At 37.0% G+C, this 72,089-nt stretch overlaps 2 protein-coding genes across 2 annotated transcripts; both read right to left on the reverse strand.

The window, feature by feature from the left end:
* Positions 1–22,779: 22,779 nt before the first annotated feature.
* Positions 22,780–24,072, reverse strand: LOC127788132 (uncharacterized). Its single transcript, XM_052316243.1, has one exon. It carries the CDS (start codon positions 24,070–24,072, stop codon positions 22,780–22,782), a length of 1,293 nt encoding a protein of 430 aa, XP_052172203.1.
* Positions 24,073–29,787: 5,715 nt separating this feature from the next.
* On the reverse strand, positions 29,788–36,973 carry LOC127788986 (TOM1-like protein 6). The gene is made up of 9 exons (XM_052317707.1): positions 36,628–36,973; positions 35,725–35,803; positions 35,479–35,577; positions 33,096–33,209; positions 32,477–32,640; positions 32,301–32,382; positions 32,132–32,217; positions 31,723–32,004; positions 29,788–30,940 (listed from the first exon to the last, which is right to left on the reverse strand). Exons 1-9 carry the CDS (start codon positions 36,789–36,791, stop codon positions 30,040–30,042), a joined length of 1,971 nt encoding a protein of 656 aa, XP_052173667.1. The 5' UTR covers positions 36,792–36,973; the 3' UTR covers positions 29,788–30,039.
* Between the last annotated feature and the right edge of the window lie 35,116 nt (positions 36,974–72,089).

Consider the following 72,089-nt stretch of genomic DNA (forward strand, 5'->3'; position numbering starts at 1 on the left):
CAATGTTATCAATTTCTGTGTGATCATGGCATATGCCCAGTATAGAATGGATTGGGAGAATTATTAGTCAAATAAAATAGGTTTTGAGGACCCAGTTAGAAGTGACATTGGATTTTATAAATTATTTTGGGATTCGTGTAGCCGCAGGTATAGAGCTACAACGGGATATTCTGGAAAGTAACTAAGATGCTTGGTAAGCATGGATCGTGTTAGGACATAAGTTATGAATGATTGCTAAGGATTAGAAATGATATTTAGGACATTTCAATTGAGAGTCATTAGCAATAGTAGTGATTCAATTATCACGGACCAAAATTTCGAGGACGAAATTTCTTAAGGGGGGGAGAATGTAATACCCAGGAATGATTTGAGGTCATAAATAATATTTGATAAATGGTACAAGTGGAATTATCAAAAGAATAAGGCTTTAGGACACACTATTGCAATCTTAAAAGACCGAAGTGGCTCGAGGGAGTACCCCAGACCTTAGATAGCCAAGGAAAATGGTATAATATCGACAAGTGATTCGAATTATGATTTTTAGTGATTAAATAAATTGGATCAGGAACAGTTTTCGGTACAGCTATTGACCGGGCTGAGGAAAACCGAATCGACGTAGGAGACGTCCGAAAAGTCAACGGAGTATGTCAGGGACTGATATTTTACATATAGAACAACCCTTAAGAGATTTCGGGATAAATTGAATGGATTTAAGGTCAAATCAATCAGTCGGGCCTAAGTGCAGTTTTTCTAAATTTACCCGAGGGAGGTCAAAACGATAATTTTTTTGAAAGTTTCAAGAATGAAATAAATAGTACAAGACTTGTGGTCCTTAGAGGCAAATTTGGAAGATCAGGGGTGTATTGGTAGGGGCTAAAATGTCAAATGAAGAAATCAGGGGGTGAAAATGCAATTTAGCAAAATTGCAATGTGAACGCAAGGGAGAAAACGGCCGCCGCACTGCCACCGCACGTGGAGGCCGTTTCCGGCGATGGGACGGCCGAGGCTTGCTTGGGGAAGGTTGTATACGGCCGTGGGATTCTTGGGGAGCAAGGGTGGTCGGTGATTGGCTAGATTTTGGTCGGTTTTCGGGTATAAAAGAGAGGCCGAGGGTTTCGACTTTTTGGAGCTCAAATCGGTCGTGTTAGAGGATGAATCGATGAGAATGGATAAAGGGCTTTCGATCCTTATGAAACGGAGAAGATTCTGTGAGTAGTTTGAGGCATTTTGGTGTTCGTTTAAGGCCGTTTGGGGTTTGGCCGATCGAAGGTGGCGGACCGCCTTCCGCCACCTGCAACTGGCCGTTTGGGCCCTTTTCCGGCGAGCTTTCGGCCTAAACATGGTGCCAATGGGATCGACTCGTCGAGGGCTTGAAGGGGGTGTGCTCAGATCGGTCATCGGAGGGGTCGTCGCCGGCGGGTCTTGAGGAAGAAGACGACGCGCGTGGCTGCACGCGCCAGCCTCCACGCGCAGCCACGCGCAGGGCGCGTGAGAGCGCGTGCGAAGGGCTATTTTGGTAATTTTAATTCCAATATTTTTATTTAATTATTCTAGGAATTATTGTGTTGAAATATTTCGGAAAATAGTTGAAGAAATAATTATTTTGGAATTAACGAGGAGAAAATTGGGAGAAAATAGAGAAAATTATGGAAAATTGAGGAAAATGGATTTTAATGCTTCCTTAATTAAATATGGTGTTTAGGAAGTACTGTGGCTCGAGGTTGAGTATAAGTTCAAGCATTTGGGATTTAGCACGCAAACCGAGGCGTTGCACGAGGATCGAGGCGATCTGAATACATTCGAGGTGAGTGGTTTGATTCCAACTTTTCCTTGTCTTAGAAGTGTTTTAGGTGCTTGTGGTGAGTTCTAGTGAGCGATTATACCCTCCTAGACATAAATTGTTGTACAAGGCTTTTACTTATGATCATTGTGTCGATATTTGCTTCATTGCATTAACTGTTTTATTTTAAAATGTTGGTGCATGGCGTGTAAATTTTCATATCATTTGGGGTCAAGTTTAATTGCATCGTTGGGTCCGTATGGGGCGGGATGGGGTCTGCTTGAGATTGGGACAATGTTAATCCAGGTGAACGGGTGTCTCACTGGGGGCACTCGAGGGAATAATGTTAAACCAGGTGAACGGGTGTCACGACGGTGCACCCGAGGGATTAACGTTGGACCAGGTGAACGTGTGCCACAGTGGGACATTCGAGGGATTAAGTATGTCAAGGTGATATCTCGAGTTAGACATGTTTTGCATGTTGCCGCTTGTCTGAATATGCCATGCTCGTGTGTCTCTCATGCATTGTATAATCTGTTTCTATACCGTCACTTAGATGTTTTATCATCTAACTTGGGCTATGCCCCTGGAACGTTTAATGTTCCAGCCAGGAACTGCTGCGAGGGCAAGGATGTGGCCGGTTGAGGCCCAATGGTGCTTAGTTTGTTAAGTCGTTGTAACGTTTGGAGGATTTAGTATGCATTTCAGGTTGTAAATGAACAGTTGTATAATAGCAATTTTATCATTTGATCTGTATTACATATTTTGCTATGGAATCACAATGTAAGAATTATGGTGTTTGGTATTAGTGTATCCGCTGCGTTGTATTAAGACTCGTTTAGTTTAAGATTATTGATCTTGATAGTTAAACGGGCAAGACTGGGGTTCGCGGGGTTTTGTTTCTGCATGTGAAGATTGTTCTTGAAATACCGCGCGTGTTGAACTTAAAGAGGAAAAAAAAAAGAAATCCCGAGAATACCCTTATAGTGACACGTCTGGCGAGACGGGGTGTTACACATATCTTCAAAGCAAATACTACAGCTGCCAACTCCAAATCATGAGTAGGGTAGTTCACTTCGTGTTTCTTCAATTGTCTGGATGCATAAGCATTAACTCGACCCTCTTGCATCAATACGCAACCCAAACCTGAATGGGATGCATCGCTATAGATGGAGTATTTCTCTCCACTTCTCGGAATGGCTAAAACTGGTGCAGTAGTTAACTTTCGCTTCAATTCTTGGAAGGCACGTGCACACGCGTCATTCCATTCAAACTTTTCTCCTTTTCTTGTTAGCTTAGTCATGGGGGAAGATAAACGAGCAAACCCTTCGATGAATCGTCTATAATAGCCTGCAAGACCCAGAAAACTACGTATCTCTGTCACTGTCGTAGGTCTCGGCCAATCCATGACTGTTTTGGTCTTGTCTGGGTCCACTGAAATACCATCTCCAGACACCACATGACCTAGAAATCCAATTTGAGTGAGCCAGAACTCACACTTGCTGAACTTGGCGTACAGTTGCTCTTCTTTGAGTCTCTGCAATACTAGAGTAAGATGCTCTGTATGCTCCTCCACATTAGATGAGTAAACTAGGATATCGTCGATGAAGACAATAATGAATCGATCTAGGTACTTATGTAGAACTCGATTCATCAAATCCATGAAAACAGCTGGGGCATTCGTCAACCCAAATGGCATCACCACAAACTCGTAGTGTCCATAGCGAGTCCTAAAAGTAGTCTTCTGAATATCATCGTCTCTAACTCGCACCTGATGGTATCCCGATCTCAAATCTATCTTCGAGAATACCTTAGCTCCTCGCAATTGATCTAACAAGTCATCCACTCGAGGTAAGGGATATTTATTCTTCACTGTCACCTGGTTCAATTGACGATAGTCAATACATAATCTCAAAGATCCATCTTTCTTCCTCACGAACAATACTGGTGCACCCCACGGGGATGAACTGGGTCGGATAAATCCCTTCTCTATTAATTCTTTTAATTGGGCCTTCAACTCCTTTAGCTCATTAGGTGCCATCCGATATGGAGCCTTAGAGATAGGCTGCGTACCAGGCAATAAATCGATAGTAAACTCCGATCCTCTCCGAGGAGGTAATCCTGGTAGCTCATCTGGGAAAACTTCTTGGAAATCTCGTACTACTGGTACCTCGGTTAAATTCTTCTTGCTTCCTTCGTCAGTGGTTACAAAGGCTAGATAAGCCTCGCATCCATCACGCATTAGCTTTTCAACTTTCATCACTGAGATCATAGGAATCGTAGACATAGGCTTGACTCCTCTATAAATAAGAATCGGCTGTTGAGGTAGTTCAAAATCAATAATCTTTCGCCGACAATCGACTCTTGCATAATGTCGTGATAGCCAATCCATGCCAAGGATCAAATCAAAATCTTTAACATCGAGAATTACCAAATCCCCCAATAGCTTCTTATCATGGACCTCGATCTCACAATTCTCAAACATTTCTCTAGCTATCATAATCTTATCTCCCGGCGTAGACACAATCAAGTGGTACGGCAAAGAAATCCGGGAGTGGGGAACATAACATACTGTGCGCAGTGCAATAAAAGAATGTGTAGAACCAGTATCAAATAATGCACGCACATCATGACCATATAGGGATAGAATACCTTGGATAGTCCCGTCGCCCTGCTCTGCCTCAGCTGTGGTAAGGGCATAAACTCTACCCTGCACCTGTCTATCTGCGGGCGGTGGATGCTGAGCTACTGGTAGTGCTGGTATAGGTGCCGCTCCTGGCCCTCTAGCTGCTGGTGGCCTCTGATTAGCCTGCTGACCTCTATTTTGGGGTGGTTGAGTACACCGATTGGCTGTGTGTCCTTTTTGTCCGCACCTGAAACAAGTGACCTCTGGTGCGGGGAGTGCCGCTTGATTCCTCGGGCAATCTTTCTTTCTATGCCCTTCTTGTCCACACTTGAAACAAACGTTCTTCCCAGCTAGGCACGGTCCTCCGTGCTTCCTTCCACACTGACCACATTGTGGATTATTCTCTGTTTTATTTCCTTGTCCGGCTGTCCACTTCCTCTTCTTATTATTGTTGGACGAACCCTGAGATGTACTTGTGCCCTTCTTGGCTGCTTGTGTTGCTCTCCATTCGTTGCGATCTCGCTCGATAGCATATGCTCGCTGGACCACCGTGGCATAATCCACGCTTAGAGCTCCTCCAAAAGCATGTCGGATATCCGCACGCAATCCTCTCTGAAATTTGGCGGCTTTCTTTGCTTCACTGGACACCAACTTTGGAGCGTATCGTGACAATGCTATAAACTCCGCCTCGTACTGAGCCACCGTATTAGTACCTTGTACCAACTCCACGAATTCATAAACTTTCTGCTCCTTGACCCATGCTGGGCAATAAGCGTCGTTGAACACTTGTTGAAACTCAACCCATGTGGGTTCTCGATCACCAAACCTCTGGCGGGCAGTCTCCCACCATCTCTCGGCATCGCCTCTGAACATGAACGTGCTAAGTCGAACTCGTCGGTCGTCCGCACAACCAATAGATCGGAGATGCTTCTCTATTGACAGCATCCAATTCTCCGCTGTTGCTGCATCTGTACCTCCATGAAATGCTGGTGGTCGGAACGCCATGAAGTCCTTCAATAATTGACTCCCAGTGTCTGCCGCTACAACTGGAGTTGTTGGGGCGACTAGCGGTTCGCCTCCATTACCTCCTGCTTCTTGGTGTACTTGCGGTTGCCTCACCTGATTCGTCACTAGGGTATCAACTACCCTCATCAAGCCTGCCAACATGCCTCGCATCTCGGCCATACCCTGTCGTAAGTCACTGCCAGAATCCCCTGGTGAGCCTGGTGTGGGAACTGGAACCTCGCCTGGCGTAGAAGTAGCCTGGCTGCGAGTACGGGGTCGTCCTCTTTGATTACTCATCTTCCTGTATCACCACTTAGGGTTAGAATACTGTAAATTGGGTTAACGTATCTAACTGACGGACACAAGTCCTAACTCTACCCAACATCCTATGTGTGTACTGGAGACTCCTCAAAACACTGCTCTGATACCAATACTGTAACACCCCCTCTCCTAGAACTGCCCGAGAAGAGGTGTTACTGGGGATAATAAAATAAACCAACTGATAACTGAATTCTGATACCAATACTGTATATATCAATTAACTGTAACAAGACTCTGAGTCATCAAAAACTGAAATCATAATTGCATCTAAGGGAAATTCCCTAAATTGGAAATTAAAATGAATCTAAACTGATCAAGCACTAACTAACAACTAATAACTCCCAGACATCTTTGGTCTTGAGCGGCTCCACGTACACACACTACTGGACACTGCTGCTAGGCCCCACGTCTGGTACTCCCCCACTAGGACCTGGAATGGTGAAGAGTACAAGGTGAGCTACAAAGCTCAGCAAGTAATAAACTGGAAAGAATAACTGAAGCTGAATCGAAGAATATCGATACTGATAAAAATACTTACTGAACTTGTACTGAGAGATATAATAATCACTGGATGGCATTTATAAGATGAAATGCACATAATCTGTAAACTAAATGCAGGTATGCAACTTTGGCCCATAGGCCCACATAACTGTAACACATACCTGACTGATCTGAGTCCTGCAAACATAAAAACTGTAAGCACATACTTTGGGCAAATGCCCCTAGCTCCCTGGTCGACATCAGGCGAGCATCTCATAACTGAGATATAATTGTACTGATACTAGTGGGATCCCCGCGGACAAGCCGCCTGGCGCGCATAATGCAATGCTCATATAAATGCTAGCACACGATATGTAGTGCTCCACATAAGTCATGCTCAATGCTCATACAATGTGTATGCACATAATCTCACAAAATAATGCTGACCATGTCATAATGAACTGCTAAACATGGTATATGATTTTTACTAGAAATATTGAGATTCAAATATTCTGGAATTTCTCAATATAGGCATGGCATATTGGATTTTGTCATATCTTGGCATAAAAATTCAATATCTGAATAATTGAATATTTAAATTAAATTTAATACTTGAATCAAGAATTTATTGGAAGCCATTTGGATGCCATTTGATACTATTTGGATGATTGAGAAAGTCTAAGGAGGAAATTTGAATGATAAAACAGCTCATTCGAATGAAAAAAATGGATTTCAGTAAGCTCATTCGAATGGCAGAAAACTCATTCGAATGACAGAGACTCATTCGAATGACAGAAGGCTCATTCGAATGACTGATGATATTTCAAGGCTATTCGGATCTGATCTGGGACTCATTTGAATGACTCTCAAATTCATTCGAATGAATTTTGAAAATTTTCAACTTTTGAACTGGAAAAACTCGACTCATTCGAATGCAACAGTAACCTTATTCGAATCAATTTGAAGGTCATTCGAATGACAAGAAGGCTCATTCGAATACTAAGCTATACAAAGCAACAACTTACTCACATCTTCAAGGGCTCATTCGAATGACAACAAGGCTCATTCGAATGACAGTCAAAAACCTCAAAAATACATACGAATGATATGATAATCACATGACTCATTCGAATGACCCAAAAACTCATTCGAATGACTGGAATATTATAGGGGAAAAGCCTACGATAACACTGAAACTTATTCGGATACTTTGAAACTCATTCGAATGACTCAAGGCTTATTCGAATGACTGGATTCTTATCAGATATACTGCTTACGATAACAGAGATCAAAACTTGAATCAAAACTTAGCTTCACTACACCATTCCAAAAGAAATCTTGGGAGAACAATCCCAATTGATATATAAACAACTTGAGGGATGATTTACTGATCATAACTAATGTAAACATTGCAAGGAATATATACATAAACTGGTTGGTACTCGCTTGTACGCATGTAAATACATATATAAACATGCACTGAACTGAAATAACTCACTGTAACGCACATATATGAATATACATGCACTGGAACTGATTCAATCATGGAAATCTGATATCCCACTCAATCAAGACCTGTAAGAAAGGATTACAGGGGAAGGGTACTTGCCTTATGATCTTCTTGATCGACTTAATGATCTCACGAGAGCCTCCTATGCAAGACTTGAACTCACTGCTCGTGCCTATATATATATATATACACTAACTGTAACATAAATCTGAAACTTAAACAAAGAGTTGCTGAAACTGATGATCGAATGCTAAATACGATCCTGTAAGAAAGGTTTACACGGAGAAGAACTTGCCTTTCAAACTCTCTGATCGATCCAATGATCTAATAGAAGCCTCCAACGCAAAGCCTTTAATTCGCTGTTGAAGCTTCTTCTTCCCTCTGTTGTTCTTCACCCCGCGAAGACAACATGGCTAATGACTATTATATATATACATATGCTTAAGAGAAACCCTAACGCCATCTCTCTCTCCTAATATAACTAGGAGTCTTTCAATCCGAATCCTCCTCACGGCTGGGATTAATTAATCCCTTAATCAAAATAATTCTATTTACTAATTGAATATTAACATCCAATCCTTAATATGACCAACACGTCCTTGCATTTAATTTTCACAATAATTAAATATAATTAAATGCTATTTTCTCAATTAAATCTCTAAATTGCCACATTAAATAATTAAATGGCAAATCCTCTTAATTAATCGCTTCAATAATTAATTAACTAATTCTAAATAAATACTAGGCCCTCTAACGGGTCGTTACATAATTAAATAGCCATTTTTACAAAAGCTACTAAAATAGAGTTAAATTACTACTTTTCCTTTGTCCTTGCCTGAGCCGATGGTACCTGAAACATCTGTTGCACCTAGAACGTTGAATGTTTCAGGGGTATTGTAACACTCAGTAATCCTAGTGTTATGAAAATGAAAAAGGAAGTAAGAAAACTTCCAAAAATGCCCTTGAGAAGGTGTTAGATCCTTGAAAATATTGGTGCCCTATGAGAAGGGCATTTTGGTAATTTGGATAGTGAAGTCCAATAAAAAGGGTATTTTGATAAATTGGAAATAATTCTTATGTGGAGTTAGGGATGTAAGTGAATTAAATCCCAATTTTGTATTTATGTGGAGATATATGGGATTAATAATTCCCAAAGGGTATTTTGATAATTTTGGAATAAATTCCAAGAAGGAATTTAATTGTGGAATAATTGGAAAAATGGTGGATATTCAATTGTTTGAGAAAATAATAATATTTTTTCCTAAATTGGTGAATAAATGTGGTAAATGCCACATGGATGGATGAGATGGAAACTTGGAAGCCAAGGTTAGTGTCTAGGGATGACACTTGGCAAAGCCTTGTTCAAGTATAAATGGAGAGATTAAATTAAATGCAAAAGAAATGCTAATTAGTCTTTCAAGCATTTAATGAGAGGCATGATTTATATGGATTAAAGAAAATCCAAAAGAAAATGGTAAATGGTCACCATTAATGCCTTGAAAAATATGAGATTTAATTAAATGTGAAAGGGAATGGAAATTCAAGATGATCCAAGGGTGGAGGATTATTCTTGAAAAATAAAAGTGATCTAATGGATGAGATAAAATCCTTCAAGTTGGCATGGATTGCCAACTCAATTAAGGAATCTCTCTTTAAAATTGATTTTTGAATGGTGGAGGTCATTAGTTAAAAAGGATGGAAGGCTAGGATTAAATCTTAACAAAGCACTTGGATTGTCCTTTAAATTGAAGGTTGAGATCTTCTCTTGAAAAGTGAAGAAAATCTAAAAAGAAATGAGAAATTGGGGGATGGTGGTTAGTGACACATGGCATAATCTTGTGAAGCAAGAATAAACATTTAAATGAAATTCAAATTGGTGAATTAATGGTTTTTCAAGCATTAAATGCAAGCCATGATGTTGTTGCCTAAAAAGAAAATGAAAAATAAAAGAAATTAGTCATCCATTAATAGTGTGAAATTGGAGAGAATTTCTTTAATGGAAAAGAAAGTGATTATGTCTTTCAAGACTTTAGTGAATGACCTAGATTCATTCTTGAAATATGGATAACTAGTATATAATGGCAAGTAAGGAAGTCTTGTCCTCCTTTGGCCACACTACAAAAAAATTGATTTTTAGCGACAGTTTTTTAGCGGCGGTTTCTAAAACTGCCGCAAAAAATGAAATTTTGCGACGATTTGCAAACCGCCGCAAAATACTATTTTAGCAGCGATTTTTTTTACATTTTGCGACGGTTTTTTTTCAAAAAACCGCCGCTAAATTTAGAAAATAATTAAATAATTAAAAAATAAAATTTAATTTAGCGGTGGTTTCTGAAAAACCGTCGCTAAATTCAAAAATTATTAAATAATTTAAAATTAAAATTAAATTAATATTTGCGACGGTTTTAAAAACCGTCGCAAAATTCATTAAAAAATGTAATTTAGCGGTGGTTTATGAAAAACCGCCGCTAAATTCAAAAATTATTAAATAATTTAAAATTAAAATTAAATTAATATTTGCGGCGGTTTTCAAAACCACCGCAAAATTCATTAAAAAATTTAATTTAGCGGCGGTTTCTGAAAAATCGCCGCTAAATTCAAAAATTATTAAATAATTTAAAATTAAAATTAAATTAATATTTACGGCGGTTTTCAAAACCGCCGCAAAATTCATTAAAAAAATTAATTTAGCGGCAATTTCTAAAAAACCGTCGCTAAATTCAAAAATAATTAAATAATTTATAATTAAAATTAAATTAATATTTGCGGCGATTTTTCAAAACCGTCGCAAAATTCATTAAAATATTTAATTTAGTTTTCAAAAAAGAAATTTTCCCCCAAAACTTGCATTAATAATTTACAATTAATACTTATTGTATTAATAATTTATATTTTATAATTTGCATTAATAATTTAAAATTTTCAATTGCTTTGAAATAATAAGTAGTAATAAAATTTTTCCCCAAAATTTGCATTAATGATTTACATTTAATACTTATTGCATTAATAATTTACATTTTGTAATTTGCATCTTTATATATATAAAAGAATGATAGTTTTCAAAAAAGAAATTTCCCCCCAAAACTTGCATTAATGATTTACAAATAATACTTATTGTATTAATAATTTGTGTTTTGTAATTTGCATTAATAATTTAAAATTTTCAATTGTTTTGAAATAATAAATAGTAATAAAATTTTCTCCCAAATTAATGATTTGCATTTAGTACTTATTGCATTAATAATTTACATTTTGTAATTTGCATCTTTATATATATAAAAGTAGGATAGTCTTCAAAAAAGAAATTTCCCCCCAAAACTTGCATTAATGATTTACAAATAATACTTATTGTATTAATAATTTACATTTTGTAATTTGCATCTTTATATATATAAAAGAAGGATAGTTTTCAAAAAAGAAATTTCCCCCCAAAACTTGCATTAATGATTTACAAATAATACTTATTGCATTAATAATTTTTATTTTGTAATTTGCATTAATAATTTAAAATTTTCAATTATTTTGAAATAATAAATAGTAATAAAATTTTCTCCCAAATTAATGATTTGCATTTTGTACTTATTGCATTAATAATTTACATTTTGTAATTTGCATCTTTATATATATAAAAGTAGGATGGTCTTCAAAAAAGAAATTTTCCCCCAAAACTTGCATTAATGATTTACAAATAATACTTATTGCATTATTTTGTAATTTGCATTAATAATTTAAAATTTTCAATTGTTTTGAAATAATAAATAGTAATAAAATTTTCCCCCAAATTAATGATTTGCGTTTAGTACTTATTGCATTAATAATTTACATTTTGTAATTTGCATATTTACATATATAAAAATAGGATAGTCTTCAAAAAAGAAATTTTCCTCCAAAACTTGCATTAATGATTTACAATTAATACTGATTCAATTAATAATTTGTATTTTGTAATTTGCATTAATAATTTAAATCTTTCAATTGCTTTGAAATAATAAGTAGTAATAAATTTTTCCCCCAAAACTTGCATTTAATACTTATTACGTTAATAATTTACATTTTGTAATTTGCATTAATAATTTAAATCTTTCAATTGTTTCGAAATAATATATACTAATTATGTAAAATTAATAATAAATTTTAAATATACAAGTTTTTCAATGCTAATTGTTTTCTATTAAATTTGTATGAATTTTATGAGAAATATTAATAGACAACTTAAACTATTAATTAAGTCATAGAAAAGTATCTATTTATTTAATATATTATTTTTATATCTTTATTCTATGTATATTTATATAATAATAAAATATGATAATCAAATAAAGTATTTTGCCAAATGTCAATTATTAGGGTTGTCAAGTATTAGAGTTTTTCAATGCTAATTAATATTTAAGGTATCACATTTTTAAGACTATAGAAGAAATCAAAATTCATTTTTTTAAAATTTTATTATTATTGAAAAAACTTATTCTTACTCATATTTAAGAGTTTTAATTTATATTTATAATTATAATATAATAAATAGAAAATAACGAACGTCTTTAAGTGGAAATATTATAGATTTTATAATATTTATTTATAAATAAATATAATATAATAAAAAAAATTTATAAGTATATTGAATTAAAAGTGTTCTCCATTAGCATATTGAATAGTGAATAATTAAGTAAACTTAAATTTTTTCAATATGATTAAAGATTAAAAAAAATATAATCATCAATTTAGTTAAAATTATTTACAATAATAAATTTATTTTTTTATTTTTAAATTAAACTCTCCCATATATCACGCAGGTTCACCACTAGTTAACTAAAAATTTAATTTAAAAAAATAAAAATAAAAATAAATTTAACAAAATTTTAATAATTTTAAAATATATATAATTTTTTTATTTTTAATTTATTCCTTTATTCTTTTAAAAAATGATAAATTAATTAATGTTTTTCTTTCTATATTAAAAAATATAAAATATAATTCTAAAAAATAGTGGTATATAATTTATATATGTAATTATATAACAAGGGAAGTTGGTAGATCAGGCGGTTTCAAGCATGCAATGGCATAGGGGAGGTTGTGGGTTCGAAACTGGGGAAGGGGGGAGGCTGGAAATTTAATTTCCAGCCTCACCACGTGGCGCGCGGATATGCGGCCACGTGGCTGGGTGGGTGGGCAACCGTGTGGGCGCGGGCGGGTGAGAGAGTAAAATTTTAATTTTTTTTAATCTTAGCAGCGGTTTTTAAAACCGCCGCTAAAATTAAAAAAACCGCCGCTAAATCACTGATTTTGCGGCGATTTTAAAACCGCCGCTAAATGCCAGTTTTTTTGTAGTGCCATTTGGAGAAAGAAATGAAGAAGAAAGGAAATAATGAAGAGAAGAAGGAAACGAAAGAAGAAAAAAGAATGTAAGTATTCTCCCTTAGGCTAGTGTGTAAGTTTCTTCCATTTCTTTTAATGATAGCTTAGCTTCTTTACATCTTGATCAAGGAGCTCTTAAGGAGAAGAGTGGGAAATGAGGTAAGGGATAGCCCCATGGGATGGTGGCTTTGCAAGTTGTAAGTATGTATTTAAACTTTGAGTGTGTGCATTGGCATGTTGTTTGTGCTCAAGGACCTATGGCCATGCGGTTGTGTGGGGTAGGGTAGTTTAAAGCCTCAAACCAAGGTGGTTGTGAGGATGTGGAAGCCCTAACCATGTTACATACATGCATTTGGCATCACATATTATGTTTTTGTTCATACTTAAGTTCATTGCACCCTTATTGAGCTTTGTGGCTCATGATGTTTTATCCTCCCCTTGTAGGTTGTTTTTATGTCAAAAGAGAAAAGGAAGAGTTGCAAGCTTGTGATTGGAAGCTCATGGTGTTTATTTATTTTGTTGTAAATTTATGGCTTAAAGAAGCCTAAGCATGTGGTTATTTAAATTGTGGCTTTATGGCTTAGGAAAGCCTATATTTTTGTATGTACTCCATTTGATGAAATTTAATGGTTGAAAATGGCTTGTGAAGGCCTAGAACCATGGATGTAATTTATTATAATAAATCATGAGGTTGGAGAATATGATTTTTGTCTGTGAAAAGAGGCTTTGGGATGTGAAAAGTGGATATTTTAAATGCATTTATTGCGGGTGAAATTTCTGGAAAATTTGGGGTTTAAAGCCTAAGAAAAAAAAAAAAAGGAAAGAAGTGAAGATGCACTACAAAAAAATCAGCATTTAGGGCAATTTTTTTTGCATTTTACGACGATTTTTTTCCATTTTACGGCGGTTCACGTAATTTAGCGGCAGTTTTGAAAACCGCCGCTATATTAGCCGTCGTGAAAAATTTAGCGGCGGTTTTCAGCAACCACTGGAATAACCGCCGCTAAGTCATATTTTTTGCGGCGGTTTCAAAACTGCCACAAAAAAAGTGATTTAACGGCGGATTTTAAAATATTTAGCGGCGATTTCAAAACCACTGCAAAAAAAAATTCTAAAATATTGAATTTTAGAGACGATTTTAAAACCGTCGCAAAAATTCAAAAAATTTTGAAATTCAAAAAAATTCGAATTTATGAAACCTCACGCGCGCGGCCAAGCTGCGCGCCTATCCGCCCACCAGTGTGGGCTTGCACGCGCAAGCGCACCTGGCACCCCCAGGGGCCACTTGGCCACGTGGCGGATGCTGGAAATATATTTTCAGCATCCTTCTCCCCTTCCCCAGACTCCAACCCAAAACCTCCCTTGACCACATGCGCGCATGAAACAAGATGAGTTGCGAAGCCTTGTTAGTAAATATTCACTCATGTAAATTATATACTAACATATAACCACTATTTTCCAAATTTATAATTTATATTCTTTACTATAAATTGAAAAAAATAAATTAATTAATTTTTTTAAAAGAGTAATGGAATAAAATAAAAATAAATTAATTGATTATCTTTTAAATAAATTAATTGATTAAAAAATAAAACAAAGATTTTATATATTTTTTAATTTTTTTTAAAATTATAAAAAACTTTATATATTAAAATTTTGTTAATTTTTTTTATTTTCTTAAAATTAATTTTTTTAATAAATTTTGAGGTAATTTTTTTATTTGTAAATTTTTTAATTTTTTTTCTAAATTTAGCGGCGATTTTTTGAAATCGCCACAAATGTTATTTAATATTAATTATTAATTATTAAGTTATTTTTTAAATTTAGCGATGGTTTTCAAAAAACCGCCGCTAAATTAAATTTTTTAATGAATTTTGCGGCGGTTTTTCGAAACCGCCGCAAATGTTAAAATATTTTTATTTTTAATTATTTAATTATTTTCTGAATTTAGCGACGATTTCTCAAAAATCACCGAAAAAATTAATTTTAATTTTTAATTATTAAATTAATTTTTTAATTTTGTGGCAGTTTTGGGAAACCACCGTAAAATGTTAAAAAAATCGTCGCAAAAAATGTATTTTGCGGCAGTTTTTAAAACCACCACAAAAAAAACCATCGCAAAAGATCAATTTTTTTGTAGTGATGGCAACAAGTGGCAGCAACAGTAGGCACTGGGGGCGCCCTGGGCCGTGCGCGCAGGCGCGAGCGCGTCGAGGAATGCGGGCGCGGGACCCGCGGCCAGTGCGTGCTGCCAATGCGCAGCTAGGCCCCACCGGCCAAATCTTTTTTAAAATTCCAAAAATTTGGGGATTGTTGGAGTAATTCTTAATTGATTTTAGGTCCCGGAGGAATTTTCAAAATAACGAGATTTTTCGGGCATTTTGGAGAAAAATGCTGAAATTTTGAAAAATTGAAAATAATGAGTTTTTCCTCCAAAATTGGTAAAATCGATGTATTGATCAAGCTTGTGAATTTCAAGGAGCCTGGTGAACTTCTTGGAAAGAAGAAAAAATAAATTAAATAAGAATATGGCGATTGGGCATCTTCATGAGATTTCTTTTTAACTAAATGCGGTTTGGTTAAAGCCCAATTCTGCTAGTTAATCATGGGGTTGAAGGAAGGGAAGGACGAGCATATTTCTCACCCAGGGCGTTTCGTCTTAAAATATGGTCCGCCCTTCACCAATGGCCGGGCAAGTGGGCAATTCGGGTAATTATTCACGAGTGGCACCCGTAAGTGGGAACGTGGCGTCACAGGTATAAACACCCAAATTAGATACAAATATCCAAGTGAGATAACTCATTATTATAATGCGTGCAAATGTATTATGCAAAATGTTGTGGAGTAACTTGATGGTAGTGGCGCCAAGGCGTTGCAATCACCCCCGCAGGCCATCATGTTATCAAAAAACTATAGCCATCCCTGACTTGGGAGGGTGTGGTCCTAGACCACGTACATGATACAACCCATCTCAATGCCACTAGCCATGAATGTAGTGATGTATGTCCAAGTATAATAAAAATGCAATACAAAGGTAAATAAATGATATGCCAGCCACCCAAATGTAGATACGACATGCAAGGGATGCGGGAGTTCATAAAACAAGAGTCACTCACTTCAGAAAACTGGCTCGGGTACTATTCACGGTGACTTGTTGCGTTTTTTGCATAAAGAGTATAATTTCGGAAACCAAATATCGAATGTTTTTATATGGAATTGTAGAAAATAATTTAATACACATTTCTAGAAAATTTCAGGTAAAATGGAGCTTGCACGCTCCCCCACGCACCGTCAGGAGAAGTTCTCACGCACCTGTACGCGCAGGAAGATCTGGCACGTGCGTTGCACGCACCGATCGTCTTCTTCAGCAGCCTCCGACGCAACAACAACGAGCTCTCTATTTTTTTGGATTTTCCCACTCATTTTAACTCTGTTTTGCTCCCCGTTTGATCCTATACCTCCCTATTTCTTTCCTTTATAGGATTATAACTTAAAATTGGACTTACCGTGTTGCTTCAGGTGACCCACGTCCAATTTCCGATGAGTGCTCTTGCAGCTCCAGCCACCTTTTTTTCTCCCTTATTTCTTAGTGAAATCACTCACTCTCACTTTCAGAATACTCCTCACCTTCTTAAGAATAGGATTTTTCACTCAAACTGCTCGGTAATGCCTTAAACTCTTGAGTTTTCTTCATCCTTATCCAAGAACTTGATTTTATAAGAGAAATTGACCAATCTCTTTCTTCCAGCTGTCCTGCAACCTCAAGCCTATTCTTGAGGATTCATGATGGCTTCTCTAGCTAGTGGTCAGTCTGTTTGGTTTCTCCAACGAGTCCCATTGAAGGTTTTCGACAATTTACACTTTGACCCAAGGTTTGGTATTTTTACACTTTGCCCCCCCCCTAAGTTTTGAGTTTTTAATCGTTCACATAGCTTCTTATTTTAATCCTTAATCTCCTTAAAAGGGGTTCATTTCACCATTTAACGTCTCCTTAAATGTTTTTATGATATTTGGAGAAATTACGTTTTTACCCGATTTTCCTTAAAGTAGAGGCTTTAGCCCTGAATTTTCGCGATTCCTTAGGACATTTCTTATTTATTAAATAACCATGGCTTAAAAAAGTCTTGGGTATTACAAAAAATTTTGTATTTCATGCTCGAACTAAGCACATTGAAGTCAAACATCACTTTATTAGAGATCATGTTCAAAGAGAAAATATAAAGTTAGAGTTTGTTGATACAAACTATCAAGTGGCCGACATCTTTACTAAACCTTTGGATAAAAATAAATTTGAAATCTTTAGAAGTGAACTAGGAATGATCATTTCCTAGCATGGTGATTGATTAAAATTATGTTTGATATGAAAAGTGTATTATCCTTAATTAATTGATTTTTTTTAAAGCCTTTTTAAAGAAATTGTCAACATGTTATCTCATAATGTCGACATGTTTCTAGCAAAATGTCAACAGTATGTTTCAAATTATCGACTGAACTTCAAGGCAAAATTTAAATCGTGTGAACTATAGGAAAACTGTAGACAATTATATCAAAACTGTCAATCAATTTTCAAAAATTGTCGACATCCTCAATAATACTGTTGACAGTTTTTGTCGAGGGTTTTTAGCGACCACCGGTCTTCTCATTCAAAAATTCTCTCTCTTTCTCTCTCTCTCTCTCTCGTCTCTAACTCTCTCTATCCTCTATCTTCCTACTCACTCGATTTCTCCATTATTCCCTTAATTCTTCATCAATTTTCGACTCTAATGGCTAGAACCAAGAGACCTCAAGCCGCGGCCAATGTCCAATCCACCAAACCCACCGATGTTCAACGGGTAGTTCATATTTCTAGAAATTTAGAAAGGTATTCTACTTCCTTTTCCACTTGTGATGTTCTTCTTGGTCGGGTTCTTACTTTTGAATTCCTCAACGATATTGGTTTTCCCTATGCATCAAACATAGAAAATTTTTGGTGGACAATTTTTCTTACACTTCATAGAAATGTCTACGAAGATGATGTTAAAGCCCTCTATTGCAATGCATCTAATGTATTTGATCGCATTCCTTCTCACAATCAATTCAAAATAAATGTTTGTGGAACTCCATATGTCATCGATACCAATTTTATTCATAATCAGATTGGTATTCCCTCTGGTGGTGAAGTTTATAACTCTAATGATTTTAACTTTGATTTAGTCGCTAAAATCGTTTTTGAAGATGAATCTTTACCTTGCTTCATTAATGCTTCCACAAAATTGTCTGTGATCGGTCGCCTTCTCCATCTTATTGTTGTTCATATTATTTCTCCTCGTAGTGGCAACTTTTCTGAAGTCACAAAAGAAGATTGTTGGACTATGTTTCACATCATGACTTGAAAAAGAATTGATTTATGTTCTCTCATCGTAGGAGAAATGATAAGTGCATTCACCACTAAGAAAAGATGCCTTCCATATGGCATGCTCCTTAGTGAAATTATTGACTCAAAAGTTGACAATCTAGGAAATGTTCGTCATATATCTGTACTCCCTTCAAAAATTCTTAGCGAATCATCTCTTAAGCGTGTCGTTTTTACCAAAACTAAATCTAGTTAATGGGTAAAATCCAAGAAGCGTCAAAAGCCATCTAGTAAGGATGATCTTCTTCCAAATGAAGATATCCCTTATCCTCTTTTTGCTTCTCCGCCTCTTCATATAGGAGAATCCTCTCACTCCCAAGATGATGCTATGGTTCATGGCATGGCCTACCTCAAAGCCAAGTGACACTCTTGAAGATGAGATGAAGGAAATGAGGACCAAACAAGATAACGCTGCTATTCAAATGAATCATATGATGTAGCTACTAGAAGCAATTCTTTCTCGCATGCCTCCACCTGATTCATCATCACCACAACCTCAGCTTCCTTAAGAGCCTTAAATGTTTTCCATGATGTTCACACATATTTTTTATGTTGTAATGTTTTATTTTTGGTTTTATCTAAACTTATCTTAGCTATCAAACGGTGAAAGGATAATATATGTAGTTTGGTTTATTAATGTTAATTGCTATACATGATGCTTTGACTTCTCTTATGGATATTTGTTGCTTACTCGTTGAATGCTCAAAGTATGATGATGTCTCCTTGAGGGGGACTTATTTGAAATTTTCTTTCTTTTCAACTTCTTTCTCAGTTTAAGGGGGAGCATTTTTATTTCTTTACATCTTTTGATTTTTTACAAAAAAAAGGGGGAGATTATAGGTAGAATGATTTTTACATGGTTTTTGTCATCATCAAAAAGGGAGAGATTGATAATTTGCTTCTTTGCTTTAGGTTTTGATGATGATCAATTCGAATGACCTAATGATCAAATCGAATGATTTGTTTGGCAAAATATATTTAGTCGTTTTGGTGTCAATCTAAAAATCATCTTTCAAGAATCAAAATCATCATTTAAATATGTTTTTCCAAATTTATTTTATTCATAACAAATTTCTTAATATCATGTTAAGAAATCAAAGAAAAGGAAAAAGGAGAAAGGAAGTCTTGTAAATCAAATTGTCCCTTTAAATCATAAATAGAAAATGTTGACAGTTCTAAAAGATCATGTCGACAGTATCTGTTGTTTGGGAAAAGATGTCGACAGTATTTCATAAACTGTCGACCGTTTTTTTTATTTTTATAGCCCAAACTGTCGACAGTCTTCATTAAACTATCAACAGATATTTTTCATGCTCTTGGTTTCTAAATGTCAACAGTTTTGTCAAAATGTCAACAGCCTTTTTTAAACTATCGACAGTTGTTTAAATTTGAATTAAAATGTCGACAGCCTGAAGATAAACTGTCAACAGCCTCTATGGCAGACAGCTTTTAATGGCCAAAATTCCTTCCTCCATGATGGTGTCTCTACTTACAACGGGATGATTTCAAGTTTTGTCTTTCAAACCTCTATAAATGCAAGTCAAGAAGAAGAATTTGTTCCACCGAAGAAATCTATCTACAAGCTCCCAAGTGCTCATCAATCGTTGTGCTTCAATTGTGCCTTAAAGTCACTTACTGTCAAGGCTTGTATTTTATTTGTTTCAAAGCAGAATTTTTAGCCTTGTATTTATTCTTGATTACATTGTAACTAAGTGGGCAAACTAATCTCTTGTATCATTTCTTGTGTTCCTAGCTTGTATAGCTAAAGGACCTACTTGTCAAAGTAGGAGGTTTTATTACTTAGGTTTGCTAGAGGGCTTGCTTATTTAAGCAAGAGGTTTGTATCTTCCTAACTTAATACTAGAGAGCCTATCCGGTGTGATAGGAGAGTTATAGTGTTTTTCTTGAAAATCCTTAGTGAGGAGCTAAGGTAGTGGATTAGGCTTAGTTAAGTCGAACCACTATAAATCCTTGTGTTCTTATGTACTTGTGGTCTTTCCATTTTATCTTTTCAAGCGTTCCTTTATTTCTCTGTTGTTTTACATATTTAAATTCCTCATTGAAAAAGTTTTTCTATTTTTTATTCTTGTGTTTTCCATTATCAAAGTGAGATTGTCTTTACACAATTGATACCTCATTGTGCCATTTCTGAAAGTCAAGCAAGATCGCTACGGGGTAAACAGCGTAGTTCAAAAATTTTGAACTTACCCCAATCCCGACGATTGGATCAACGTCGAAATTAAATCATTCACAAACAAATAAATAAATCTAACCTTTAGATTATCGAGTCGTTCGCGGATTTGAGCCGTCCAAGCGTCCGGCCTCTAACTCGTGATACGCGGCACGCGTCCTCGAGCGTTTGAATTGTCCGCTCGGACTGTCCGTCAGTCTGAGCTTCAATTGTGTTCCCATACACTTGTGGAAACTTTCCCAAAATCTTGACGTAAATCATGGGTCTCGATCTGACACTATACTTGCAGGTATTCCATGCAATCGTACTATTTCCTCAATGTACAGCTGAGCCAGAGCGTGAGTCGGTTGCCCTATCTTAATAGGCAAGAAATGTGCCGACTTGGTCAGTCGATCCACTATTACCCAAATAGCATCGTTTCCTTTGGGACTTCGAGGTAGGTTGGTCACAAAATCCATAGTGACGTGATCCCATTTCCACTCGGGAATGTCCAATGGTTGTAACTTTCCTCCCGGACGCTGATGCTCAATTTTGATACGTTGACAAGTATCACATTGTGCCACGTACCGAGCCACATCCTTTTTCATTCCTGGCCACCAATAAATTTCCCTAAGATCCTTATACATTTTTGTTGATCCGGGATGTACTGTGTATCTTGCCCGATGAGCTTCTCCCAAGATAACTTGTCTTAGACCCTGATCCCTTGGCACGTATGTTCTTCCTTGAAATCGAAGTATACCACCATGGTAACTGAATTCAGGTGGTTAACTTGATCGTTCTCGTCTATCCACTGACTTCTTCTTGTGTCTGATTGAAGAGCTGATTTGATTTGATTCACCACATCAGGTTGAATTGTCAGATTTGCCAAATATCCCTTGATTGGTTTAGGCTTAACACCTACTGTCAAGTGGCTAAATTCCTCGATCATCATGTTAGCCACAATCTCGGAGCTTCTTCGGCTAAGAGCGTCTGCAACTATGTTCGCCTTTCCTGGATGATAGGAGATGGTACAATCATAATCCTTCAAATACTCCATCCATCTTCTTTGTCTCATGTTTAACTCCTTTTGAGAAAATATGTACTTCAAACTCTTATGATCCGTAAAAATCTCAAATTGTACCCCGTAGAGATAATGTCTCCACAACTTCAAAGCATAAATTATAGCTGCTAATTCCAAGTCGTGAGTTGGATAGTTCTGCTCGTGTCTTTTCAGTTGCCGAGATCCGTAAGCGATTACTTTCTCATCTTGCATTAGAACACATCCCAACCCTATTCCCGAAGCATCACTATACACCACAAACTTTCCTGACTCCGTTGGCATTGCTAAAATCGGTGCCGTAGTTAGTCGTGCCTTAAGTTCTTGAAAACTTTGCTCACATTTATCATCCCATTCAAATTTAACTTCTTTCTGCGTCAATCGAGTAAGTGGAGCAGATATCTTTGAAAATCCTTCTACAAACCTTCTGTAGTATCCAGCTAGTCCAAGAAAACTTCGGATCTCCCCAATGGTCTTAGGTGCTTGCCATTTTTGAACTGCTTTTATCTTTGCTGGATCGACAGCTATACCTTCTGCAGAAATTATATGTCCAAGAAATGCTACTTGAGTAAGCCAAAATTCACATTTCGAGAACTTGGCGTACAATTTGTGGTCCTTTAAAGTCTGCAAGACTATCCTTAAATGTTTTTCATGATTACTCTCACTTGCAGAGTATATCAAAATGTCATCTATGAACACTATTACAAACTTGTCCAGGTATGGTCTAAACGTTCGGTTCATTAAATCCATAAATGCAGTAGGTGCATTGGTCAATCCAAACGGCATCACTAGATATTCGTAATGACCATACCGTGACCGAAATGCAGTCTTGGGTACATCTTCTGGTTTGATCTTCATTTGATAGTACCCAGACCGAAGATCTATCTTAGAAAATACTCTAGCTCCTTGGAGTTGGTCAAACAACTCTTCAATCCTAGGCAAAGGGTACTTATTCTTTATGGTTACCTTGTTTAACTGTCGGTAGTCAGTACACATACGTAAGGTACCATCTTTCTTTTTCACGAACAATATCGGAGCTCCCCAGGGAGACACACTTGGTCTGATAAATCCTTTGTCGGTCAAGTCCTATAATTTCTCCTTCAATTCCCTCATCTCAGTTGGGGCCATCTTGTACGGAGGTATGGATATTGGTTGTGTACCTGGTATAAGATCTATCGAAAATTCAATTTCTCTTTGGGGAGGTAATCCTGGTAATTCCTCGGGAAATACCTCAGGATACTCATTCACGACCCTCACTGATTCCAACTCGAGATTTTTCTTTCCTGATTCAGGTTTGGCTGATTGCAACGTGTGCAAAGTCATGCCATTTTCTCTCTTAATCTTCCTACTTTGACCCTGGAACACAATCCATTCCCCGTTAAGCTTGGGTAAGCTCACAGTCTTACTCTTACAATCTATTTTAGCCTCATGTAGCGATAGGAAATCCATACCGATAATTATGTCGAAATCTTGAATGTCTAATACCACTAAACTTTCCGATCCCATACTAAAAATACACTCACAGCACCCTACCGCAGTTCTTAGAGTTGAACCCATGGGAGTGGCTATTACCATTTGATAACCCAATTCCCTAGGTTCTAACTTTAAACCTTCTAATGATGCATGCGACACGAATGAATGCGTAGCACCTGGATCAATTAAAGCATGAGCTGGAATATTCGAAAAGAACAGTGTACCTTCAATAACTGCAGGATCGGCCTCAGCGTCCTCACAAGTAAGATTGTACACTCGGCCTGGACGAACATTTTGTGCACTCCCACTTGGTGGTTCCATCTTCTGCCTTTTTGAGCAATCGCGCGAGATATGCCCTGGTTGACCACAATTGTAACACACCACCTTTCCCTGATTCCCAACCTGGGGCATTGCTTTGATCTTTGGGCAATTTCTCCCAATGTGACCTTCTTCGCCGCATCCATAGCACCGCAAGACACATCTCTTCCCAGGGTGTTTTCTCTTACATCGAGGACACTTCCCGTCATCCCTTGGTTGAGTCGTCGGACTACCTGGTTTACCGCTCTTACTTCCTTCCTCTGTCTTGATGATCTTGGCTCGTGTCAGATTTCTCTCAATGGTCAAAGCTCGGTGCAATGCTTCTTTGTAAGTCTCAATGTCCCATCCACTTAAAACTTGCTGGAGATGTTCTTGTAGTCCTGACACAAACTTTTGTGCCTTCTGACTCTCGTCAGTCTCGTACATGGGTACGTACTTAATCAGTTGAATGAACCGATTATCGTATTGACTCACAGACATCTCTCCCGTCTGCTTGAGCCTCATAAACTCCCAAATTCTTTCTTCCTTCCAACTCTTGGAAAAATACTTGGCGTTAAACTCCTCCTTGAATCCCGCCCAAGTATACATTGGTGCATCCTCATTCTCAGCTTCACGCTCCTGTTGAGACCTTATTAATGATCGTTCGGTAAACTGCCACCACCGACCTTCTTCTTCTTCCAGCGTGTAGGTTGCACACCTCACCTTCTCCTCTTCACTGCATTAGAGATGTTGAAGTAGTTTCTCGGTCTGCTCCAGCCAATACTCGGCTGAGCTAGGATCATCGCCCGTCCTTCCTTTGAACACAGGGGGTCTCAAATGTCGGTATCGCTCCAAAGCTGTGGTCGTGTGCCGCGTAGGCTCCTCTTGACTCACGTATGTTAGCATATTTTCTAAAAATCGCTCCATTCGCTCAAATCGGTCCTCACTGGAGCTCGATTCCCTGACGTATCTTCTGTTCCCTCCTAAGTGATTCCTGCGATCATCCTGATCTTCGAGATTATTTCTTTCTCTTCTTCCACTTACGTCATGAGCTGCGTCCCGTAGCCTTCGTGTATTCACCATCTGAAGTGAATCACGGAAATAAATTATACTCAAGACAAGATTGTTTCTATACAAAGGGGACAGTTTTATTTCTTTATAATATCCCACAAAACAGAACAACTTAGTACAACCGAAAAGGAGAATAGACATAACATCTTATTTTATTTTATATTATATTTACATATCGCTTCGTCCAACAATTATCTCTTCGGCCCTGCTCAGTAGTTCTTCGGCCTCCAGATCCATGACTCCTTGTGGTCCCCGTCACTGTCGGATGCTACCGGGGGTCCTTCGTCATCATCTTGGACTTCCTGAGATTCCTCATCTGATTCCTCATCAGAGCTAATATCTATGACCTCATTCGCGAGATTTGTAGCAATCTCTGCCTGTTCCTCCTCATCCATAGCGTCCCCGAGTAGATCCTGATGCTCGTTCCGCATTCTTGCGTAGAATTCACGTAGAGAGTCGCCTTCCCAGTCCTGCCACAACCATTGCGCAAAAGTCTTCCATTCCCCCTCCAGCTGGTCAATAAGAAATCCGATCTGAAACTCTGATAAATCTACCATCTGTCGGTAACTAGGGGGCACATCATCAATAATTTCCTCCATTGCAAGCAGAAACACATTCATGTCCTCATTTTGCGGGTTTCCTCGAGCTTCGATCCTATTTGCCCAATGTGACAGCAGTACTTGATCCACCATTTTCTACTAATAATACACAAAGATTTTCTTAGAGACCTCAAACAAGTGTTTCCTAATGTTTTCATATGACACCTAGAATCCATATCCCTGTTCTAAGTTAACAAACCCAACCGTGCTAAGTTCAATAACCTAGCCTAATCATCCTAGGGTTTTAACCTAGGGCTCTGATACCAATTGTAACACCCCGCCCTATACAGGCGTGTCACTATAAGGAAACTCCCGGGTTTTTTTTTTAAAAAAATCCGATACTCGCGGCGCCTGTGAGCACAATCTTCACATGCAGATGAAACACCCGTCGAAAAACTACAGCCGGCACCCGCGATGATCTTAAGGATAGTCTCCACATGCAGATAATAAACCCCGAGAGATCCAATCTTACTTGTTTAGTTAACAATAACAAATCTTAACCGAACGAGACAATATAAACATAGCGGAATACTTAATTAATCAAAGTGACGTGGCCTACCACGTGTTACACACCAAAATGTTCCCATGCCGTCATATGTATACAATATCAATACTAATTATTACAACATCGTCAAGTGATATATAACATCAATGCTTCCAAATTTATATATCAACAACAACTATCAAACAAACACCACTGGCTCATCTGTCATGTCCTCGACCTCGCTGTAGTCCCTGACTGGAACGTTGAATGTTCCAGGGGCATAACCCATGTTAGATGATAAACCATCTAAGTGAAGGTATGAAACAGTTATACAATGCATGAAAGACATACGAGCATGGCATACTATACGACAACATGCAAGACACGTCTAACTCGAGATATCACCTTGACATACTTAATCCCTCGAATATCCCACTGTGGCACACGTTCACCTGGTCCAACGTTAATCCCTCGGGTGCACCGTCGTGACACCCGTTCACTTGGTTTAACATTATTCCCTCGAGTGCCCTAGTGTGACACCCGTTCACCTGGATTAATTTTGTCCCAATCTCAAGTAGACCCCATACCCCATATGGACCCAACGATGCAATTAGACTTGACCCCACATGATATGAAAATTTACACGCCATGCACCAATATTTTAAAAATAAACAGTTAATGCAATGTAGTGAATATCGACACAACGAATGTAAGTAAATGCCTTGTAAAATAAGCTAAGTCTAGGAGCGTACAATTACTCACAAGAACTCACCAAAAGCACTTAAAAACATTTTCGAGTCAAGATAAGGCTAAAATCAAACCACTCACCTTAATTCAGAAAAGTCCGGATTTCGCCTCGAAAAATGTGCCACACCTCAAAAATTGTGTGATTCTTCTTCCAATGACCCAATTGATTCCTATTTCACCATTTAAGACCTTTGGAATCAATATTTCTATTTTTCCATAATTTCTCTATTTTTATTTATTTTTCAAACCTTTCTATCTTCGGAAATTCATTAAAAATACCTAACATCAATTTTCACAAAATATTTTTTCATGATAATTCTTAAAATAATTTTACCTAAATTCTGAAATTAAAAACAAAGAAAAAACATACCTCACGCGCCCTCACGCGCCACCCAGAGGTCTTGCGAGTGGCTGTCATGCGCTGCCTCACAGTCTTCTTCTCCGGTCGTCTTCTCCGATTCCGGCGACGTCCAACGCCCTAAATTCTTATAGGGGCTTGTAGATCTCTTCAAGGCGACCTCAATGGTGCCCTTGTTCATCGGAAAGAGTGGCCGGAGGTGGGTTTAAAACCCAATTGCAGGTCGCGGCGGCGGCTGTTCGATTTTTCCGGCCAAGCTTCCAAAACCCCTCCAAATCTATACCAAACGCTCCCAAAATTTCCAGAATCAATCCTTAGAACACTAAGAACAAAAGCCCCTTATCCTTGTGCCTCGATTCAAGCCCGAATGCCCTGAATTTCTCTCGATTTTTGAAGAAAACCCTCGGCCGAAAACCTCATTTTATACTCGATTTTTACCCGATTCCCCACCCTATCTTGCTCGTCCTTATCCCTTAAACCCAAATCTAGCCTCTAAACCAATCGAGAAACACCAAATCAAGCGCTAGATCCCTCGAAAAATTCGGCCAAATCGGAAATATTTTTGGCCATCATTTCCGGTCACTTCGCCGCCGTGCTCGGCCAATGGCCACCCCCTGAAGCTTCATCATCACCTGCAGATCACCCTAGCACCCTTAGGCGAGCTTCCCGACGCCTCCAGAGGCGGCTTCCGGCGGCCATGTGCCGTGGTCGCGTTCCCACTATGCAAGTTTTTCAAAATTGCATTTTCACCCCCCTTTTTTCTTCATTTGACATTTTGGCCCTTTTCTTTGAGTCCCTGATCTTTCTAAATATACCACAACGACCCTCAAGTTCTATATTTTCTATTTCCTTTAGAAATTTCTAAAAAATTCGTCGATTCGACCTCCCTCTGATATTTTGCAAAATCTGCACTTTTGCCCGAACTCTCCTAATTGCGTGCTTTTGACTTCAAACCTTTGAAAATCCCTGATTTTTATCAAATATCGTCTAACTGTGCCATTTCTCGTTAATTGGCTCATCTTAACTTAGTCATTCTTCTTTCGTTTCGAATATTGCACTTAGGCCCGAAACTTTGCTAAATATCATTTTGACCCATAACTTCAAAAATTCTCTTATTATTTAATACCGGGTATTACAAAGGGATAGACGAGTCCCATCTTGGCTATGCACCCATCTCCATAAGCATCACGATATACCCAACGATCGCCCACATGCAGTCTTTGTCTAGGCCCATCGAAACGATGTCAAAGCATACCGGTCTTCTTATGAGATGACCGTGACAACCTCACGTCCAAAAATTAGTTACACCCATCTCGTATGAGAATACCATCAATATATAACCAAAATGGATTCTCATGGCGAGTCATGTCCAGTGACACGTTCTCCAACATTGGTCACCTATGTACTTGTCTAAGCATCCACATGCCTATGGGTGTGAGACCCCCATTGCTATCACATAGCAAAAACATAGCACATACAAGTCTTACCGCAATTGTCAATGTCCATTCTTAACATTGCTACGACTTGGGACGTTTAATGATGTCTAGAAACTGTGATGCATCATCTCACATCTTTATAGATTATTCACAGTATACATCATATAGACTTCTATCTAGTTTTATTCGGTTATTACAATAATAACAAAAAACTAATGGAATGACTTCTTGTAAATTTGAACAATTCCTTTTCAAATAATAAACATGATTACAATTGTCAATGTACAACATGCCCAATCTGATTGGGTCTAGAGCACCTGCACTAACAATTTCAAGGTCTTGAAGTTTAAACGAAGTCGTGGTCTTCACAAACGACATCTCTATTTATCAAAAGAATTTTTAATATACCAATTCACCCCCCCTCTTGGTGTGTGCCATAGCACTTCTATTCTAACAACTATGTGTTGGACACATGAGTCTTTGGATATGGGAGACTGCTAACAGTTAGTAGGGCACGCTATTAAGTGTTAATGGGGCCTTGGTTCCATTAATGGTTAGTGGAAAGGCTCTTAAGAGTTAATAGCAAAGCTAAAGTGCAAAATGACAAAGCTAGAGCATGGCTGGTAAGAGTTAGTTGACCGATGCTCTTATGCGATCAATCGGTTGACTGCCTAAAGCGGTTGACTGAGTATGTCGTGTGATCCGACCGTTTCTGCCATTAATTCTCCACCTCTTGGTTGCATCAGAGCATTAAATGGTCTTATACTAATGATTTGAGCGAGCATGGGAGAGAGAGAGAGAGAGAGGCGTGGACGATAAGCAAAAGGAAGGAAATTGGATTTTGGAAGGTTTGACATGGCTGGTCGTGCATGAGCTGCTCCTCTCCATTTTCTTTTTCTCTTTCTTTTTCTTCTACTCTTGATATTAGCTTTTTATTCTTCTTCTATTGTTGCGACTAAAGCTCCCTCTTGCTCTGAGCTTGGCCAGTGCAAAATCCTCTTCATCTTCTCCCTCATAGATAGGCTGTTGGACAGCCACCATATAACCCAAAAAGGGGACCATGTATAGGTTTGGGCCACCTCCATCGAGAGGGTCCTAACACAACTTCGTTGGAGGGTTCCAAGGCGGCTCAGGTGTGGACCAACTAGGTCCTTCGCATTTGAGGAGGCGAGTTGGTCACCCGATTATTACGAGTTCGTAGGAGGTAGCTAGATAAAAAATGAACGGCCACCGTGTTGGATATCCGACACCAACATTCATCGAAAGGTATAACAATAAAATCTCCTATGGCATGGTCTTATTTGTAGATGCATATGGATGATTTATATCGAGTCTTGCAAATGGATGATTTATATCGAGTCTTGCAAGGTCACTTTCGGTCCGCTATTTTCTTTTTTATGCTTCCCCTAGGTCTGCTATTTTCTTTTTTATTCATTATAGATAAATAGCATTACTTTATTTAAATATTTTAAGTTTGGTTTTAAACAAGACGTGTCCACCATCAATTTCGGACATGAATGCAAATATCATCTTATTATGTTATTCTCACAAAGTAAACCTGTATGTAATCTTTCAGTCATAAACTAAGTTTAATAATCCAATATCAATATCACCATAACCTCACAAACAGCAGAATGGACCGAGGACCAGAATCAAATTTCCTCTCGCCAAGAGTATCAATATAAAGTCATTATTACAACAACAGCCAGCAACTACTACAACAATGGTGATGATGCAAGCCCATCCATGATTCTGCGGTCAATGTAACACAAGTGCAGATGAAACAGACAAATATATACCGACTTGATAGATGTAACACATGATATGTTTGCATCGGAACTACCTATGCGAAAAACCAATATATTTTACAGTGAATCATAATCACTTCCTTCCACCCACCATACTATGGCTGGAGGCTCCTGATAAGCTTGGCATTGTGCTGCTTGTCATCTTGAATCGCCCATCTCCATTGCCAAGAACATTAAGATCTTCAAACAACCTGTAGGAGGGAACAAATGGTTTAGATCCTGCAGCTGCAGGGGTGGTGGTTACCCTTGTCTCTTCCTTCGTAGGGAATGAGTTCAATGGCCTGCTAACTTGCACGGTTCTATAAGATGAGGGGGTGTTGGTTTGCGGGGTTGGAAAATTGTGGGGTAGTGGAGATAAATTGTTCTGGTTGCTATAGTAACCAGGTGTAGGTGCCCATGGAGGAGGAATGTAGCCTGACGAATATTGGGGATATTGGGGTCGTGTTTGGGACTGCATCTGGGGCTGGGGGTAGTGTTCCGATTGATATTGGGGCTGTGGTTGGGATTGTGATCGTTGTTGGGGGTAGAACTGAGACTGAGGTTGAGGATGTAACTGGGTTTGGGTTTGGGGTTGAGGTTGGGGCTGGGCCCAGGGGACAACATAACTGTTTAAGGGCAGTTGTGCATGGCCAACAGGATGAGGATGGGAAGAATAGGGATGCTCTTGTGTGGTGCCAGAAATAGATGCTTGATGAATGTTCTGCGAAGAATCTGCAGGAGTACTGTCAGGGGTTTGAAGAGAATCTGTAGCAGTTGACAATGTGATACTCAAAAGGTCTATAATGTCTTGCTCTTTTGTGGCCCTAATAGGTACAGGTGGGTCAACCAGAGTTAATGCATTGCTTGTGACGGGGGCTGTAGCAGCGGCTTGAATAGGTGGTGATACTGCATTGTCGTTTGCATTCCCCAAGGCATCATGATGACTATTACTGGTGGATGTGTCTTGAGAAATGGTTGTCGGTGGTTTGGAATGCCTGCATCCATAAACCATGAAACACATATCATGAACCAGAATACAACAATACATCCGCCATGCCAAATTGTGGGAAAAGGTAAAATATTCTTTTTACTTGAACAGAGAAGTGGTGAGAGTGGGACACCTTGCAATGCTCTACCAAGCAAAAATATGAGCTGACCACAATTAAAATTCAAGGCCTAAGGGATAGTAACTTCGCTCAAAAACATGTGGGCCTACAGCAACAGCTATTAGTACTAAATAATACGGTTCACAGCAGGGTTTATCTTAACCCAAGATGATTTTGGATAGGGTTACGAGAAGAAATATGTAACCTGACATGAGAAATATGCAAGTAGGGTTTAGCTTACCCTGTCAAAGGCTGCTAAAGTACTGCTAGTTATCATGATATGTTATTATAATTTGCATTACAACATTCTTTTTAAAATTTTATATAGAGTTTAGCTAACCACAACCATTCAACTAAATTAGGTCAGACAAGGTAGGGGAGTTTTGGCACAAAGGGGGACAGTTGAGGGGGTTCAAGCCATTGCAAGTTCAAGGTTAGTTATGAGTAGGGCTTTTCACATTATAAGTGGAGTAGAGTTCATTAAGAACCCACATCAAACATGTTCTATTGCTATCCCTAATACATCCATTCTTCTAGACTGCCATATTATAGAAACAAATGTCAAGATCCTCAGATCTTGCTGTGCATGTGTGATGTGCACTAATATTTCAATGCAACTTCTGCTAACAGACAGGAATACATGATTAACAATAAACAAGTATGAGACCAACCTTCGAGCTAACTGTGTAAAATCATCTTCCTCATCTTCCTCTTCCGCAATCTGGCCTCTCATTGAAGCAACTACAGGGGCCGAGGGGTTAGCAATAGGTGTTTGGATGGTTTCTTTAACTTCTCCAGGTTTCAAGCTTGATTGGGGTGCAGCCAGATTTTCGGCATTCAGATTTGTTACTTGGGTTGGTAAGGGGGAACCGGAAGCTATAGCATCATGCTTTGCAAGCACACTCTGCATGCTGTCATTTAGTTCAAGACCGTGACTGAGAAGTTCTTCATCCCTGGCACAGACAGCCACAATCACAAGCACAAACATGTAGGAAATCCATTACAAGTCAATGTGCTGACAGAAGAAAGCAAACAAACAAAGCAAAGGCTAAACTAACTAAAATGACAATCAGAACATACCCAGTCGTTGTCAACATCTGCATCAACCTCTTCTGGTTGGAACGGCACTGGCTGACAAGGTCAACTATTACTTCATCTTTCACAGACTACAAGGATGAAAGACATAAAGGGTGAGGTTTAAATGAGTAAGCTGAAGTGAACATAGTAGTACTAGAGGCAGTGCACGTACAGCTCGATCAGTTGGATTCACAGCTTGCAGCATGTCAGCCAAGAGATCCAGAACATTCCGCAAAGAATTTATGTTTGACAAACTACGAACAATGAAGATAATAAATCGCATTGGACATATAGCAGAGAACCTCAAGATGCAAGATTGAATGTGTGCAACCAAATTCAAATTCTCACCTTAAAGTTTCCATCTCAGCTGCCATGGCTTGATCAAGCCTAGTTGAAGAATTGCTTGGCATACCATAACCTGCCTGAGGATGTCTGAAAGTTGACTGGGCAACAGGTGGTGTAATTATTGGAGCTGCATCTAATGAGCGCTGGGGAAATACAACTCCAGAACGCTGTCACGTGAACAATATAACCATACAATAAAATTTAATTAATAATTACCATATACTTTCATATTCAACAACATATGCAATTTTCTGATTTGAGAAGGGTCCAAAAACTGCAGAACAGAGAGCTGACACATTATTGTCTTGGGCTGGACATGTAGTTCCAAAACAATAATGAATTACTCTTCAAATTTCGAACTGTAGTTTAGAAAGAATATACTTCTCATCAGAAATATCATAATATTCACTCTCCTTAGGCCAAATCAATATATGAGACACATTATCAGAGCCCACACTACTCATCATGGAATGCACATGACTTGTCAGTCCATTATGTTTTTGTCTTCGATCCAGCAAACTACTTGCATCTTGGCAATCATACCAAGCAAAGAAGTCAACTCCATGAAAACAATTAAGTGCCAGAATCAATAAAATGACCGCTATATTAAGTCCATGCTTACTCTCAGATCCTCATATGCCCAGTAATATTGGGGATATTTTCCTCCAAGGCCACCAAATGCTTCTTGCCAAAAATCCAGGAGTACCAAGATTTTATCCCTTACATGCATATCTGTCTACAAAGACCATTAAAAAACAAAAAAAGACTTTTAGAGGCATAACTTCTCAACAAGAAGCTAAGCAAACATCTCACTGAATGGTGTAAAAAGAAGGCCACATTTATGACAAACTATAATTGATTGAAAGTACTCAAAAGAAGACAACACAAAGAACTTAAACATGATTCACTAACATAACAATGCTTAAAAGAAGGTAAATGGTAAATACTATGCATTTTACTGAAATGACAAATATTGTAAATTACAGAATAGAAAAACTAGCATTAAGAAAGAAAGCAAGTGTTTCTTGCCAATAAAAGCAATAAAACAAAATAAAAAGGCTGTGGGAACACTATACGAAAATGTACTGGAACTGCCTATTACCCTCAAAATTTTCAGATTTGCATTCAAGTTTGGGTATACAACATGATCTGCCAAACAATTACAGCAAAGCAGCTTTAACCTTTAGCGGAAACTTAACCAATGTTTGGCTATAGTTAGTTTCATTTGGGACAAACACTATTATTCACAAGGATACAATTTTGGCCAATGGAAGACAGCAAAAGTGAAATCATTCTTTATCTAAATCTTTAAACACAATTTATGAAACTAAAAAGTAAATTGAACATGTTATATGCGAAGATTGCAGACCAAGAAAAAAATTGGTGGGAGACACTTAAAGTATGATATAAGTTATAAGATTCTTAGAAAATAAGGCCATAGATAGAAATTGATTAGTGAGCTAAAATTCATGTCGCTACCCTCACATAGTGGGATAAAAGGCTTGATATATTGTTGTTGCATTTTATATGCAAAAGTTGATGTAATTTTAACCATTTCAACTCCATTTGAACTGAACCCTATTGGAGAATTCAACCAATCACAAAAACAAGAGATTTATAAGAGCTGATCCAGGTATTACTCTCCACGACAACAAAATTCACCTAGAAGATAATTGTGGTCACTAAGATGACATTGGAAAGGAAAGTTACCTTTAAAACAAAACAAATAAAATCCCAAACAGTAAGGAGACAAAAGCACATGAGAATTCAGATCAGCAAGATATTTCCATATGATATAGCTACTTTTTTCTCCTTTTTCTTATTTTTTCCCCAGAGTAATGTTAAATGAAATAGTGCAGCTTTATCCTACTTGACAACTAGAACATCTTCAGCCTTTCTACTCCAGAACATTAGCCCTAACCTCCCTACTCTGGGATCCATTCAGTTTGTCCAAACCAAAGTATGCTTGAGTTTAAGAGAATTTAGAGAGCAAGTGGTAGCACCGATATTATATTTGCTAGATTAATCCAATAAACACTCAATAAGCTAGCATGCCCGAACAAAAAGTAACTAAGAGATTTGTTGATTCATTTGTTGAAACTTTTATACTCTTTCCGTAGAGGAAAACATCTAAGAAATGTATTGGAGAAGAAAAAATGAAGGGCAGGTTGTTCCACAGAAATAGCTGTGGAATAAATATTTCAAATATGAATACATCAAACATGAAATTCAAAGCCAGATCAAAAATAAAATCCACAAACAACTGCAGCGACCTTGTTTGGAATCCTTTAGCCTACCAATTTCATTGAATCCATCTTAATCACAAGTTATGAAACCTTGAGATGAGAACCATAAATTAACTAAAGATCCTGTACATGGAGCACATAAACAGTAACCACCAAATACTATCTTCCAGATTTTCTTTCCAAGCATAGTAATTCCACTATTTGCAAATGATTACATGCATAATAAACAGCTATGAAGAAAAGAACATCAGATGGGTGAGGTACATAATCAATTCCATAAATACAGTGTAACGGGTATTTATAATGGAAAACCTTCAAGCTACATACAGCTGATTTGAGCTTAGTAAACAATGTCTTGAATGTGTAAATTTTATTATTTAGAGAAACCAGACCATTTAAATGAAATATTAGAAGACATACGTGCATGAATTATAGGAGAGATTAGTGTATTGACATGCATTGAAGAATCACTTCCAGCTTTTAGTACACAAGCATACCAAAATAGCAGGTGAAATCAGATTGGCTTAACCAAATAAATAAAATAAAAGTAGGCAAAAAATCACATAAATCAACCAACTATTTCTTTTTAATAAGTACTGAATAATTATTAATTATGTAGTGGCACCAAAGAGAACAACAGAATGAATTCCAAAGAAAAGATAGATATGTGTGCAGTTAAACCTTCCAAAAGTGAATCAAAGAACACCAGACAGCTTGTATTTAGCTAATATCCTAAACAAATAGACAAGGGAACCTTACCTTCTTTTTCACAATTTTGACCATCTCCTGAAGAATGTTCCTCTCAGCAATTTGAAAATGAACATACTCACCGCAGTTATTTACCATTGCTTCGAGAAGCTACAAGTGTGTCAAATTGTAAATGGATTAGAAAGATAGGTCACAGCAAATCTTGACTAATTGTCTAGACATGACCTATAGTTGCTAAACGGGAAAAAAATGAATGTACCAATACAATTCAACAGGAAAGGGCTGCAAAAAAGGTACCGTCAAGGCAAGTAGTTGAACTTTAGGGTTCTTATGCTGCAGCCTTTTCTTCACAGCTTTAATGACATCTTTCGCATCCCTGAGTAATTTAACAAACAATCACTTGAAACCATGACAGAGATTATTCTAAGTAGCTGAGTTCAGTAATAGGTAACACAAATCAGAATTTATGGTAAAATTTAATCCTGTGCTCCATTGTATTTGATGTATTGCTATGTTCTAAGTTTAGAACTAAGACAATTCAAGTTAAAGAAAGTGAAAGGAATCAATGACTAATACGTTTTAATGACATCTTTTTCTGTTCTGTTTCTTTGTCATTATAAATCTAATATCCAACCACAGCATAAAAAGTTCGCACTCTCAGGACTCAACCACTCGATTACATCTTCTATCTATTTTATTTTTTTATTTTTTTGAGAGGGACTGGAAGAAAAGAAATTTAAAAACGCTTGCAGAATATAAGCCCTAATTGTTCCATAATCATCTCCAAACGGGGGGAACTTTTTAGCTTTCAAACAGCAACAGCAGAGGGGCTAAATACATATGCCTCCAATCTTCGTTTGTTGTCCTTGATTTGTTTTTAGCTATAAATCAAAGGAAAACTAAAAGATATAAAGAGTTGAATCAAAATTCATCCTTAGGAACTTCGAAGTTGAAAACTCCCCGCCGGAAGGGGGGTGGGGGTGTTTGTGTCATCAGCTGACTCCAAACAATTCAGAAACCAACCATCTAATTCCAACTACATAGCAGATATATACAAGCATATCCATAGGGGCAAAAATTGGAACAAGAACGAAACACGAACACCAATCTATCTCGAGAACTTTACCCAAAGGAAAAAGTCAACTTGAAAAAGAAAAATAAAAGTAAAGATAAAGAGAGTTAAAGAATATTATTAGGTACCAATGGTTAGAATTGATGGAATCACAAATATCCATGTTCATAGTCCAATCGGGGCCGATTAGAAGGTGGCTCGTCGCCTTCTCGACTCCAACGGTAGCCGAATAAGAAGAAGATGATGAAGATGAAGATGATGAAGATGATGATAACGACAACGATGGAATCATTTTCTCTGTTTCTTCCTCTGAAAAACTTTCGCTCAGGTTCTCACAGAAACGGAAAAGATGGTAATGGCGTCTTCTTGTTTGCAGAGCAGAAAAGTAAACGAGAAAGGGTTCCTAAAACATCATGATCACCTTTCCCTGCAAATATGCTTGGAATGACATTTTCCAAGAAAACCCCATAGACTCTTTCCTTCTATTCTTCCTTCTATTGTCCCTTTTGTCCTTTTTTTTTTTAATTTATATTTTCTTTTTGAGCATATTAATTATAAGAGTCCTTTGTAATAATCATATCATCCAATTTCCTTTTGTTGCGGAGATTGTTCTTTAAGTTTGGAAAACAACAATAATCGCCCATGTTATTTAAAAAATAGATTAAAAAATTATTTTATCCTATTTTCCCTTTCTCTCTCTTATTTTAATCACAGAAACTATGTTTTTAATTATAAATTTAATTATAAAAATATATTTCATCACCTTTAGATAAATATATATATAAATATATTTAAAAAATACAATTATGAAAAATATATTTTATAATTCAAAAACTAAAAATATAGATTCCAATTATAAGAAAAATATTACAATTATGGACAATGCATTGCTAATATATATATATATATATATTATTTTTATTTATTTAAAAATAAAAAACAACTTTAACACCATCATCATAGTTGATTCCCATTGCTCCTTTAGAGTTGCAGGTAACACCTCACTTTTTTAAGCAGGTTATAACTTTTAGAATTTTAATTTTTTTTTTAATTGCACTTTGATCCTAAAAATTTTCAAAATCTCTATTTTAGCCCCTTAACATAGCAATATTAAATAAAAAATACAAGGTTAAGGTAGGTAATTAAAATCTAGCACGAACATAGTTTGGATCGATCCTAAAATAAAGTATAAACTTCTAATATTTATACATCCGAGTAGACTTTAAATAACAATATAAATTCATTCAAGATACAATAAGATAAGAGAATTGTTATGGATTTTTTTCAGACCGCTTCTTATGGGCTGGGCTCGACCCAACGAGCCGACCCAATCTTTTGAAGTCCAATAGGTCAAGGTCGAGCTCATCAGAACAAGGTCACATGTCGCTGAGACCCAAACTTAGACCACGGAACCAAGCGAGTTCCCAACGATGCTTCCAGCTCACTAGCCTAACTATTCAGCTCGTATAGCAAGAAGACCATGAAACAACCAGAGAATAATCGTGTACTAGGCATTATTCTGGCTAGGCCGTCCGGGCCTGATCTTTCCCTATCCTCTCAGCCCATCTCCTGGCTTATGCTAGTCTCATTCTGGCCTTGTACCAGCCTACAGTAACATCATTGCAGCCCTTTCTGGGTATCCACGCACCAGCCTCATATACCATCCTCATTAATAGCAGATCTCATCCACATTAATGAGGGTCCCATCGATACCATGCCGCCGCCTAGGTACCTTCATCGACGCTGGAAACTCAATCTCATCACCTGCAAATGCACGACGCATGTAGAGAGAAAGACATTTACTCCTCTTATATGAGCCAACTCTCGAGAGAAAGAAGTATGTTTTTCCTCTGACCTACTAATACACAGTCTTCTCCTTACTCTCTTACTTACTTGAGCGTTGGAGTGCTTGTAGGTGCCGGCCGTTAGAACGCTAACTGAACCACGTCAAATTCCTTGGTGTGCCTTCTCTTCTTCATTTTCGTGTTCATTTCCTTAGTGCGGGCAAACGATTCATGATCAACCAATTCCCAACATCGACAAGAATAAATTTGAAAACATTAAATTATAAACATACAATTGACTCTGAAACTCTAAGGAATAAAATTTATTAGTGTTGTGTTCCCTAATGCTAGATTTGGATGACGTTTAGTGAGTTTATAATTAATACATGTATTGTATCTTCATATATATTCATAAAATGCAAGTTTATCATTATTCATTAATTCTCCAATTTGCTATATGAACGAGTCCCTAGATCTTTTGTTTAGGAATCCCATTCTCAAGATGTTGAGACTGTGTGACAGGATTCTCTAGTAACAGGAGTTCTAAACTGATTCATGATTCTTAGATTAATTGGATGAGGACTTTGATTAGTTGCAGGGGGTGGGCTTCAACCCACCTAATTTTTTTAAAAAGTAAATCTTAAACACTAAAAAATAATATTTTTTTATTACAAGCCCCCCCAACCCAGCTCCCCTCACCCTTCTTCTTTTCTTTCCCAGATTCTGTTAAAATTTTAGTTTTGCCTTTGACTGTTGCAGTTGAAAAAAGAAAATTCTATTGGTGAAGTTCATGATTAAAAAACTTTTTTGAAGCCCCCCAGATAAAAAATCCTAGGTCCACCCCTGATTAGTCGAGTTATAGATTAGCATTGTATTCACTACTGATTAGTGGTTAATTTTGTAAAAATTCTGTTATAATTACACCTTTCTTTTGATCTTAAAAATGGTTTAAATTAGATATTAATATATATTTTATGGTTATATGCAAGTTTAAATTGAAAAATGAATGAAATGAAGTTCTAAAGTAAAATTTAAAAATAATAATAATACATATACATCAATACATGCGTGCATGTAATATATATATATAATATAATCTAATATATATGTGCCATGTGTAATACATATATATATAATATATAATTTATTAATAACACTCAATTGCTTGTTTGTATGCATGAAGAATGTAGGTTTGGAGACTCAAATTGGATTGAAGAATGAAGAATTAAAACCCATAAAGAATTAAAGGCCATGAAGAATTAAGGCCCAACTTGAACAACTAATGAAAGATATCATTTGGAGAAGGGCCAACCATTATTTTTAATCCTAATGAAGATTAAAAAACCCAATTGTAGAAATTTATTATTTTTTTTATTTTTAAATATTTGTTTTGTGAGTGCTTTATTAGGTGTGTTTTTTAGCTAAAATCCATTTAACTATTAGGTGTGTATTATAGCTAAAATCCATTTAACTTTATGAGTGCTTTATTAGGTGTGTATTTTAGCTAAAATTCATTTAATATCAGGTGTGTATTATAGCTAAAGTCTATTTAACTTTAAGTGTGTGAGTGCCCATTAGATATAATTATGTTTAGTTGAATAATTGAAATTGTGTGGTTTATATTGCATCTTGTGGGCTATAAATAGCTCACTTGATTGCATTTATAAGTGTGATTATTATTCTTGAATCAAAATTTAGTTGTTTCCTTAGAATTTTCTCTTTGAGAATTGCTTTTGTTCTCTCTTATTTTCTCTATTGTTTTCTCTTGTGATCTTACTTACTTTCTTTATTCTTTTAAAATTTTATGTCATTTATTGTTACTTTATTATCCACCGCCGAAATGACCGATTAGTTTATGCATTTAAATTTCTATAATTTTAATTCTTGTCATTTAATTGTTCACCGACAAATGGCCGGTTAGTTTCTACTATTTTAATTCATGTTATTTAAATTCTTTTTTTTAAATTACGTCATTTAAATTCCTGTCAATTAACTTTCAAATGGAGATGAGTAGCTAAATCTAATCTTGAGTTAAGGTAAGGAAAGTGTCCAATGCCAATGATTCCCAAAGAAAGTTGCGCTTTAAATGAGTAACATTAATTTAAATTTCAGTCACTACAACAAATTTTGGTTTTCTCTACGAAATTTTTCATAGTTAAAAATCTAATTTTCGTAGCAAAAAACAATCAGCTACGAAATTTTATTCGTAACATAAATCGTAGCCAAAGCCTTATAGCTAATAGTATTTAGCTACGATTTACAATTTCATAGAGAATAATATACTTTTCTCTACAGTCCGATAAATGTAGAGAAAACATTAATTTTATACTACGACATATATCGTAGCTAATTATACCGATTTTCGTAGGTGATGATGCTGATTTTCATGGTTGATGATGTTAATTTTCGTAGGAAATAACATAGCTTTTACTACGAATGTCAGATTGTAGAGATAGCACTTATTTTTAACTACAACAAATCGTAGCTAATTGTACCAAATTTCGTAACAAATTGATTTTCATATACCAATTTTCATAATAAATTTTCGTAGCAAATTAATTTTCACATACCAATTTTCGTAGCAAATTGACATTCAATACCAATTTTCGTAGCAAATTAATTTTTTTCTACAATTTTCATAATTAATTCTATATACAACTAACAAACCATATCATTAAATTCAATTTCGTAGCCAAAAATAAAAAATAAAAAATAAAATCCCCTTTTTTGGGAATAATATTTTTCTCTAAACCTACACCAATCCTTACAATTAACATGAAATTTAAAATATAATACATAACTTCAAAATCATTCAATTAATCACATAAAATAAAATTAATGTCGACCACAATCTTCACCATGTTTTGAATATGGCTAGTACATAAAACCAATAGGTGTAATATTGATAGCAACATTAAATTCTAAAATGAAAAGTTAAAAATTGACACAACGAAAATGTATCTCGAAGTGTCTTTCTTGTTTTCTTCTTTTGCTGCTTACGCTTTCTTCCTCTACTACTTGTGCACGACAAGAACCTGGAAAACAAAAGTCAACATAAATTAAAAGAAGAAATAAATAAAATACTTTTTGAACTCAACTCTTTGATAGAAAAAAAAAGGGTCATGCATACATACTGAGAGGATTACTCTAGTAATTCTAATAGAATTAAGATCCCAAAGCAGGAAACTTGAAAAATCCCAAAGTAGGAAACTTGAAAAATTTTAGTCTAGGATATTTGAAAGTTGTAGATCAGGAGTAAAAGCCAAAAATAACTTCATCTATGTTATTACTTGAACCAGCAGTTTAGGCTATGGAGAGTTTTAGCCTATGGAGAGTTTCAAGTTCAGTATGGTTAAGTAGCCTAAAAAGGGAGATAAAACAAAAAAGAAGAAGAAAGCGAAAACACAATCTATGTTTAGGAATTCCAAAAATGAATAACACCCTAAGTTTAGAAGTCCTAAACCTAGATTTCTTTTATATTACCTAAAGTTTTACAGAAATTTCGGCAAAGTCTCCCCTGTAAATTGGACTTAGCCAACCTGTAAAGGGATACCACATCCACATCACAACTAAAGACACCTAATCACACTCATCCAACATCTCAACAACCACCAAATAATTCAAGTTTCAATCCCCAACTCCACAACAATAAAAATATTAACCAACTAAGTAAATAACTTAGTCCAAATGGAAGATTTGGATCCAACCAAACCAAAACTAATTTATTCAAAATTTTAGGATTAAACAATTAAAAGAATGGGTAAATAAATGAATACAATACACCATCAAATCACTTTACATTATTTATCTTAACCAAGATTTCATGATTAAACATCTTTTGTGCTCCTCCTGTTTTACATTATTTATCTCAACTACCAATATTCACAACACCACTAATTCCAACATATACAATACACAATTAAAGAATTAACAATGTGAAGAAGAGGAAAAGGAATAAGATAGCATTCAAATCACTTACCATGAAAAATTATTCGATAGAGTCAAAATCAGATCCAAGTAACCTCTTAAAAAGGAGATCATGTTGCTCTAACTTTGCCGTGGTAGTGTTCAATTGTTCCTTCAATTGGTCCCGTTCTGTTTTAGATTGTCTAAGGGCCTCTTCCAATTCCAACATTTTTTGTGTATTTGAGTTTGTTGTTTTTGTTGGTTTTGGTCCATATCCGAGTCCCTTGATATATCCTGACTTTGTGCCAAGGACCATGTCACAAATTTCATATGGACTTAATGAAGTACCATCAGCAACTGATTGAGTAAGAAGTTCTTGCATTTCATTCTGCAAAAGTATAAGAATTAGAATACTGAAACCTCAAAACTTATGTAATCAATTATTGAAATTAGAATGTAAAATTGTTATCCAAAGAAGTAACTTACATAATTTGCTTCTGCTGCTGGATTTGTCCATCCTTTCCCTTCACTATAGTAAATGCGTTTATAAAATGTTATTCGATCACATTCCTCTCCATCAAGCTCGTTCAAACTCTACATTTTTCTATATCAATAAGAAAAAGTTTGTTGTATAAAGGATATATATTGAATAATAAAATTAATTCTTACAATTTCATTTCGAAGAGTGATAAAGGCTCGTGAACCTTGGTTGTGAGATGTAATTCTTTTTTTCCTATTCTCCTTATTCTTCGCACATCTTTCCTGTAACAAAATCATATGAAATACCAAAAGGAAAGTGGAGAATTTGAGTTTGAACATTAAGGCGATACACACCTGAACCTTGGGGCTTGGCCAATATGCACAAAGATCATCCTAATTCTCTTGGGTAAGCCTAGCGGGTTTGTTTTGTTTTGCTTCTTCTAATGTCTTAAATTTTTGAAAATGCTTGTGAAGATGATATCTTTGATCCCTACTTCGATTCTTCAATATATCTTCCACTTTTTTTTCTTACATCTTCTTCTCCTATATCAATAATGTCCAACCTCATCTAGAAAAAAAAGTAAAATAATTTAAGTTATTACACATATAATTGAAATAACCTAAATTAAAATTAAAAAAAAAAAACAAAACAAAATGGTGATCGTTAAAGATAAAAAAATAATTGAGTACAAGTTTACTTACAACAAGCCGGTCATATGCAGAAGTCAAATGATCATGATTGTTTTTAAGATCCTTCCACTTTGTTGGCATGGGCAAAAAGTCTCAAGCTATAATACCAAGCTCACTTGATAGCTTTGCAGATTCAATTCTATCAACTGGTCATCCTTTATCCATGGAAATATGTATAGGCATTTTTTTCTTAATTATTTTGTTAATCTTTCTTAAGCCCTTGCCTTTTGTCAGATCTTAGCCTGTACTAGTTGCATTAGAAGTGGAACCTACAATAAACATCACTATTTAAGTAGATATAAAGCAAAATAAGTACCATATTATAACCACAACTTAATGTTTTAGAAATACTAGTATTGTCTGATGGAGTCAGTGGAGTGCTACCAGGTTGAGGACCATCTGTCATTGAAGTAAGGGACGGTCCACATGGCTCTTGAGGAGGTGAGTCATTTGAGGTATTAATAGGTTGAGGTGGCCCAGTTGAAGTCCTTGAAAGAGGTGGTCTATGTATCCCTTAAGGCATGTCACTAGATTTCTTAATCACTTTTTGCTTTCCAATGTTGAGTGGAATATTGAATGGAGATGATGACTTTGTAGTATGGGGTAGTTGTGATGCTTCATTTGGATTACCATTACAAGATGGGACAACTTGATTGCCAATGGGGCCAACTCTGGTAAGAACTGGATTAGACAACCTCTAAGAAAGGATAAATTTGGATGATTTATGTGATGTATCTTTAGCTAATGGAATGACTCTGTTTAGGCTCAGTGGAGGGATAAATGTCGCAGTTGACCTTGACGAATTTGACAATCTAGATATCCCTTGAGGTTTAGGGCTTGAAGATGTAACTTTACTAGAAGTAGACTTTTTGAACTTACCATGACATAATGCAGATGCCATGATTAACTAAACCTATAAAACCATAAGAATTACCTTTAGCATGAAATATTTATAGCAAAATCCTAAATGTTTACAAAATAACAAGTAAAATCCTAAATATTTAAGCTTATACTATTTTTCTGCTTCAACAAATTAACACATTCTGCCAATATTTTAAATCAATAAAAGTCTAAAGAGCCTTTAATATAAAAGGAAACTCCAAAGGTTTTAACAGAGTGAGTATGTTTACAAGTTAATCAAGTTAACTATCCATCTATCTACATATAAAAAGGTGATAAAACAGAAATTAAACCCGTGTAAGTTGCAATTTCTGGGTTGCCAAAGCCAATTGGTAGAAATTATCAAGCAATAGAAAGAAATCACATGTTGTCTCTTGCAACTAATAACAAAACTTGAGAAGTTGATCTTGTGGAGAAAACCTGACAAAAACATACAAAATAAAATAATTAATGAGAAACTAAAGTAAATAAAGAGTTCAATTAATGAGAAGCTCTCAATACACATTTATGTAATTCTCTAAAATAAATTACTATTGAAAAATCCATTACATTAAATTAGAAGAAAAGAAAATTTCATATAGAATATTAAACTAAAAGTACAAATCAAAGTTCAAGGTCACTATATTCATCAATAGGCTCCAACTCCTCATTGTCACTACAATTGCTGGCTGTGTCATCTTCATCATCATCATCCAAAATGAAAACATCATCTTCTTGCTCCATTTGCATGTTGCCTCCCAAGTTGTGGACACCACTAGCTTCTACTACACTTGGATTGACGTCATCTCTAAGCAATGGTGCCATTCCATGATCTTCAATTGAAATTACACCACCCCCTAATGATTCTCCATCTTCTCGCACCTCATCATTGGCATTATCTTCTTTAGCATCTATGTTTTTATTCTCAAGTATGTCATATACATGTCTGTGTCGAAATCGCTGCACAATTTTCCAATTTTCCCCTAACTTCATGTCATTGATGTAGAAAACTTGGTTCACTTGAGATGCTAGCACAAAAGGATCATGTTGATACCATTTTTTTGTGACATTGATGCTTGTTATGTTACCATCTTTCTGTATACATGACCTTTTATTACTAACATCAAACCAATCACACTTAAAAGAGGATGACATGTTTTTCTTTGATGTAATCTATTTGAATGATATCTTTGAGAACTCCATAGAAGCTAAGGACATCATCTCCATGGTTTCCTTCAACAACTACCCCACTGTTTTGACTTCTAAGGCGAGTATCACGCTCCTGAACGTGAAACCTAACCCCATTTATTATACAACCAGTATATTTCATAACAACTTGAGGTCCACATGCCAATGAATATAATGCCTCAATTGCTTCAGGTGCTTTAATGTTGTATAAGTGTGTTATCTGCAATAGAGAATAAATATTTAGTAGTAATAAATATTTAAATATTCAATACTCTTATGAATGTAGTCATAACAAAATAATTAATTAATTACCTGTTGTCTAAACCATGAAGGGAAATGTTCTTTTTGGCTTTTATCAAGATTTATTGCAATTTCTTGCTCAAGCTTCCTGTTGTGCATTCTAATTGCAAGACTTGTTAGTTTAGAGATAACATTAACCAAATTAAACACATACAATAGTTTACTTACTCAATATATGATTTTGCTTCCTCACAATTGTTCAACACATACCAATGAGCTAGATTGAGCTCTTTCTCAATTAGACCGCCATATATTTCTCCTCCAATTGGCCTAAATCTTTGTGAGAAAATAGGTAACCCACCATTCTCAACCACATCAAAATTTCTTTCTTCTTGATTAAATTGAGTCTCAATTCCTTGCAAATACATTGAACAAAATGTTAAGCATTCATTCACAATGTAAGCTTCTGCAATAGAACCTTCGGGACATGCTCTATTTCTTACATAACTCTTTAGAGTCCCCAAGAATCAGGAAATATATAAATGTTGAAATAAGAAAATTGTTACTACTACTTAATTGGGTAAAAAATTATAACAAATATATGGGGAGCATATTTTCTTTTTTAAATAGATTTTTCCAAAAAAAAAGGCTTTTCAACAAATAATTGTAAGGAAAACGACATCACCTTTCAATTGGGAACATCCATCGATATTGAATTGGTCCTCCGAGGATGGCTTCATTTGGGAGGTGAATTGCCAAATGTACCATTATGTCAAAAAAGGTCGGAGGAAAAATCATTTCAAGCTTGTAAAGTATCAATGTAATCTCTTGCTGCATGGTCTCTAGTTCATCTATCTTCAATGTCTTACAACAGATTCTTTTAAAGAAATCTCCTAGTTCAACCAATACATTAGACACATCCTTGCTCAAACATCCACGTATTCCACAAGGTAGCAAACGTTGCAATAGAACATGACAATCGTGGCTTTTCAAACCTGATATCTTGCCATCACTCACATTAGCACATCGAGAAGTGTTAGAAGCATAGTTGTCTGGAAATTTTACTGACTTTAAAAATTCACAAAATTTCTGTTTTTCTTCCTTGGAAAGCGTATAACAAGTTGGTGGTATTATATATGATCCATCATCTCTCTTCTTCAAGTGTAATTCTTTCCTTTTCATGTCTTCCAAATCTTGTCTTGCCTTCAGTGTATCTTTTGTTTTCCCTTCAATGTCAAACAAAGTCTCTAAAATATTTTTACATATATTCTTTTCAACATGCATCACATCAAGGTTATACCTTAACTTCAAATTTTTCCAGTAAGGAAGCTGGAAAAAAATACTTCTTTTAGTCCAATTCAATTCTTCAGGATTACACTTCCTTTTTTTATTAGTTGGATGCTTTCCTAGTGTGACATTGATTGATTCTAGCTGATGTAGCACATCTTCACCAGACAAATCCTTATGTGCCATTCCATATTCTGCCTTGCCATCAAATTTCCTACTTTTCCTCCAACAGTGGTCACGTGGCAAGTATCGGTGATGACCCATATAACATATTTTGCTTCTCAATTTTTGAGAATATGTATGCTTATTACAAATAGGGCATGCTAAGTAACCCTTGGTGCTCCATCCTGACAAATTCCCATATGCAGGGAAGTCATTAATGGTCCATAACAAAGTAGCATGCATTTGAAAATTTTTTCTAGAAGCAGCATCATATGTTAATACACCATTGGCCCACAACTCTTTTAATTCATCTATCAATGGTTTCATGTAGACATCAATGTCCTTTCCAGGGGCTTGAGGTCCAGGAATAAGTAAGGACATCATAAAAAATGACTCTTTCATGCATTTCCAAGGAGGTAAGTTATATGGAATAAAGATTGCTGGCCACATGTTATAAGAGTTACTCATATTACCAAAAGGATTGAAACCATCAGTTGCTAAGCCTAACCTAACATTGCGAGGATCCTCAACAAACCATGGATACTCCTTATCCAATTCTTTCCAAGCTTTTGAGTGAGACGGATGTCTCAACAAATTCTTATCATCAATCCAATTATTCTTGTGCCACCTCATATCTGTAGCTGTCTTGCTTGACATAAATAATCGTTGGAGCCTTGGTTTCAATGGAAAGAATCACAGTATCTTATGTGGTATCTTTTTTCCTTTAGCATCATTAAGCTTCCATCTAGAGGTACCACAAACTGGACATTCTTGTTGATTTTCAAACTCTTTCCAAAATAGTGCACATTCATACTTACATGCATGAATAGGAACATATCCTAATCCTAAGTCTTGTAAGACTTTTTTTGCTTCATATTCAGAATTTGGAAGCACCTCACCATTAGGAAATATGCTTTTCAAATATGCTAACAACATGTCTACTGATTTCTTGCTCCATTTATTGAATACCTTCAAATGGAGAATCATAATGATGAAAGAGAGTTTTGATGCTTTAGAGCAACCTGGATATAATTCTTGCTGAGATTCATTTAATATTTGCTCAAAGTTTTCAAGGCCTCCATTAATAAAATTACCATCAACATCACTTCTAAGATTGTTTTCAGTAAATTTTCCTAAGTCAGCTAGCATATCTTCCACTTCATCATCTTGCTCATATGTCATTTCATCATTTTCTTCCATATCCCTATCATCATCATGAACACTATCAGGAATTTTATACTCGGAGCGTTCCCCATGATAGATCCACCGAATATAATCTTTGTCTATACCTCGCTCTAGGAGATGTCTAAGTACTTCTTTTTGGTTTCTTTTGTCTAAGTTTAAACAATTTTCACAAGGACATCGAATTTCAAAATCTTGACCCATATTATCTCTAACAAATTTCATGAAAGACTGAACTCCATGCACATAGACCTCAGACCATTTTCCGGCAGACATCTAGCTTTTATCCATGACTTTGGACACTTTTTGAATCACATAAAGAATAAAAGAAAAATTAAGAATAAAACAATATCATCAAACATAAATTATCAAACATAAATTATGGTTTTCCACTTATTTAGAACCTTTTATTGTGCTAGATGGCATTTTATATGTCAACTGGTGTAAATGAATACAAATGGGTTTTATTGTTTCAATATATTTTAGTTTATTTATGCTATTCCAATTTTCAGATCCTATGTCATCAAACATAAAGTATTTATGCAATCAATATATAATTATTATTTAATTTATAATTATTTTCACACATGCTTTATTAACAATGTGATGAGGGTCGAGCTACGAATGAAGTTGAAACAACATTAGCGTATTTGAAAAAGTTTGATTGTGCGTCTTCGAAGAAACGGGCGTAGAATTCGCTTACAGACTCTGATTTCAGCCCATAATATATGCTTTTGGGGTAGCTCGACGAGACGAATGCAACTAGAAACTTTGCTGCTACAAATTATGTTTTTTCGCTATTTGAATTTTCCTTTTATGCTAAAATGCAATTTTTTAGTTATTCTAGAGTCTTTTATTTTGTAAGGGCAATGGAACTAGGTAGAGCACTATGCTGTACAACCAAAAAAATAAATAGTGTGTACAAGAGTGATCGGACAGAACACTGTTATCAAACACAACATAGAGAAAGCTAAAATTTGTTGTAGTAACCAAACCATAGTAATTAATAAAAGGCCATCGACTTTAACAAAATGAATAACAAGTTTTCCCTCTAACCTTTGTTATTCCTCCTATTTTCATGTCTCTCTCAAAACTCATCCTCAATTCTAACTTAACAGGCTAAGTTGATTAAATCATCTTAGTTTCCACGTACTTTAACATTTCGATAATATATAGCCAGAACAACATAATTAATTAATTTGTTAATTTTCTTTGTGTAGCAGTTAACAATCAATCATCTTAAGTTAAACAAATAACAATAAAGTGTTTATATTTCCCAATTAATAACATGTAAAAATCAATCATCGGTAACATGTAATACGAACACACGAACACTGATTTGATGGAATATGTATGTTACACACATAAAGTATCAAATTAACTAAACTCTTGAGCACACAGAATGTATAAGAGTGGTCAGAACACTTATTAAGCATTTTATCAAACATATGGTGTGCTTGTACAATTAAAACATAACCAATGAATCCAAGCAATAAGGGCAAAACCAATTTAGGGATGAAACAGATTGACATACCAGATTGACGTACCAGAGGTCTTTGTATTAGTATATTGTTGCGTCATGGGTTTGTCTTCGCTGGAATTGAAGGCGTGGGTTTTGTCTTCGTTGAACAGATTGCGTCTTGGGTTTTGTCTTCGCTGAACAGATTGCGTCGTGGGTTGTCTTCACTGAACAGATTGCGTCGTGGGTTTTGTCTTTGTGGGAAGAAATAGATTCGCTGGGATTGAAGGCTTTGGATTCGACAGGGATGAAGGTTGTTCCTCGCTAGGATTCAAGAAATAGAGTGGGTTTGCGTACAAAATCATTGATGGGATTGAAGCTCTAGGGATTTTGGATTTGACGGGAAACTGGGTTGCTTCGCCTTGCCTTCTGGGTTGCTTCGCAGTATAGAGACTGTTTTGCACAAGAGGGAACTCAAATTTTGCGCGAGAGAGAGGGTTTGCACGAGAGGGAGGTTGCCACCAAAAGTTAGTGAAAATTGAACTTTTTAAATTTGAGTGAAAACAAAATTAAACCCTCCCAGTGAAAATAAAATTGAACAAAATTGAACTTTTTATATTTTTTTCAGTAAAAATAAAATTTCAGTGAAAAGTTTTTCCCACCCAAAATTTTTTCCCCACCAAATGTTCCCTGCTCATTTTTTTATATTTTTTAATTTTCATTATTTTTAATTTAAAAAAATTAAACTTATCATTTCACTACAATTTAATAATTTTGTAGCAAAATCTTATTTTTTAGCTACGTAATTTAGGATTGTAGATAAAACTTTGGTATTGAAAAATTATATTTGGTAGTAAAAAAATTAGCTAATTTAAATTGTCTATAATTTAATAATTTTGTAACAAAATATTAACTTTTAGCTACGAAATTATAGCGTAGTTAAAATTTTCATAGCTAAAAGTTATATTTGGTGGGAAAAATTTTAACTCCTACTATTTAATAGTTTCGTAACAAAATGTTAACATTTTGCTACGAAATTTTCTACGTAGAAAAAAAAATCTTAACGAAAAGATTGTTTTGTTGTAGTGAGTATAAGTGTGTCTTAATTATTGAGAAATCACTAGGTTTGGATTGGAGTGTAAGCCTAACTTAGAGCTTTCATATCATGCATGAGAGTTACTAGAACTGGAAATGCTATCATACCCAAACATGGATGATTAATTTAGTTATTTTGTGTATTAATTGCAATTGGATTTATGGTAGTTGCTTAAACTAGAATCCCGCATATCATGTATGGGGATTGCTTAAACTAGAACTATCATCATCTCTAATTGCATTTAATAATAGACCCTCATATCTGAAATTAAATTAATGTTGCTAATCTTTTATGCTAAAATTTGGGAATCAACGGGTTGGCGTTGAAATTATATTAACTCAAGTGCTATCCAATTTCATATTCACACCTTTAGCGTTTATTTCAACTTCTGCCTTGCTTTATTTCCTAGTATCTGTTATCTAAAAAATCCATAAAAAATCTTATTGTCAATTCAACCAAATGCGTGTGCGTGTGCGTGTGCGTGTGCGTGTGTGACATTCTTTTGCCATAAATAAATCTCTCAGTGGATGACCTGGACTCATCTAGTAAATATAAATTTAAATTTGGACTACAACTGCACTCGTACACTGATGAGTATAAACCTTTCACCAAAATAAAGAAAAAAATATAAAAGTTTTAATGTGTTTTTATTGTGTTTTAATTGCAGGGTGAGAATGCAGCCAACTGCCTTATTTAGTATGAGATACTAATGAGATGATGGTATGTCACATGCCATATGACATGGGAATGTCTCTAGTAAACATATGGGCAGTTATTGAGGAACAACTATAATACCCCATATTTTTATGAGGTTGCCATGTATTTGAAGTAAGTTTAAAATACTGAAAAGTTGGTTTGATAGTAAAATAAATTGTCGAATCAGTTGCAGGAAGTGCCCTTGAGCTTAGATACTTAAGGATAAGGGTATGGCATTGATGAGCATCTCAATGCAGGATTTATGATACTGAAAGAAATCAAATCCGGGACTATTTTTGGTACAGCTAAGTTATAACCTGAAAAATTGAATGATTGTCAGGGACCTTCGGGAAGTTAACAGAATCTTGAGGGGGCTCCAATTTTATGTAATGATCAACCCTTAAGTGGTTTCGGGATGAAACAAAAGGGTTTGAGATCGAAACATGCATTTGGGGCCTAAGAGTAATTTTGATTCCAATCAGAAAGGGTTGAAAACGATATTTTTACCAAATTTATTGTTCAAATTGAGAAGCATGGGACTTAGGGGTTCATGTGGTTAAATACCAAACCTTGAGGACTTGAAATCAATGCCCAAATGGCATTTGGAAGGAGCTTGGGGTATTAGTGTAAATAAATCCCTTTGAATTTCAAAACTCAATCCAATATGGATTTGGATTTCAAGCAACATTCAATTCTTGTTTTGGATTTGAAAACCCATTCTAATATAGCTTTGAGTCTTTGGAGGCCAAAGCTTATCAAGGGACAAGTGGCGACGCATGATTGGTTCCAAAAATCTATAAATAAGGCCCATGGGTTGTTCTCAAATCATTCCAAGGGAGTTGAGGATTGAGGGATTCTAAGGTGAGGATCCTATTCTTGAAAGAGGGGAGAAAATTCTCCAAGAAGAAGGGAAGGAATCAGAGGAGAAATGGGAGAGAACGAGCCTCGCCAGAGTTTTGGGTCTTCGTCAGAGTTTGCCTCAAATAGTCAGAAAAATGGAGAGGTAAGTTCTTTTCTTTTTATAATCCTACAGAGGGGGAAGAAAGGGACCCATAGGTTCAAACGGGGGTTAAATCAAAGTTAAAACGAGGGAGTTATGGCCAAAATACTAACATTGCTTAGTGTTGTCTCGGCGACATGTGAGATACACGCGCCGGGAAGTGGCTGCGCGTGAGACACCTTCCCAGGGCGGGTGTGAGGCTAATTTTTCTTGAAATTTTCCAATTATGACCCATATTTTATGCCCTTCAACCCTATATAAAAATATTAGAGTTTAGGTTTATCAAAACTCGTGTTTTTTATAGAAATCTAGGTCGTTTGCTATGAAACTGTAACTTTCAGAGATCAACTTTCAAGGTGAGACTCCTAAACACCAAACCCTATATTTTTCTCTCTTACATGAGACTTCTATTGCATGAAACGTGTTTTGTGAGAATCTTGTACGAAAATCCTATTATTCTTTTACGTGAAATCATGTTGCATATGTGAAATGTGTTTTCCTGAAAATATATGTTGTTGGCTTTTAATTGTTGCATTTATAAAATTCGTGTGGCCATACTGTTATCCATATTTGTTGTTAGTTGAGAGAAAAAGTTTGGATATCTTCCGAGAGGCGCTATGCATGAGCCATCGAGAAAGCTCTCGTGGGGAAGACCGTGAGCTTAAGGGACAACAGATGTGGTGCTTGCATGAGTTCTATGAGGTTGAGCCAAGGTGGCATGGTTAGGGACCTCCCAAGAGGCGTTATGCATGCGCCATTGAGAAAGCTCTCATTGAAGGAGGCTGACATGTTTATGAGACACTTCGGAGTAGTCCTTGTTGTTTCTATTGAATTATATTTTTTTATATATGTAAAAACGTGTTTAATGACTATCTTAGAATGAAAAATCTCATATTTTGAAATAAGTTTTTAAAAAAAATCCAAGTTCAAGTATCATGTTTTGAAACCAAGTTTATATGTTTCGAAACACTGTTTTGTTATGTTTTTATACATGTTTCGAAATGCTCTTTGTCTAAGTTTCATTGTCTGCTAAGTTTTTATGCTATATTTCGAAACCTATATAGTATGTTTTGAAACCTCTGTCATTTCTGTCAGTAGAGTATTTAAAAAACTATGTTGAATATGTTTTGAAATATGTTTTTGAAGTATGTTTCAAAATCTTCATAGCATGTTTCGAAACATCTGACTTTGTCAGCATAATCTTTGAAAAACGAACATGCTTTTGCACTTTAATCCAAAAGTTATTTTAAAAGTCACATTTTGACTTAATCTCCATACCTTGATGTTTTAATTTCAAATATTTTGTAAGTGGAGAATAAAACAAAATCATTTTGTTTTAAAGCAATTATCTCTTACTCATTCTGTCTCCCAGTGCATAACCAGTTGTAAAGGCTGGATGTTTCAAAACATGATATGTATGTTTAGAAACCTCAATGTAAAAATGTGTTATTTCAAAATCTATAATGTGTTATTCGAAACCTACTTTATCATTTTGTCTATAACGGTTATAATTAGCCAAAATTCTATTTGTTGATATATATATATATATATATATCAATTCTTTGAAGACAAGTAGTACCTCTTACAAGCACATACAAAAGTATACACACATACAAGAGATATTGTTACATACACAAGCACAAGTGAACAAAACTCTTTCAATAAGCTCTCAATGAAGATCCTTTCAATTAATCCTTTGTGTTCATTGTGGTGTGAAAAGGAGAAGCAAACTAAAAACGACGCTCTCATCCCTTCAAGCTCTCCTCACTCCATACTTTTTAACAACTATTTGGTAAGGTATTTCATTACATTCAAATTATTGGGTTGTAAAAGATAAGTTTTAATTATCTTGTTGTAAGGTTTGAGTTGCACCCGTAAAAACTAATTGTGTAAGGTTTTAGGGTGAATCATGGTAAAACCCTTGGTGTGGTTGATCACTAGTGAAAGTGATTGTGTTTGAAAATCCTTCAAGTGGGTAAACTTGAAGGTAGTGGAGTAGGCTGGTGCCGAACCACTATAAATCTTGTGTGCAAATTACTTTACTATTTTACTTACTTAATCTCATTGTTCATGCTTTCAAAAGAAACGTTTTCAAAAGCCAAAAGTTTTAAAATAAGCAAAACAGAGAGGAAAGTTTCGAAACATACTTAACAGAAAGGTTGGTTTCAAAACATACACACTTAGGTTTCGAAACATACTTAATAGAAAGGTGATTTTGAAACAAACTCCTTGATATTTCGAAACATTGTGTTCTGTCATTAATAGGTCTTTAATCTATCGAAAAATTTACCTTAATCCCAATTCACCCCCCTATTGGGATATATTTTCCATCATTTGGAACTAATAGTTTCTTCATACGTTTTATACTTGTTCATACATTGATATAAACTATTTTTGGAGTTCTCACTAGAAGATTTATCTTCTAATTAGACTATATCCCTGGAATATTCAAACGTTCTAGGTTCGACAAGCGGCTATAAGGGAAAGGAGATACCGGAAGATTAAGTTTATCTGTTGTATGTAGCATGTTTTAACATGTCTTTGATTAAGTATGAACCTATGCAAACCTTAGTATGTTTGTGGTTATGTTTGAGGCATTCGATTATCGCTTTCGAGAGATGATATTGATGCAATGTGTTTTGTAGAAGTCTTGAACAATTTCTCATATGATAAATAAAGCATTATAGTTATGTACCATATCAAGTTCGATCTAGCTTTCGCATTTAAAATTTTAATACCTATCTTAGTTATTCGATTATTGGGTTTGTTAAGCTGAGAATGTGAAAATTAGGGTTTCTGGGAATTTGTGTGATGTATGTCAGCGATTGTGGTATGAAAATAAATTTATATTCCTAAAATCCTAAGTTATAACATGCTCAAAAAATTTAGGGTGTTACAGTTGGTATCAGAGCAAAATTTTATTTGGTGACTTAGAAAAAGTCTGACTTAGAGACTTAAGGGGCTCTGATACAATTGGTATCAGAGCGACTTAAATAGAAACCCCAAGTGGACACTTAGGGGGGAAAAGAAAACTAATACTTCGTAGAATGAAATCCCTACTTGGAGATTCGGGGATTGTCGGTTAAAGTCTTAGAGGTTAATTATTTGGGGATTTTAACCTTGTTAAGTGATAAAATAGCTGGTCAGAATGACCTAGCTATGGAAGTTAGGATCCGATAGTGTGGTTTGAGTGCAAGGTTGATTCGATAACCATGATTATGGATCTATGAGATTTGGAGACTATTGATTTGAGATCATTAGTCGAAATCCTTATGCTGAATGATGGGATAACTGGAGTTATTAAGAAAGAATGAGTTAGGGATGGTTAGTCTAATGTGACATAACCTAGCTACCATTATTAGGATCAGGAACAGATGATATGAATCATCAAGATTTGAATGTAAGGAGAATCTAGTGACTCTAAAAATGAGATGAAGGATCCAAGGGATTGGGTCAAGTGTGAGGCCAAAGATGGACGATCATTTAGAGAGTATGAAGGTATTCACAAAGGGAATCTATTAGTTAGATCTAAAGTAGTCTCCATTTGACGGCATACGAATGCACTCTTCAGTCGATGAAAGACTTAAGAATGCAAGTATGAGTGGCGTTGGAGACACTACGAGGGAATTGTGATCCGTTAAATTTTGGTATGCAATTACGGTAAATCACAGAGGAGTCCATTGTGAAACATTTTTCCATGAGATAAGTATTTTGAGGCTTGAGGTGTAGATTAACCTCGGTGTCTAGTGTGGCAATGCTAGTGGGATCATGAGATGGGTTATTTTTGCATATGCCTTGAGGATAGAGTTGGGTTGCACAAGATGAGCTATCCAACATGTAAAGTGGACATAGTAGATTTGGTGCATGCTCAAGGGACGTGTACACACTACCTTTATGGTGATGCGGTCAATGGTGACGAGGGCCTAGGGTATGGTTCTTCCAAAAGAAGTTAAACATGTGACCGTGATAGTGAATGATAGTTCTTTCAGGACTACGACGAGACTGCGCAGTTTCATCAGGGGCGTACCCGTGTGAGGGTCGACGTTTGGTGTAGGAGTAAGCCTACTTGTGATCGGGTTGATGGTGACAGCTTGTGTGCTAGCTGACGGTGGGTGTAGTGCCCATGAGGAACTAATTTGATGGTCATAGGCCGATAGTCAACGGATCTAAAGAATGAAATACGAGATGTAATGGAATCTCGGTGAGTGAGATTTCGGGTAGTAGAGCATGGCCAGTTTAAAGCCTTGACGATGAGTTGTGTGATGGAAATCTCAGTTTAAGGAAAAGTTTGTGGGCCTAAAATGCAAAAGTTTCTTGTTAGGTCGTAGCGACCATAAAGGGATTGATGAGATACCTAGTCAACAAAGTTTGTGACTATGGTTCAGTGTGCTAAGTGGGCTTAGAACCTTAGGGGTTGTGGACTCGGAGCAAACTTAAGGGAAGGTTTGCATGAAGAGTATTGTATATATTAACGTTGTTTTGTTAGAACCTGATAGATGATCAGAAAGTTGTACGTGGCTAGATGTGTGAAGCCATTGTGAATCTTGGTATTTAGGCCAAGAATTTTGAGGAGCCTAGCAAGTTTGAGGATTTGAAAAATACTGAGTGGATGCAAGGAAGGAATGCCTCAGAGTTGACTCCCTATAGGCTGAAGGGCGACCCTAGCTTTGTGGCCACCCATACTAGAACCTTAGCCATGTGATGTGGTATGGGAGGTGCAATGGCTACCCAAAAGTCCAATAGGCCCAGAACCTTGGCCATGATAACGTGAGGGAGGTGCGAATGCTGCCCAAAAGTCCCATAGGCAAGGTGGGTAACCCTAGGTTCGTCGATGAAAATGGGTGTGTGAACGCTGGCCCTGAATGGGGTGAGGGAGGTGGGAATGCTACCCAAAAGTTCAGTCAACCCAAAGTAGTTTAGGGAGGAGGTTTCTAGACTATCTGAATTGAGGAAGGGATAGTGTCTTGAATTTTGGAATTGAGGTAAGGCTACCTTGAGAAAATAACTCATGGGAAAGAGTTATGTCAGTTTGGTATCAACTTGGCTAATGAAGTGAACAAGGTAAAGTCTTGAGCCTCGTAGAGGTTTCGAGTTGGAAATTATGATTGTTCATGATTTGGGACAAGACGATTTGATGTATAAAGTCATTGAAATGATAATATATATGTGTAAGGAAGACACACGATGATCAAAAGTCTAGGTATAGTCTATGAAATGAGACATGTGGGTAGGTTATGCCTTAGGAAACCACATGGGACCCAAATTGTTATCGAGATAGTCGAAAGGCGAATCTTTGGAAGATTTATGATTTTGAGGTGTATAGCTCAAGACTATAGTGAAATTTCATTGGGAGTAGAAACCAAACCTATGGGATGTCTGATAATGATTTCAACACTTATGGGAAGGAATATGGAGTCCTCGAAGATGAGTGACTAGAGAATCCATGAGGTTTGGAGTTAAGGATGGTACTAAAAGAAGTACCTAAAGTAACAGAGGAAGGGACCAAGGCAGAAGACTAGTGATGGGCTTGTAACTATTGATGATCGGAGCAACTTGTGGGTTGGCTCATGATAGGGGTGTGAGACCCATGAGTCAGAGCTACATAGTGAACTGCAGAGACGGTCAGGTGCCAAGGTTTAAAAAGCAACGTGGCTGTTATGTTTGGACTAGAATCCAAGTCCCAATGGACTAGAGCTTTGTGATAGGATCCCTAAACTATCAATGAAAAGGTTAAAAGTTTGTTGAGACTGGCAGACTATTGTTGGAGATTCGTGATAAGATTTTCCTAAATAGTTGTATCCACGACATGACTCATGAGGAGAGTCAAGTGAAAGTGGTCTGCCAAATTCAAGGAGAGCTTGTGAGGGCTCAAAGGTTTGGGTTGCATGTTAATGCAACATGAATGAGTGATCGTGTGTGGATCATGTTGAGGCATAAGGTGAACTACTTGATGTATGACTTGGAGCGAGCAATTGAGGTATGTGCTCTTGAGGTTAGGGAGTCACTACTGGTACGATGAGATGTTTGAGGTGCTCACGAACCACAAGGAGCTTGAAATATGTGTTCTCGCGGAAGGAGTTGAACATGAGGCAATGACGGTGGATGGAGTTCCTGAAGGACTACGACTACACCATCTTGTATCACCCGGGGTGTGCCAATGTGGTGGTCGGGTTGATGACCTAGGAGTGGTTATTGATTGAGGCTTTTAACCTAATGTCGGTGAGTATAGTGTCGAAGGGTTCATCTGTCCTGATAGTTAGCCTGACGGTTTAGTTGGATCTGGAGACTGAGATACAGGAGGCTAGTGGGGGTCATCAACTTATACATCTATGGATAGATGAGCATGGCTAGCCCAAGGGTTCTGATTTTTGAGATGCGAGATGGCATTCTCAAGTTTCGAGGTAGGATGTGTGTGCCTAAAGTTTAGGATGAGCACTCGCCGTTAGCATAGTTCGGGTATAATAATAGTTACCATGGTAGCGTCGGGATGGCTCCTTATGAGGTTTATGGTGGAAGAGCATTATCGATTGCCCGATGTACCAAAAATGTCGACTATTGGACCCCTAAAAAAGTAGTCCCCGTGCTTGAACTGAGTGGATATACCCTGGCGAGGAATGTCAGGACCGCTAGAGATAAAGAGCCCTCTGCCAGCGGATGCTCTGGATTCCTCGAGGGAGGAGCGATCCCACGTCGGGCCAACGGGGTGGGTGCTAGCTGTCGATTGTTGTGGACTATGAGATATATTCTAAGCCATGAAAGGATTTATTTTTTGAGGATTGCGAGTATGAGTCAAATTTCGAGGACGAAAATTCTTTAAGGGGGGAGAATGTAATACCCCATATTTTCATGAGGTTGCCATGTATTTTAAGTAAGTTTAAAATACCTAAAAGTTGGTTTCATAGTAAAATAAATTGTCGAATCAGCTGCAAGAAGTGCCCTAGAGCTTAGATACCTAAGGATAAGGGTATGGCATTGACAAGCATCTCGATGGGGGATTTATGATGTTGGATGTGTTGGAAATGTATGCCCTAAAGACACGTTTTGTTTAATTTATGGTAATGATGTTTCTTTTAGTCAGTTTATGGCACATATATTATTTGCATTTAATTGTTGGAAAAGTGTCCATGCTATTAAGTAAGTGATTCATGTGATGGGTCGTTCTTCATAGTTAGGCATGAATCATGGGTACTTAATAAGCAAGAAAATATTACTCTTGATCTTTTGATAGAACTGGGCATTCTATCATGATAAGATCATTGTGCAATAGATCCTAATGGAGGATGACTTGCCTTAGCCAGTAAACAGTCCGTTTACTCTAATTGTACAAGCGCATTTGGAATGCGTAGAGTGGACCTGTGATAGAAGCTAATGACAAAGTACTAATTATCATGAAGCTAGTCTATCACTACTACTACGTGGACGAGTACTCTAATACTTGAGTATTAGTTGGTGGTCTAGTGAACCTAGAGCTATATTCTTAGATTCACTGTAGGTGAGGTCTATCAAAGATCAATAACCTTTTGAGTTGGGAGTATGGTTTCTAATTAGCTAAGATAGACTAATACAAGATAGTTTCTGTGATTCACCCCCTTGTGATTGTCCAAGAATAATCAAATAATCCAGGGCCCTAGGAACGTGACTTAAGAGTGTGTGCTTCTGGGTAGCTCCCAGTGATAAGCAAGTACATTCGAGTAGTCACGGATTATTGGACTAGTGATCTAAGGATGGTAGAAATCATTTAGAGAGGTGTTAGTACATTATTCCTTTTTAAATGATGGGTGTTACGCAGAGGGGTATTTTTGTCATTACACTAGTAGGTCAAAGACATTGCATATGCAAAATTATTCGTGGGGTCAGTGTTACCATATGGTGATAGTTGGAACACTTAGAATGACAAAATATAGCTACTAGGTAGCAGGGATATTTTGGTCATTTTAGTAGCCGTGAATAATTTGTCTTTTGGTCTCCGGGGTAGTTCGATATAACTCATGTATTATTTAATACATTTGACTTGTTGGGTGAATTACATTGAGAGAGAATTATTTTATTCAGAATGGTCCATAATTAATTGGGCTAGAATAAAATAATAGTTCATTAGTTTTTTAATTAATTAATTGGGCTAACCCAATTAGAAAATTAATTAAATGAACTTGGCCCACTAGGGTTTTAACCCTAGGGTTCTCCCTATATATATTCTCTCATTGGTTGTTTTTCATCCTAGGGGTTTTATTTTTACTCTTCTTCACCAAAAGAGAGGCCACGAGTTTGAGTCATACCTTGGAAGATCAAGAGAACGTTCAAGTTCTGATGCGAAGGAGCCGAAGGATTGCAGGACAGCCGTCATCTCCACCACGAGAAGAAGCTCCCGCCCATCCTCCTCCTATCGCTTCATTCCGTCCGATAATCCGAAGGAAAAGTAAGTTTCCTAGATTCTAATCAATACGAGGAAAGTTTTTTATTTAAAAACGCTTCCGTTGCATGCTATGTATCCTCGTGATGATCCTTCAGGATGAAATCAAATAGAGACGATTTTCGATACAACTAAGTTATAACCTGAAAGACCAAATCATTGTAAGGGACCTTTGGGAAGTCATCGGAATCTTGAGGGGCTCCAATTTTATGTAAGGATCAACGCTTAAGTGGTTTAGGGATGAAACAAAAGGGTTTGCGATCAAAACATGCATTTAGGGCCTAAGAGTAATTTTTTATTCCAGTCAGAAAAGGTTGAAAATGATATTTTTACCAAATTTGGTGGCCAAATTGAGAAGCATGGGACTTAGGGGTTCATGTGATAAAATATCAAAACTTGAGGACTTGAAATCAAGGCCAAAATGACATTTGAAAGAAGCTTGGGGTATTAGTGTAAATATATCCCTTTGAATTTCAAAACTCAATCCAATATGGCTTTGGATTTCAAGCAATATTCAATTCTAGTTTTGGAATTGAAAATCCATTCTAATATAGCTTTGAGTCTTTGGAGTCCAAAGCTTATCCAGGGACAAGTGGTGACGAATGATTGGTCTAGGAAATCTATAAATAAGTCCCATGGGATGTTCTCAAATCATTCCAAGGGAGTTGAGAATTAAGGGATTCTAAGGTGAGGATCCTATTCTTGAGAGAGGGGAGAAAATTCTCCATGAAGAAGGGAAGGAATTGGAAGAGAAGCGGGAGAGAACGAGTCTCACCAGAGTTTTAAGTCTTTGTCGGAGTTCACCCCAAATAGTAAAAAAAATGGAGAGATAAGTTCAATTTTTTTATAATCCTATAGAGGGGGAAGAAAGGAACCCGTAGGTTTAAACGGGGATCAAATTAGAGCTAAAATGAGGGAGTTATGGCCGAAATACGAACGTTGTGTAGTGCTGTCTCGACGGCGCGTGAGATACACGCACCGAGAAGTAGCTGCAGGTGAAGACGCGTGAGACACCTTCCCAGGGGCGCGTGTGAGGCCAATTTTTCTTGAAATTTTGCAGTTATTACCCATATTTAATGCCCTTCGACCCTATATAAAAATATTAGAGTTTAGGTTTACCAAAACTCGTGTTTTTGTTGAAAACTAGATCGTTTACAGTGAAACTGTAACTTTCAAAGATAAACTTTGAAGGTGAGACTCCTAAACACCAAACCTTATATTTTTCTCTCTTACGTGAGACTTTTATTGCATGAAATGTGTTTTGTGAGAATTCTGTATGCAAAAACCTATTGTTCTCTTATGTGAAATCATGTTGCATATGTTAAATGTGTTTTCTTGAAAATATATGCTGCTGGGTTTTAACTATTGCATATATAAAATTCTTGTGGCCATACTGATTTACCTATTTGTTGTTGGTCGAGGGCAAAAGTCTGGATATCCACCGCGAGGGACTATGCGTGCGCCATTGAGAAAGCTCTCGTGGGGAAGACTGTGAGCCTAAGGGACAACGGATATGGTGCTTTTATGATTTCTATGAGGTTGGGCCAAGGTGGCATGGTTAGGGACCTCCCAAGAGGCACTATGCATGCGCCATTGAGAAAGCTCTCATTGAAGGAGGATGACATGTTCATGAGGCACTTCGGAGTAGTCCTCGTTGTTTCTTCATCCATTTTATACCTGTTCATGCATTGATATAAACTGTTTTTGGAGTTTTCATTAGAAGATTCATTTTCTAATTGTACTATGTCCCTAGAATATTGAAAGGTTTCAGGTTTGACAAGCGACTCTAAGGGAAAAGAGATAGCCGAAGATTAAGTTTATCTATTGTATGTAGCATGTTTTAGGATGTCTTTGATTATGTACGAACCTATGCAAACCTTAGCATGTTTGTGGTTATGTTTGAGGCGTTCGATTATCGATTCGAGAGATGATATCGATGTAATGCATTTTGTAGAAGTCTTGAATGGTTTCTCATATGATAAATAAAGCATTATGGTTATGTACCATATCAGGTTCGATCTAGCTTCCACATTTGAAATTGTAACACCTGTCTTAGCTATTCAATTATTGGGTTTGTTAAGATGAGAAGGTGAAAATTAGGGTTTCTGAGAATTTGTGTGATGTATGTCAGTGATTGTGGTATGGAAAAATTTTTATATTCCAAAAATCCTAAGTTATAACACGCCCAAAAAATTTGGGGTGTTACAACAACGCACTGAATGTGATATTAATGACTGACCACATGGCATTGTGGATAATGGTCATGTCATCTAGTTGCGATAATATAGATGATCCTTAAACTTGAACCAACACGATTGTTTTGTATATCAATATGTGGGATTTGCTAATGTGTCAAACCATCCAATCGTAAGATAGAGAAGTACAGCTATATGGTTCTATATTGTTGATATATAGAGACAGATGTTGGGGATAGGATCCGCCACTCTCATCTTAATTAATGGGGTGAAAGTCCTACGTGATCTACTATTAGTGTGACTAAATAGTCCCTGCCCAGGGCAGATAGATTATCAAGAAAGGTGTTTCCTAAAGTCTCATCTAGTCACATTGACGAGATTAGACACATAGTTACTGATTTTGTGAGTTTATCACTCCATGACTCTCACTTAGTCGAGACGTTAGGTGATGGAAGGATTATAACACACAATAATTATCGACTATAATAGGTTCATTTGAAGTTGTTATGCATTATCTAGGACCTCTCAAATCATCATCGGGATATGTAATGACTCTTATGATGGGTTAAGGTGTTAGTCGGTGCCAAAATGGGTTTTGGGTCTATTTGATTACTAGTAGACAGTGGACCTAGAAAGTTACACATACCCTATAATGTTATGTCTAGTGTTGACATTATGCATCCGATGTGTCTCAGTTATGTCATTAAGTGTTAATGATGTGGTGGGTCAAAAGTTAACTTGCTAGAGCACCAAGAGTCGACTGCTCTAATGTGGTGGGTCAAAAGTTAACTTGCTAGAGCACCAAGAGTCGACTGCTCTAGGCTTGGCAGTCGACTGACCAGTGAACAGGAGTCAACTCCTGGTGCCCCCTTAGCCTCCTCAGTGTGTTACACATTGTGATGAATTGGGGAGACTAGTGGTGAGGCTTGGTGGTGGAATTAAATGGGAAAATTGAAGGAAAATTACAAAGGTAATTTACTACTTGCAACTTTTGTAATTTCCTCTATTGTTTCTGTCTTCTTCTGCACTGTGAAAAATTGTAGATGCATGATTATCACATGAGGAATTAAGACATGGGTGCTAGTAATACAGGATCCTTAATCTAGCAAGGGAAGAGGCGATCGGAACTACACCGGACAGTGCGCTAGGTGTGGATCGCCTAGGACCACCATAATGTGAGGTGGAATCAATCTCAGTACAGAAATAGTTTCTATACCCCAACCTGACATTGGACTTCAAGTATCTATTTATTGTATTTCATGAAATAACATGTTGCTTAAGTATCCAAGCTGTGTATGATGCATTTTTATGACTTTTGTTGTGTATATCTGATGTATGTAAAAATTATGTTTTTACCTACATCACCATTGTAACACCCTATAATTTTGATCATATCAAGGAGCCACATACATACAAGTTTCATCCCATGGGTGTTATGGAAACCCATGCCAATGGAAGTTATGGATCGAACCTGAAATTTAAAAATTATCTGGGTTTCCTTCTATGTTTCTTTATAATAAGTACAAAGAACTGAAACACTTTCTTTAACACGAATAAGGAAAGAAATAAAAGTATATTCATACAATACACGCACTTGAATACATAAGTATTAAGAGTTCTTAAAATAGTTACACCATTTAAACTTAGTTACAAGTTTTGGAATTCAAATAGAAGAAATTGACTAAGCGTTCACCGCCTCCTTTCCTGCTTACTTGGCTATCTCCCCAAAACCTGGCATGTTAGAATATGCTAATAATATAAGATATAATACATCTAAGTGAAGTAATCCATTATGAGTGCAAATGCAATAAATGCAAAATTAAAGTTTCCCCCTTTGTGGAAGTCATGTTAGGATGTTGCAATCATCCCCGCGTGCATCATGTCCAACACTTTAGCCCCATTGCACAGGCACGCGACCCCACAAGATCATACTAATGGCCACCAGCTTGCCACAATCACATGAAACATGATGCATGAAAAATGGAAAGATATACCTTATACAAAGGAAACATAAAAGTGAATGTAATACCCGAAAATTTCTAAAGGACTCAAACATAACTTATCTTGGGGGCATAAGTGGAATTTTCATAAGTTTTGGGGGATATAGAGTAATTTTCTAGAGTTATGGGTGACCGAATCAATGACAGGGCTTTTAGCCAACTGACAATGAGTGTAGTGCCGAAGGAATCGTTCGTTCCTATCGTTGGCAGGGTAGTTTAGTTGGATTTAATGAACGAAATATGAGAGGCATATGTGACTGATAAGCGAATACATTTATGGATAGATAAGCATAGCCAGCTAAGAGTCCTGATTTTGAGATACATCATGGTATACTCAGATTTTGGAGAAGAATATACTTACCAAACCTGAAAAACTTGAGGAAAAGAATTTTGGATGAGGCCCACAGAGTTCGTTATACAGTGCACCCGGGAGCCACATAGATGTATAAAGACCTTTGAGAGGTCTACTGGTGGCCAGGGATAAAGACAAGTGTGGCAAGAAAGGTAACATAGTGTGACACATGCCAATGGGTGAAAATTAAGCGCCAGAAACCAGCAAGGCTAATGAAACCCTTAGACATCCCTGAATAAAAGTGGGAGCACGTCACGATGAATTTTTTGATGGGGTTTCCCAGAAGTCATAGAGGCAATGATGCAATTTGGGTCATCATAGATAGATTAACAAAGTCAACACACTTCTTGCCTACACGGATAGACATGCCAGTTCAAAAGTTTGCAAAATAGTACATTAGAGAGATAGTCAGACTCTATGGCACACCAATAAACATAGTCTTTGATCGAGACCCGAGGTTTACCTCGAGATTTTGGGGAAGCTTACAAGAGTGCATGGGAACACAATTAAAGTTTAGTACAACCTATCACCCGCAGACCAATGGGCAATCTGAAAGGACCATACAAACGCTTGAAGATATGCCTTGGACTTTGAGGGTAACTAGGAAAAGCACATGTCGTTGGTGGAATTCGCTTATAACAACAGTTACCATGACAACATTAGAATGGCACCTTATGAGGCTCTATACGAAAAGAAATGTCAATTGCCCATTTGTTAGACTGAGGTAGGAGAAAGACAGATATTAGGGCCTAAACTGGTACAACAGACTACAGAAAAGGTATGACAGATTCAAGAAAGAATCTGAACCGCACAAAGTTAACAAAAGTTTTGCATAAATAAGAGAATGCGAGATTTGGAATTTGAGATGGGAGATCATGTTTACCTATAGGTATCACCTCAGCATTTGGCAACTCGTGGAAGTAAGAAAGGTAAGTTAAAACCTCAGTATATAGGACCCTATCTGGTGATGGGCGAATTGGACCTTTGGCTTATCGCCTAGAACTTCCTCTTAGCTTGTCCAACATCCACGACGTTTTTCATGTGTCTCAACTTTGAAGGCATATACCGGATCCAACCCAAGAAATCCTGGTGGAGACGATCAAACTAGGAGACAATCTGACTTATCTAGAATTCCCCGAACAAATCTTGGATCATCGCGACCAAGTTTTAAGGAATAAAGTCATTTCTTTGGTAAAGATTCAGTAGGGAAATCACACCGAGGAAGAGACAACGTGAGATCTCGAGGATACAATTAGGGAGAAATATCCCCAATTGTTTGAGGAGATGGAAATATGATAGAAACTTTTTGTGATTTTCTAGGAAATTTTACCAAAAATCTATGGAATAATGGAAATAATGGTGGATATTATATTTACTCTTGAATCGATATGTGATTAAAGTGTTTAGGTATTAAGTTGTGTTTTGTTTTGGTTAATTGATCAGTCGGATGCAAATTTTGAGGATAAAATTTCTTTAAGGAGGGGTGAATATAATACCTAAGAATTTCTAAAGTACTTAAGCGTAACTTATCTTGGGGCATAAATGGAATTTTCATAAGTTTTAGGGGATATAAAGTAATTTCCCAGAGTTATGGTTAAGCGAATCAACTGCAAGGAATGCCCTGGAGCTTAGATACCTATGAAAAAAGGAATGGGATTGACGAGCATCCCAAGACAGGATTTATGGTGTTAAAAGAAATCAGAATAGAAACAGTTTTCAGTATAGTTATGATTCAAGCTGAAAAATCAAATAGTCGTAAGGGACTTTCGAAAAGCCAATGGAACCCTAGGAGGATCCAAGTTTTGCATAAGGAATAACCCTGAGGTAGTTTCGGGATGAAATAAGAGAGATTCACGATCAAAGCATACTTTTAGGCCTAAGTGTAATTTATGAAACTTGGCCGAAAGCGATAAACAAAACTTGGGAGATAAAATATGAAGCAGTAAATTCAGGGGTTCATTGTGAAGTTTTCGAAAACTACAGGGGTTGCTTGGAAAGGCCCAAAAGTAATTTTTTAGTTTGTAAAGGGTGAAAGTGCAATTTTAAAAAAACTGGCAGTGTGAACACTGCCAACCGCTAACCACCTCTTCCATTGCCGATTTCGGCTGTGGGAATTCCAAGGAGGGCTCAGAGGGTTCAGCACTAGGGGTAACATCATTAGGACCTCGCCATGGTGAGGAATCGGCTACGTCGATAGCCGATTCGATCAAAATTTCAGTCGTGAGATGGCTGAAAAATTGAAGCTCTGTGGATTAGTTTTTAAGGCAAATGATGAAGGTTTTGGGTTGATCTGAGATAGGTTGAGGCATTAAAGACCTCGGATTAGATAGCAAAGGGCATTTGAGGGTTCAAAATTAGGTATAAATAGGGGTTAAGGGTTGAGGTTTTTTTTCATAAGTTTGAGCTCAAAATTGAGGCTTTAGAAAGTGAATCGAGGGCTAAGAATAAGGGGTTTTTGTTCCTTGTATTTTGTAAAGTGTTTCTGGAGATTTTGGTGAGCATTTGTGTAGGTTTGAATGGGTTTCCGGTGGTTGCCTGAAAACTAGGCGAAAGCCTTGGTCGAGCTTTCAAACTGCCTATTGAGCCTCTTCCGATGGTTGTTTCGAGCCTAGGGTGGTACCATTGTGATTGACTTGGGGTGTGGAAAAAGTAGAAGCAAAAACCAGAAGTCGTCAATAGCTGGAGCCGAAGAAAATGACCGGCGTGTGAGGTGTACACACTAGTCTTCACTGCGTGGGCAATAAGTATTTTTTGGAATTTTTTTAATATTTTTAAAAAATTATTTTATGAATTTTGGTGTTGAAAATTTTGAAAAAATGTTATAGGAGGTATTTATTTTGGAATTAATGAGGAAAGAATAGGAAGAAAATATAGAAAAATTTTGAGAAAATTATGAAAAAATATTTATTGATACTTCTTTGAATAAATATGATGGTCAGGATGCGTTAAGGCTCAAAATTGAGTGATTGTGCAATATTTTTTTAGTCTGGCACGAAAATTGAGGTTGGACCAAGGTTCGAGTTATTATGAGTTTTTGTTCAAAGTGTGTAGTTTTCACCCCAAAACTTATACATGTTGGCATATCGATACTTGTGAACGGGATGGGAAGTCGCCTTGATAGTGTAGCATATTTCTCCAAGGGTGTCACTAGAATAACGTATAGGAGTATCTCGTTGTCTTATGTGCATACTGGGATGACTGCCAAGGGTTTTGTGTCGGGCTGGATTGCCAAGGTAGTTACACTAGGGTATCTTTTTATACTTGTCCATACATCATTCATTCATGTTGTTTTAACCCTCTCTTAGAATATTCATCTTCTAATGTTGGACATTTATCCTTAGAATATTTCACGTTCCAGGCGAGATGAGTGGTTAAAAAGGCAAAGTGGTGGCTGAAGCTTGAGCGTGGTGGAGGTTTTTTGGTGGGTCCTATGCCAAGGCTAGGACCAGTTATCCAGTTAGTTTATGTTTAATTTCATTTACGATTATTGTAATGTTATGATGGATGAACGATATGTATGAACTTACTTATGTATTGATTTAAGAGATTTCATGAGGTTCTGATTTTGCTTCCGCTTATGAATAAGTTTACTATTCCTTAGTTTTGCATTGGAAGTGAAAATTTAATATATGTATGCTAAGGATTTGAGTACGATACGCAGAGATGGAAATGTAAATATGTGTGAGGTAAAAAAAATCCTAGAATAATATCACACCCTAAAAAGGCGGGGTCGTTATAGTTGGTATCAGAGTGAACTTTACTTGGTGACTTAGGAGAAATCAATAAGGATCTATGAACCCAAGGTTCAGAAAAACTTTAGTTACGAAAACTGATCAAGAGAATTATTAGAATGTCAGAATGGCAGGAGAATATCTCGAGTAATTCTAGGTGACCCATTGGACCAGTCAACTGACAGAAAGGGAACTAGTAGTGGAAGACATCTTTTGGCATTTGAATGTTCTCGAGGACATCTTAGAGGGCGTACCGCCAAGTAATGTAATACCCCATATTACATGGTATTGAAAATAAATAATTTTTGATTATTTTGAAAGGATCTCGGGTGGTCCAGGAAGCCCAAGAGTCAGTTTCGAGAAATTAATTAATAAAATTGCCGAATTGGCTGCCAGGACTGCCTCGGGACTTGGATGTCCAGGGAAGAGGGTAAGAGATCGATGAGCGTCTCAAGGAGAGGCTTATGACGCTGGAAGCAGTCCGATCGGAAATAAATTTTGGAATAAATTCTGTATAAGCCCGAATGAGTGTCAGTACCGAATGGTCGTAAGGGACCTCCTAGAAGCTGAGGGGACCCTAGGGATGGTCCGATTTTGCGAATAAGTCAACCCTGAGGCATTTTCAGGTGGAATAAATGTCTCGTGTAGGCGCAAGGATGAAATCGATAGTTTTGAGTAAAAGTCAGATATTAATTTTTGAAGTAATCGAGTTGGGAGTGGCTTGATGATAATTAATTTAAGCCTTGGAGGGCTTAAGTGTAATTAGTAGATCCCCAAGTGAAATAATTAAGAAATTGGGGGGATAAAGAGTGTAATTAATTTATATATGTATACATATACAGGCGTGTGCGTGAGGAAGCTTCCTTGAAGCTCCGTGCCTCTGATATTTGAAATGGCTATGGAACAGAGCCGAGAGAGAGATGAGATTGAGAGAGAGCTATGGCTGACAAAGAGCAATGCGAGAGAGAGAGAAAGAGTGATGAGGGATCGAGCGAGAGGGGCCAATCGGCTATGGCAGCAACTGCCATGGCCGATGATGGAAGATGAAGGTAGCAGCGGTAGACCAGTGGTGGCGCTCGACGGAGCTCGGGGAGGCGGCTGGCGGTGTTACAGCGAGATGAGGCGACGACGTCAAAGGCCGGAGGCGCTGGAGCAGCCGGTTGCAGTGGCCATGGCAGTTGCAACGCTGTTGTGCGTGAGGGCGTTGGAGGCTCGCGGTGTGAGGCGGCTAGGACCTTTAGTAGTCAGTAATGGCGGACGAGCAGTAGCGAGCTGCTGTGCACGCAGGTTGAGGCAAGTCACGGTGGTTCGCGGTGGTGGCGACGGTCGCGTGGTGGCGAGCAACGAGTAGCGGTCGACCTGAGGTTGAGGCAAGCGGTGGCGGTTGAAGCCAGGGGCGGTCAGCGCTAAGAAAGAAGGAGCCGCGCACGGGAGAAGGCGCTGGAGGTTGAAGAAGAACTGGGGAAGAAGAAGGAAGAAATAGAAAAGAGATTTGGTTGAAAGCTTTGTGGCCAAGGAGGCAACGCTAGTATCGACGTTTTTCGGAATTTCTCCTCCAAAATTGAATGTAGGTAAATTAATAATTTCTTTTCAAGTATTTGAATATTGTTGGGATGTTGTGGAGATGATGCAATGTGTATAGATGGTTGGTTTATACCATTGGTTGAGGCTGATTGGAAGTTGTGGTCGGGTATTGTGCAGTGTATGGCAAAAATATAGGCCTTGGTTTAGTGCGTAATGTATGGTTGGGTTTTTGTGTGTGGTTGCATCTAGGTTCGACCGGGGAAGTAATGATCCTAGAAGAGCTCGGAGTTCGGGTAGGCATTCTCGTCGAGGCAGAGATGAGGCTTTGAGTTAGGTAAGAGATGGCCCCATGTGGAGGTGGCCTTGTAAGTTGGTAAATATGTTTGATAATATTTTTATGCTGCATTTGCATGTAGTGGTTATCACTTGTGTGATGTGAGATCTAGTGGACCTATGGCCATATGGAGGACTAGTGTTGTGGGGGCTGATAAGTTGATGCCTCAAACCTTGGTGGGTTGTGAGGATGAATGGGCCTAGCCTCATTTGAATGCATTTAGCATACATAAACATGGTTATGTTCATAATTACATGCATTGCACCCTTACTGAGTCTTATGACTCATGAGGTTTACCTTATGTTGTAGATGATGCAAGACCAAATGCAAGCAGGGATGGTGCCGGGAGACTATTGTGGCAACTAGCATCGTTGCCCGAGATGTGTGGATGTGAATTCTCCTGTATTTTCTTATATGTATTCATGTGTTTGAATGTAAGCGTATTGAGCACTAGAGGTATCTAGTTGTTGTAATCCTAATAGTGTGATAGATGATTGTGAGTCTGCGTGAAGTATGTGTGGCTTTAGTTGTCGAAGCCAAGTTCGAATTGAGTAAAGATCAGTGAGGTATGTTCTCATAAATCCCCAATACTCAGCGAAGTGTTTGTTATGCTAGCTTTGTGCCTGGGTCACCTTTAGCTTGCTTTGAGGCGAGCTGAAGAAAGGTGAAGCTCACTTGGGTTTCGGGTCCCGGTCCGTTGTGTTTTCTTGCCTATGTTGGACCAATTTCTCGAGTGGAACGAAGGGAAGGACGAAGCCTAGTTCCCACCTAGGGCGTTTCCCATTGAAACATAGTCCAACCATTCAGTTGTGGTTTGTCAGGTGAGTAATCGGTCGATTATTCACCGGTGGTTCCTGTAAGTGGGGGCGGGTCGTTACAGTTATGTACTGGCAAGTCTGACGCATGCTTAGGTGGAATTCCTAATAAACCACCTTGAGGGAGACTAGAAGGCCCTAGCTGAATGGGTTCGATAGCAAGGCAATTATGCGTCTCTG

This window comes from Diospyros lotus, chromosome 13, assembly GCF_014633365.1.
Source record: "Diospyros lotus cultivar Yz01 chromosome 13, ASM1463336v1, whole genome shotgun sequence".
Taxonomy (NCBI): domain Eukaryota; kingdom Viridiplantae; phylum Streptophyta; class Magnoliopsida; order Ericales; family Ebenaceae; genus Diospyros; species Diospyros lotus.

Excerpts from the sequence above, each read along its gene's own strand:
- LOC127788132 (XM_052316243.1), bottom strand. The coding sequence starts at position 24,072 with ATGTATACTTGGGCGGGATTCAAGGAGGAGTTTAACGCCAAGTATTTT.
- LOC127788986 (XM_052317707.1), bottom strand. The coding sequence starts at position 36,791 with ATGATTCCATCGTTGTCGTTATCATCATCTTCATCATCTTCATCTTCA. Across the intron at positions 35,804-36,627 it reads TCCATCAATTCTAACCATTG|GGATGCGAAAGATGTCATTA; the intron begins GTACCTAATAAT and ends TAAATTACTCAG. Across the intron at positions 32,218-32,300 it reads TGAATCCAACTGATCGAGCT|TCTGTGAAAGATGAAGTAAT; the intron begins GTACGTGCACTG and ends TCATCCTTGTAG.